Below are 72,089 nucleotides of genomic sequence, written 5' to 3' on the forward strand. Positions count from 1 at the left end.
TAAGACTAGTAAGAATATTACCAGCCTTTGCTTTGTCTAATGTATCCTTGTTTTCCAAAGTAAGCAGTTGATCCTTTACTTCCTGTCAGGTTTGGAGAGTAAGGTGATCTCTTCTATGTCAGCGATTCTTGTCGCTTTCTGCATTCGCATGATTCGATTCATCTTTTCTGGTTTGTCCTCAAGTTTAATCATACGCGCTTGTAGGTAATTTGTGTTCGTGCATTAATTCAGATGTTTCCTTCCATAGGTTATCTTCACACTTACAAAGCTCAGACCCAATGGAAATGGAGTCTGTGTTGCTATGGGCGACATCTGCGCGCTTGGTGCAGGATTTGAAGTTGATGAATGATGTGTCAATGTTAGCCGCCTCTCCCCGTCTGTTTGATTAACTAGCAAGTGTTTATCTGGCTAACAAATGAGTACGGGACTAGGAGGTTTTCGTCTTCTGTTTGTTGGCATTAACGAAGTGGTCATATATATATATATATATATATATATATATATATATATATATATATATATATATATATATTATTATACTATGATGCTCGATGCACCGACCATTATTTTAAATTAAATTTTATTTATATCTATCTTTACCATTCCCATTAAAGTTGTATTTCTTGAAATTTTCGCCATCACAAACTGTCATAAAACATACAATGTGTGAATACTGATGCTTCTTCATGATAGTTCACATCCATAAAAGCACCAACATACTATTGACATAGTGGTAAATGTCGCATTAAATATCACACTCTTTGAAAGAACCGCCACTGTCAACGCCATGTTTCAAACTTTCGGGTAATATCGGAAAACCGAATTGCATCATGTGACCAACACCGACAATACCCGTATAGATCGGAACCTCTCAAGTCGTATCATGTGACCAACCTTTACAATACCCGTACAAATCAGAATAGATGGGAGATTTCTGAGCTATTCTAAACGTGTACACATGGAAATATATAATTATTTACATGTACTAACTTTGGAAAATTCGGTAAATATGGGAAGTTTAAATCTTCCAAAAGAGAGAAGAAGAAACTTATGTAGAAAACTTTACATGTTTTTTTCTATGACAAAATGAGAAAAAGTTTTAGAACATACAGCCTGATTGTGACGAGTTTTTGACCTAATTGTAATGATTAACATCACTTTCTAGTATTGTTCTTTGATACATTGTTCTAATTGATCGAATGAGTTTTTTCTGAAATCTTAATGATGACTGAGAAATATTTGGGAAATTGTATAAGATAAATCTCTATCATATGTGGATATGAACTAAGGATGGGGATAACTTACTCGATGGTCATAAAATGCATTAAAAACCGAGGCTTGCCGAGGGTTTTACAATATTTTGTGATGCCGAATATAGACTTTCTCTATTCTTCTTATCCATATACGGAAGAATATTTTTTTCTCTTACCATTCTCTAGCTCTCCATTTTCAGAAATCCGCAACTGCAAATCGATTCTCTATACGTGAAAATTGCGTGAAATGTAAATGCAAATTCCGTTGTTTGCATTCTTGATGGTAAAATTAGCATAGTTTCTGAAGATAGCATTAACATATACATGTGATGAGAAAATAGTAATGGTGTTGATATATACTCCATGATTATTCAATTCGTTCCAAGGTTTCATACTCGCATAGTTGACCAGTGTCTCTTATTTACGAACGTTTGGTAAGCAAAGGGGTATTTTATTCAAATGCAATCGAAATCCAGTTCACTAATTGCGGTATTTAATTTTTGTCATGTATCAGATTTATCTAAGACAAGTCAAAATTTCCATGACAACCTCGAGTGAAAAATTATAGACTGTAGAATAACATTTTTGTGTCGTATTCAATTGTTTCTAATTAATGACCATCTCAAAAAGTCAGCGAACAGTGAGATTTTTGACTGACACCTGAAGTCAATTATTGCTACAAATGTGTATTTACATACACTGTATTATTTATAATTCTGTATTTTACTCCACAAATAAACATTTTTGGATATGAATTGAAATAAAATGACTAGGATTACTTTTACCGTGGAAAGATGTTGCCAGAATCGTAATTGCTGCATTTATAGTACAACATGTATAATCAGCTTTTTTTTTTTTTTTAAATATTAAACAGTATTTATAGCTTCATCGGCTCACATCATTACAACATACATTATACATAACTGTACTATATTACAAACATGAACAGAAATAGAGAAGGATAGCACCTGTTTATGGAGCGATAATGTTGACAACTTTTCTGTATTCCCTACAGCTTTTAACCATACATTGTAGTTATGTTAGCTGTGACAATGATACAGGATTGATCACACCTGGTCTTCCTACGTTTTTGAGATCGTATATCCTTGACGACGTGAATAGTAGCATATTGTACGAGTCGTACTGGTAGAGGTCACATGTGGGTCACCGCCTTGCACTGTTCACGCTGAGGCTGTAGGTAGACTAGTACAGGTATGTCAAGCAGATATCAATGTTCTATCAATTTCTGTTTTAGATTGACCAGATTGATGTTGAAAGCCCGTCATTTTATCGTGCTGGTAGAATATTGATGCAGAGAACACGTCACTGACCACGATAATTGAGAGGTATGTTTAAATATTTACTGATTCGATAAATAAGTGGGTTTGATTATGTTCGTACATGACAACTAAAACTGCTTATCACATCTTATAACCAACATAGGTATACTGAGTAATGTATGTATCTACAGTGTTATCGTTTCATATTGACCATGCGAAAGTATTTGACATTTTAAAATGTTGTTGCTTTATATTGCTTTAGATTATTTGGCGATACAATAATATGGTATTGATTTTCCACATCCTCATCTCAAATTCACCTTTCAATGCTAAGTTTTGCTACAGTAGGTAACTTCCCATATGTTCCGCATGTGTAGTACATAATGCAGGAAGTATTATAGTATTTGACGTAACAATTTTGTTATTTTATAGTCATCACTTTTCATTTTATCGATTTGTAGTATCACATCAAATTCATACCATACATTTGAATCTTTACTGCATCAAGTTAACTGCCTCCATATCTGTACCGTCCATACATAATTTACGCGTGTACCAGTCTCCTATAATGATATATGAAAGTTTTATAAAATATTTCTTTATTACTGGCAATTTTTATGCTTCAGCGAGTTATCTACGCTTGTCACCATGTTTTATGCCTAATTATATGCATTTACATCTACGTTTGTTGCTATCTCTGGGGAAGCTACCTATGGGGAAATACTCGGTTATTTTGCTCCTAGCGATCCAGTTTGTTTGATAACGATGGACTTAACCTTTAAAACAGGTGCATACACAAGAAACATGTTGTATTTTCATTGTTAAAAGATTATTCAAGCATTATGGAATACCGCTGTATATCGATTTTAACGCGAGTCTATCACTTTTGAAGACTGTGTTATTGTATAACGTATCATATTAAACGATCTGTTAAAGTCTTGATAATAATACCGTGAATTTATTTGTAAATACAAAAAATATACTATAGATGCATCAAGGTCATTTTGAAAGAACAAAAAATCGGGGACCTTATGTTTATGTTTGAAGTTCTGAACCTTGAGCCATTAATGGAAGATTTCATTTGAAATACAGTCGCATCAGACTTAAAATGTATGCAAGGAGGACACATTTGGATTAACTACTGGTAGTAAGACATAACCACATACCATTGTATGTATGTAGGACACATATGGATTTACTACTGGTAGTAAGACATACTACATACCATTATGTATGTATCACACATATGGATTTACTACTGGTAGTAAGACATAACCACATACCATTGTATGTATACACATATGGATTACTATGTAGTAAGACATAACCACATACCATGTATGGACACATTGGATTTACTACAAGTAGTAAGACATAACCACATACCATTGTATGTATGTAGGACACATATGGATTTACTACAAGTAGTAAGACATAACCACATACCATTGTATGTATGTGTAGGACACATTTGGATTTACTACAAGTAGTAAGACATAACGACATTCCATTGTATATATGTAGGACACATTTGGATTTACTACAAGTAGTAAGACATAACCACATACCATTGTATGTATGTAGGACACATATGGATTTACTACAGTAGTAAGACATACAATACCATTGTATGTATGTAGACACATATGGATTTACTACAAGTAGTAAGTAACACATACCATTGTATGTATGTAGGACACATATGGATTTACTACAAGTAGTAAGACATAACCACATACCATTGTATGTATGTATCACACATATGGATTTACTACAAGTAGTAAGACATAACCACATACCATTGTATGTATGTAGGACACATATGGATTTACTACAAGTAGTAAGACATAACCACATACCATTGTATGTATGTAGGACACATATGGATTTACTACTGGTAGTAAGACATAACCACATACCATTGTATGTATGTAGGACACATATGGATTTACTACTCGTAGTAAGACATAACCACATACCATTGTATGTATGTAGGACACATATGGATTTACTACTAGTAGTAAGACATAACCACATACCATTGTATGTATGTAGACATGGATTACTACTGTAGTAAGACATAACACATACCATTGTATGTATGTAGGACACATTTGGATTAACTACTCGTAGTAAGACATAACCACATACCATTGTATGTATGTAGGACACATTTGGATTAACTACTCGTAGTAAGACATAACCACATACCATTGTATGTATGTATCACACATATGGATTTACTACTCGTAGTAAGACATAACCACATACCATTGTATGTATGTAGGACACACATATGGATTTACTACAAGTTGTAAGACATAACCACATACCATTGTATGTATGTAGGACACACATATGGATTTACTACAAGTAGTAAGACATAACCACATACCATTGTATGTATGTAGGACACACATATGGATTTACTACAAGTAGTAAGACATAACCACATACCATTGTATGTATGTAGGACACATATGGATTTACTACTCGTAGTAAGACATAACCACATACCATTGTATGTATGTAGGACACATATGGATTTACTACTCGTAGTAAGACATAACCACATACCATTGTATGTATGTAGGACACACATATGGATTTACTACAAGTAGTAAGACATAACCACATACCATTGTATGTATGTAGGACACATATGGATTTACTACAAGTAGTAAGACATAACCACATACCATTGTATGTATGTAGGACACATATGGATTTACTACAAGTTGTAAGACATAACCACATACCATTGTATGTATGTAGGAACACATATGGATTTACTACTGGTAGTAAGACATAACCACATACCAGTGTATGTATGTAGGACACATATGGATTTACTACTCGTAGTAAGACATAACCACATACCATTGTATGTATGTAGGACACACATATGGATTTACTACAAGTTGTAAGATATAACCACATACCATTGTATGTATGTAGGACACATATGGATTTACTACAAGTAGTAAGACATAACCACATACCATTGTATGTATGTAGGACACACATATGGATTTACTACTGGTAGTAAGACATAACGACATTCCATTGTATGTATGTAGGACACATATGGATTTACTACAAGTAGTAAGACATAACCACATACCATTGTATGTATGTAGGACACACATATGGATTTACTACAAGTGTAAGATATAACCACATACCATTGTATGTATGTAGGACACATATGGATTTACTACTGTAGTAAGACATAACCACATACCAGTGTATGTATGTAGGACACACATATGGATTTACTACTGGTAGTAAGACATAACGACATTCCATTGTATGTATGTAGGACACATATGGATTTACTACTGGTAGTAAGACATAACCACATACCATTGTATGTATGTAGGACACATATGGATTTACTACTAGTAGTAAGACATACTACACATACCATTGTATGTATGTAGGACACAAATGGATTTACTACTAGTAGTAAGACATAACCACATACCATTGTATGTATGTATCACACAAATGGATTTACTACTCGTAGTAAGACATACTACATACCATTGTATGTATGTATCACACATATGGATTTACTACTGGTAGTAAGACATAACCACATACCATTGTATGTATGTATGACACATATGGATTTACTACTGGTAGTAAGACATAACCACATACCATTGTATGTATGTAGGACACATATGTGTTTACTACAAGTAGTAAGACATAACCACATACCATTGCATGTATGTAGGACACATATGGATTTACTACTGGTAGAAAGACATAACCACATACCATTGTATGTATGTAGGACACATATGGATTTACTACTAGTAGTAAGACATACTACATACCATTGTATGTATGTAGGACACATATGTGTTTACTACAAGTAGTAAGACATAACCACATACCATTATGTATGTAGGACATATATGGATTTACTACTCGTAGTAAGACATACTACATACCATTGTATGTATGTATCACACAAATGGATTTACTACTAGTAGTAAGACATAACCACATACCATTGTATGTATGTATCACACAAATGGATTTACTACTGGTAGTAAGACATACTACATACCATTATGTATGTATCACACATATGGATTTACTACTGGTAGTAAGACATAACCACATACCATTGTATGTATGTAGGACACATATGGATTTACTACTGGTAGAAAGACATAACCACATACCATTGTATGTATGTAGGACACATATGGATTTACTACTAGTAGTAAGACATAACCACATACCATTGTATGTATGTAGGACACACATGGATTTACTACTAGTAGTAAGACATACTACATACCATTGTATGTATGTAGCACACACTTTGATTTACTAGTAGTAGTAAGACGTAACCACATACCATTGTATGTTAGTAGGATACATATGTTTACTAGTTGATTTTCTGGCTTTACTTTAAGATTTTCTAATAAAAGGAAACATAGAAAAGTACTAGGATTACTAGGTCCAAATTATAGGAGTACGAACCATTACACCGTTCTCTGTAGGCATTGACTCGATGAACAATAGGTTATTGTTTACTGACATCATATCACGCTGCATTGGTGACTTTAGGTTTATTTTCGTTTTACAACATTTGTCAACATTTGCGGGATATCTATGCATTTTCTGGACTCCAATACGTACATAATTTTGTCTCATATACCGGTGGATTGCTAAAGACAAAATCACTTGAAGGGACACGGCAAATGTCCTATGATTCTGATTTTTTATGAAAGAAAATTACGATAATGACATCCACTTTATCCCATTCTTTGTATCTTTCCAGATGGCTGTAACGAAGGCGAGTCGGGATGCGATGGGAGAAGTAAAGACACGACCATTGGAGGGCAAGGACCGCTTCATTCCTTGGATCGTACGGGCACTTATTGTGCTGGGGGTTAGCATTTCTATACATAATTTGGATACCCTACAAACCCGGTTGGACAGTGCCTGGTATTACCTGCGATCCACATGGGCTTTTAACTCCGTCTACTTTGAGTCCTGGCACGCGACACTGACCTACGCTATTGCAATACCTGTTTATCCGTTTGCCTTACATTACATGCCGTTTTTAGATAAGTACAAAGTGCATCCTTCGGTAACGTATGTGCATACAACCGTGATGAATATAATATTTGAAGCAATTATATACCTTACACCATTGATGCTGTTAGATACATTCACGATCAAGAAATACATGGGAGTACAACCGTCCGTCATGGCACAAAAACGCCTTAGTTTTATCCAGACTACCCGACCACTTCCTATAGCCCCACCAACTGTTGGAGGTGTATGTTTTCAACTTGTGACAAGTATCTTGCTATTCGATTTTATGTTCTTTTGTTTTCATCTACTGTTCCACAAAAACGCTTGGCTGTACAAAACTGTACACGCGTTGCATCACAAGCATGACGTCATGCACGGCCGCGTTACAAACTTGCTGACAGTCCAAGAGAGGATAACACTCATTTTATCAGCGAACTACGCGCTTAGATTTATGGGAAGTCATCCATTCACGAGAATGCTGTTTGTACCAGTGTTTATCTTTCTCTTAGTCGACAACCATACCGGATACGATCTTCCATTCGGAATTCATCGAATTATTCCGTTTAATTTGATGGGAGGACCCGCTGCTCACATGGCTCATCATTTCAAAGGAACAACACATTACCAGCCATTCTTTACCTACCTGGATACTCTTCTGGAGAAATATTACGCCCATTCAGTTGGAGGCAATAAGAAGACTGCTGATAACCAACACTGAAAAATGACCATTGGTGTTTGCGATGATCTACTTGTATCACCATTTGGAAAATAAAACGTGTTTGCGGCAAATAGAAAGTATAGTATAAATAGAAAGGAGAGACGCGCGGACAAGCTTTAGAGCGATATTCCAGGAATAGGTACCAGCCCATCGAATTGTCCAAAACCGGAAAGCAGGCTACAAAACTTATATAGGCTTCCTTTGATAAACAATGGCCGCCTTAATTAGTAATGAACGGAAATATTGAGTCACCATTTCATCTTTTATATTTCAATTTGTATAACCTACGCCATTGTAATGTTGTATCAAAATAGTTCACACGAAAACGGTTTTATAAATTGACAAAATAATGAAATGTACAAGGTGTTTCAGATATTGATATGTGTATTTGATGCGAAATCCACTAAGTCATTATCGCTCAGACGTAACATTGATAATTGTTTTCTATTTTATATCATCTTAATTAAGACCATAAATTTTGATCACTTAAAGGCCCACTACCTTTCCGGAGCAAAATATAAAGATTTCTTGAAACATTAATTACCTCAGACAAGGACATAGTCATTCAGATCCCCCGCCAATGGAAGATATCAAAGCTGAAGTAAGTTTGATTGTGGAGACTTATGTGTATGAAAAAAAAATAGGAAAAAGGAAGTTGAGCTAAAGAAAGATGGAGTATAATTCAAGTAGAGCGGGGCTGCAATTGTTGAATCAGGTATACAGCCTTGACATTTATATTAGATTATATACACAAAGATGGGTGGAGTTTTGCAAAGTAACATTTACCACTTACCATATTTTCAGCAATGTTTCAATGGTAACGGAAAAAGTGCAAAAAATGAAAACCCAAAAACAGCAAAAGGTACTACTAGACCATAAAAAGAATGTGTCTATGAAGTTTCGTGGAAATATCTCTGCTGGTTTTAGAGTTGTGCTCCGGAAACGATTCTTACACAAAAATCTGCCATTTTCAGCAATGTTTCCATGGTTACAGAAAAAAGTACAAAAAGTGAAAACCTTAAAATAGCAAAAGGCACTACTAGACCATAAGACCAATGTGTCTATGAAGTTTCGTGGAAATATCTCTTCTGGTTTTAGAGTTATGCTCCGGAAACCATTCGTACGGACGGACAGAAGGACGGACGGAACCCATTTGTTTAAAATATATACCTATGGCCTAAGATGAGGTTACAACACCAAACATATGCAAGATTTCCTGCGTAATATATGTTAACAATGGGGAATCATTTCGCTGTTTTACCGTCTGCCGCAGTGATAGTCAACTACCGCGCGGTATTTAGGACGACGGGGAAAACATAAGACGACCCACGTTATGAAAATTAACATTTTATTTATTTTAATTGAATTGTGTAGGAGGTGATAATAAGTGTAGTATTAACGTTAAGTTAATAACTTTTGCCACCTCTACAAAATTATTAATCTCGTTTTACATTCCCATTTTAAAAAACAAAAACCGTTTCGGAAAGGTAGTGGGCCTTTAAGATGAAGTATCATGTGTCCCATTGCAATCACCTCTGTCCATTGTAGTGTTTAGTCCATCGTTCGTCTTCCGTCGTAGGTCTGTAAACAATTTACATCTTCGATTTTTCCAAGACTATTGAAGTAAATCCAGCGGTATTTTACAAACCCCTTCTATGGCTTCGAGACATTTTTAATCATTATTTACATGTACCAAAGTCCATAAGGGTGTGAGAGGAGCCAAAAGGGGTAAAATTGACTTACATTTTTGACAAACTTGGTCAAATTGTCCATAACTCATAAATGTTTCTAATGTTTTATATTATTGTTTTACCGAAATTCCATATCTCATAATATTTTGGTCATATTTCTATACTATATACATAAACCGTCAGTCATGACTTACAACAAGAGCCTAGTTTAAGCATGGGAGCAAAGTATGTTGACGCGTATCTTTGTGTATGTTTTAGAATTCAGGATTTCGCTTATCAAGTAAATACTGTGTACGCTATCCTCAGGGACAGCTCAAAACTAGTCTATGTTGTATCAGGACAAGTATCTATGATATCCAATCAATGATAATATAGAGTATGTAACTAACCAATCGGTAAACAGCGTTTTACCAGTAGTGAGCAAATCGTTTGTCTATCTCACTCGGGGCCAATCTTTTTGTATGATCAGGTCAATCATTCACAAGTACGCTTTATTGAAAAACAATTGTCGAAGACTGATCTCTGATATTTGTTTGATTTTGGTAGTAATATACAGCGCATGATTACTTGTAAGATAATTCTCGTTTTATTGACAAAAGTAAATGAGAAGGAATCCTTGTTAGTGTTTCCCACAGGAAAAAAAAGGGCATGGTGCTGGGTTTTGAAAAGGGCACCTTGACCGCGTTAAATAATCATCAGAGGGGCACAAAGGTTATATCGACAACTTCCAATACATGGGGAAATCTTTAAAACTGTCTTGTTGTTTATTTAATTCTGGTTCAACTTAATATCATTTAAATGCTTTAAACTCTCTGAGTTGCTAAGTAATATCAGGACATCTATTTAATTATTCTGAGTGAAAAAAATGATTTTGAAAATTGTAATCTGCAGATCATATGATCATGACTATAACTGATTCACAAGAAAGATCTAAATTTCATTTATATTAATTAAAAGAATGGGAAAATTCAAAATGTATTCCTTTATTTCTATCCAATTACCTTTATTTTATATATATCTTTATTTAAATATTAAAAATACTGTATTGATTTGAATAAGATAACATGTTTCATAATAATGGACAATTAATTAAAATAATGTTCTAAATTTATAAGCACTAAATTAAGAAAATACAGATAAGTGTTGGAGTAGTTTGCAAAATATTTCAATTTAATCTGATAGAGAAAAAATGATTTCTTTTTAATTTGATTTATTTTAATTACTTTACTATTAATAATTTTATTATTATTAAGATATCTTTTCTAAAAATAAATTCACATCGAAATTCTAAAAAAATTATACCGTTTTCGTTTTTTAAAAACGTGAATATTAGTAAAATCCGGAAATTCAATACCTCCGGATCTACTATTACAATACACCCAAAATGGCGGCCATTACGATTGCAAATCTTGTGACATCAATCCGATATAGATAGGCCTATTAAACATTAAAAACGTGAGTAAATCATTTACAGTTGTAAGCAGTATTTGTTTTTGAAGTAATGCTCACTAGCTGTAGTCATAAAACTTATTGAAAGGCCAGCTGATTGTTTTCTAGGCTGCCGATCGGCTGCTTGACTACTGCTTACGTAATACACAGACCTGAAAGTGACACCACAAGCCAAGGTGGAAATAGCCCAAGGCTGTTAATTAGGGCCACTGGGGTGTTGGTCAGGGGGTCAGGGAGTGGTCACACTTCTTTTGTTTACTTAATTATCAAGCCATTACCTGGTATTTGGTAGTTTAGTAGAAGTGTACTGGGGACAAACAGGGCACGGCGTTAGGTCATAGGGGCATGGCGTCAAGTAAAAAGGGCACGGCGCGGCGCCATGCTAATCGGGGCTGTGGGAAACACTACTTGTTTACAATAAAAAAACCACCTATCCATTCGCGTGTCAATGAATTTAGTAGGATCAGAATAACAATATTATAGTGTATAATATAATATATTTACGTTTACTTGTCACCTCTACAATATAAACTAACCAAGGCAAAGTGAAGTATATGACGGTATAGCTGACATCCAAAACGTGACCATTATGACGTCACTAATGTTGACGTGGTGATGTCAACTGATCACCGTCAAAATGGCTGTTCCATCTTATGGATGAAATCGTCGTTGATAAACGGTTTTCCAGGTCTAGCTTCAACAATGTTAATACAAAAACCCTAAAATGAGTTGATGATGTAAATTTAAGCATTAAACTATCTTCCTGTGGCATCTATGGTCTATATATAGATACCAGAGCTTCAATCATCTTATTATGCGCTAGCGCACATTATGAAAATTATCTGCAAAGCTCTGTCATCTATATAGACCATAGATACCATAGGAAGATAGTTTAATGCTTAATAATATATGATAATTATATATCCGGATATAATACAACTATATCTAATATAGGCTATGATAGTGAGGATAAATATATCTATATATAAACTGAACGTGAGGTGACGTAATTCTTACAATAGCATATCATTACAAAAGGCTTAGTTTAGGAAATAACAAACTTGTGTTTTATTTCAGACAAATTGTTAGTCATATATCTTATTTGAGCGCTTTTTGCTCTGTATATGTGGCATTACCATCTGTTATATAACCGGTAACGTATTTATATTTATATATTTACATTTTCACTGCAGTCTCATTATGTAACCTTACCAAACTCAGTTGTCAGTCATATAGACAATGAACTTCAAGCGCTTATTGTGACGTCATTATCATTGTAACGTCACAATTGTGCCAGCGATTACGAAAAATGGCTGTTCAAAATGGCTGTTCCATCCATGACGATAACGAATGATTATTTCATTATAGATACAATATTTCTTGGGATTTCATTATAAAATTATAACCAACAGTAAATATAAGCATTGAACGTCTTTCAGTTGGCGCGCTTCGTGAAATTTGCCTCTGTCCAGTTTGAATTCATATTAGCTATGAATGCCAACTGAAAGACGTTCAATGCTTAAATAACTTCGGTACATTGTGACGGTTGATAGCAAAAAAAATCCAGCTATATTTTGTTGGCAATTTTGTGCGTTTGGTTTTAATATGAAAGAATATACTTATTTAATACTTACGATATATAGTTTGACAATTAAGATATATTCTGTAGTAGAACGTCACATTTGTTGTATAAATTCCTTCTACTCCCCTAGCTTTTCCTCGTGATTTCTGCTTCTAGAATTTGTTCTTAATTATCAACAGTAACATTGTTAAATTATCGTTTGGATCCACTTTCTATTATTTTCTCAATTTGCACTTTTTTTCTTTATCAATATGAAAGTGGTTGATATTTGAACTTTTTTAAGTGAAAATCATCCAATTCGGCAAAAAGTAGGAATGTGTGTGAGAAGAAAAAATATTGAATTTTGTCTATGAATAAACTCATGTAAAAAAATACAAAAAAAAAAGAAACTTCAATACTTTGCCAGAAAAACCATGTGTAATTCTACATCTTCCATACACTGTATTAGTTACACGGAAGTTTAGATATCCTTACTTATAAATGCATAAGCCAGGGGGTTATTACACGATCGTGAATTTCATTATGCATATTTTTTGCATCATAAATCCGAACTGGTCGTATCGTAATGTGTTTTATTAAAATTACAATAAAATAATGCGCCTTTGTTATAATTTACAAAAAAAAAAAAAAAAAAAAAAAATGCACAAACCCAATCGACTTTTTTCATACAAAGAGTTTCAGAATTCATCAGCAATTACAACCGGGGGGACAACCCATCGTTTGGAAACCCAGAAAAGTTAAAATTATCAACATAACTATTAATACTGAAGTAAGAAATATTAGTATACGTGTTATAAAGCTCATCACGTATAGGAATAATACCGAAGGGAAATTAATGGAGCGCAAACTATTACTTGTAATTGTTGGTACCTTGCAGGTTTCTTTTTTGTCTGACGATGGCTGCGAGTATTAATCCGCAGCTCTCCTTTCTTTGTGATACTGATCGAATTCAGGAATTTGTATGTTTCGTGGTTGTATTTATGCAAATATACTTTTCGACCCCCAAAAATGCAACGAAGGAAAATAAAGAATTTAAGATTGTGTTCGGTTGACAAGAAACGCACGCATAATTTTCACAGTATACATATATTCCATCTACAAACGTTTACACTTGTCAAAGATACACCAAATAATGATTAAACATAAAGTCAACTTTAATGTAGCTGATGTGTATTCCTACATTCTAATCATCAAGAGAAAACTATTTGAAATAAAGTCATCTATTTTTAATATTGACAAAATTACTTTTTGCTAATTCTGATTTCAAAGCCATTCTAATATCTATAACATTCAAACATACCAAGTCATCTAGGGATGCATGTCCTGAAATTGATTCACAATTAAGCAGGAACTATCAAGGTCTATTTTAACTGCGTAAATAACCACTCAATGAAAATAATCAGTACGATTTTTATGAGGTTTTACACATTAATAAAAATGACGATGAAATATCAAATATGGTTATTTTTGGCTATTTGCACATTCACCAAAGAAAGTCTGCTTCAGTTGAACCAATAGAGAGTTATATCATTCAGAATATTTATGACTTAGACATATCTATAATTGTCACTGTTTCTGTATCGATAAAAAAGTTGGAGCGAATCTGTTTATTTCCCAATAACTTGAGTGCAGAACGTGACCCGATTCGGTGCGTATGGATGCATGTAAACATTGGCGGATTTGCTTTGACATTCTAGAAAATCGCGTATCAATATTTACAAATAACACATATAGGTGACAATCGGAGACATACAATCACACAGATTTATTGTTTTGAATGTGGTGTTGCTATTTAACATGAATAAAATAAGTGAATTATAAATACTGTTTTTTGTGACGTCATAGAAAAAGAGCGAATGAAGCTGTCAGTCAAAGGCGCGCTTTTTCTGAATGGCTGTTGTGCACGGTGAAACATGACGACAGTATAATTTTGACGGCGAATAGCACAAGTAAATGATTGTATCTGATTGATTTTATTGTTTAGAAAAATATTGTAAATATCAGGATTAACCTCTTTCTTTGCGCAATATACCTCGTGCTCCATTGGGTTTATCATTTCATAAACTAAACAAAGTAGGAGGTTAATCCTTGAGTATTTTAATTAAATTATCATGTTCTACTGGAATGCAATGGTCTAGCGTAACCAATCGTATAAATGAATATGTTCTGAAATACTAAAACAAAAACAAACAATTGATTTATTAGTGGTACTGTTCAAAGCAAAATTAACTTCGTCAAAGAGAATTTGGACGCCGAAGAGTTCGAGAATGAAAAGTTAACATCAGCAATGTATTCTTATTACGCCTCATTGGTTAACCTCTCAAAATAATCACACAACTAAAGACTCCATGAGATCCTGTATCAGATGCATTTTACATATTATGTGGCAGTACAAGGTACATCAGTTATTACATGTGACTTTGCTTTTTTTTTTTAATTATGAGTTTCGGCCATATCGGGGCTAGTAAAATGTGTAAATGAACAACATATATATGGATACAAGGATTTTATATTTTCAGTTCACATTTTAAAACAATTGCACAATGAAATTTTGTAGAACAAATTGATAATTATAATTGCACAATATAAATTTTGTAGAACATATCGATGAATATTATTGCACAATGTAATTTTGTAGAATATATCGATAAATATTATTGCATAATATAAATTTTGTGGAATATATCGATAAATATTATTGCACAATATAAATTTTGTAGAATATATCGATAAATAATATTGCACAACGTAATTTTTGTAGAATATATCGATAAATATTAACAGGTTCAAAATGTTTTTCCAATTATTTTATATACTTAAAACAACAGTCTCAATAATATGTACCATTATTTTATATACTTAAAACAACAGTCTCAATAATATGTAAAGATAAAATAAAAATCTGTAAGTTTGCAAAGTAGAACAAAAACGTATTGCACATACACTTGATAATGCAAGTGATGACTTATTTTCAGTCTTTTACTGTAGACACAAACTGTTGATTTTTATTACTAGTATTGGAATGTTTCCATCAATTATATGATTAGGTATTGTTGGTATGGTTACACAATAAATATGTTTTCTCAACAGACAACTCTTAAAACGAAATAAAATAAACGTATCAAATGCTGTATACGTGTTAATAAAACAAAGTTACATCGATCATAATTAATAAGTAAAATCAATAAATAAAAAGAATAGAATTCGCTTAAACAAATGCTGACTAGGTGAGATTTCTAGTATAAATAATAATGAAATACATTTAGGAATACAACTTTTTTTTGCACTTCTTAAACGCTATATTCATCATCACATTTCTTTTGTAAACTATAGGATTAGTGTGAGCAGCAATAAGATAATTCTAAGTCTGTTTTAACCAAAGTGACCACATACAAACAAATGTATAAACACAATCAATGAGACTTATTTAACATTGTATCATCACTTATCACAAACCCTTACACAAGCTATACAATAACTTGATCTCCAACCATTAAACACATGTCATAATACAACAGGTTGCAACAAGTGACCATACTTTATGCAAGGTATGTACTGTTTACTGGAGAGGTGTATTGCAATCTCTTCCGGTGTAATCTGCAACAATTATAAACAATATGTGCATTAACATACTTTTCATTAACAACACATCACATCACATCATCCATCTCCTGTAGTCCATACCATTGGTGTTGATGAAGAGGTATGTGTTTCTTGCCATGCCTAATACTAGTGGGTCCCACTTAAACGGGATAATACCAATGTTGAAATTAAAAATTACTACACGTGTACATAATAAGTGATTTTTTCAATGACGTATACGTGGCTTTAACAAAACTAACGAACGTAGCATATTACGAAAAACCTGGTATAATTATTGGGAGGGGGATCTCAGTAACCCTCGAGGGTTTTTTTCTAATTTTTCTTCGTTTTAGTTAAAGAAAACCAAACTTAAATCAAGAAAATAAACTTACGGCCACATGGATCCAGTCTCTCACATTTGTCCCCAACAAATCCAGGCGGACATGAGCATCGGAACGATCCCTGAGCATCCTCGGAACAGGTGCCCCGTACACAGGGCTCAGACTCGCACCCAACTACACTGCTCACACACAACTCTCCCTGGTAATTAAAAAAGTAGTTCAGAAAACAAATATCAATAGAAGCAGAAAAGAATACTCTCTTAATTAAATTCAATCTTGATCATTTACTCATATTAGAAAATTGAACATTAACACAAATACAAGTTTCACTAATACGTAAATGAATCTGAAAGGTAGGCTAAACCAGTTCCCTAATATATATACATTTAAAGATGCTCTGCCGCCAACAGAGCATAAACGATACTCATTAATTGAACAATAATTGATGTTTTATGATGTATATATATATATATATATATATATAGGTCTAATAAACGCAAAAAAAAATATTTAAAAAAATGCATTTGGAACATGCGCACTCAGTATTTCATTCCATATATCACATAGTACCATGGAATTTTTTCGGGACACAATTAATATTTTTTTCATATTTTTATCTTCAAGTAAAATTAAAAGCTCAAACTTTTCAATGGTGGTAATGGTGTAAAGTAGATAACTTTTGTAACTGAAGAAAAATATTAATTCGTCTGCTCCTGTTTTGACAGAGAAAAAATAGCATTTGTCAGCAGTAGAACATCTTTTATGCCTTTACAATATTTTCATATTCTTAACATACACGTACTGAGAATCCTGGATAGCAGTCACATACGACAGTGTCATTGTTAATCCAACAGTCCCCCTGCTGATTACAGACGTCTGCAGTACATTGATCTAAAGCGAGAACACAAGTAGTTTATAATACTGCTGGCTTTATACAATTATAAACAGAATGATAAAAATGAAATGACACAACAATTCTTCATCTTATTACAGGGAAAATAGAATATTTTTCTAATGTACTATTTAGAATACTTCATAATGTCTTGAGATTTCAAACAAAGCCAGATGCAACAAATGAATATATTATCCACTGAAAAATAAAGATCGAAGAATACTTTTGACAATTGTATTGCATGTGGAATGTTTTGCATTTCAAATTTTCAAGTGATCACATTTGAGATCAGAAAACAGCAAATGCTTCTAGTTGATAAACAACTATTTATATAAAACGTTTCATATAATTTCACAGTTTCATATTTTAATGTATCCCTTACCAATGATCTGACAGAACCAGCCGGTGACTCCTGCTGGACAAGTACAGAAGACACCATACTCATCCACGTTACACTGGCCTTCGCTTTCACACGGATTTGGGTAACACGAGGTCACCAACGTCTCACAATGTACACCTGGACAGAAAGGTAGGGATAACATAAAACCGTTAGAGTCACACGAGGTCACCAACGTCTTACAATGTATACCTGGACAGAAAGGTAGGGATAACATAAAACTGTTAGAGTCACACGAGGTCACCAACGTCTTACAATGTATACCTGGACAGAAAGGTAGGGATAACATAAAACTGTTAGAGTCACACGAGGTCACCAACGTCTCACAATGTACACCTGGACAGAAAGGTAGGGATAACATAAAACTGTTAGAGTAACACGAGGTCACCAACGTCTCACAATGTACACCTGGACAGAAAGGTAGGGATAACATAAAACTGTTAGAGTCACACGAGGTCACCAACGTCTTACAATGTATACCTGGACAGAAAGGTAGGGATAACATTATATACTGTTAGAGTCACACGAGGTAAACAACGTCTCACAATATACACCTGGACAAAAAGGTAGGGATAACATTAAACTGTTAGAGTCACACGAGGTAAACAACGTCTCACAATATACACCTGGACATAAAGGTACGGATAACATTATACTATTAGAGTCACACGAGGTAAACAACGTTTCAAAATGTACACCTGGAAAGAAAGGTAGGGATAACATTAAACTGTTTACAGTCACGCGAGGTAAACAACGTCTCACAATGAACCCCTGGACAGAAAGGTAGGGATAACATTATACTGTTAGAGTCACACGAGGTCACCAACGTCTTACAATGTATACCTGGACAGAAAGGTAGGGATAACATTATATACTGTTAGAGTCACACGAGGTAAACAACGTCTCACAATGTAAACCTGGACAGATAGGTAGGGATAATTTTATACTGCTAGAGTAACACGAGGTAAACAACGTCTCACAATGAACACCAGGACATAAAGGTAGGGATAACATTATACTGTTAGAGTCACAAGAGGTAAACAACGTCTCACAATGTATACCTGGACAGAAAGGTAGGGATAACATTATACTGTTAGAGTCACAAGAGGTAAACAACGTCTCACAATGTTCATCTGGACAGAAAGGTAGGGATAACATTAAACTGTTAGAGTCACGCGAGGTTAACAATGTCTCACAATAAAGTTCATTCCAATGAATATCTTACACAATAAAGTTCATTCCAATGAATATCTTACACAATAAAGTTCTTTCCAGTGAATATCTTACACAACAAGAGGCCCAAGAGGCTTTGACGGTCACATGTTTGCAGATACAGAAAGAGCATTGCAACGTTGGTTTAAATCTGTAAAAATTATTTACGAATTAGAATAAACGAAAGTTAAACCTTCCTATTAGAATTTTTATTTTTTTTGTTTTTCATTTTGATAGTTAATGTATTATGTTACGGAACCTTATGCTTAAAATTCTAATTTGCTTTGCCAACGTTAAACAACAAAACCAAACTAGAAGTCAGTCAGTGTCAGTGATTTTATAAATTTCACTTTTTATTCTATGAAGATTATTTGGTTCCACCAAACCTGTGAGTTCAGATAATTTTTTGAAATTTTAGCCTATTTGACCCATATTGGCCCCGCCCCTCTGGCGCCTGGGGGTCGGCCAGGATTAATATGGATATGATGTTAAAATGCTATCTCATGCTAATAATTCTAACCCAGTTTGACTATTTTCCTATGAAAACAAAGCAAGTTATGTTCATAAATGTGTTTTTCCTATATAAACTATAGTAAATTTGACCCCCTCCCCAGGGGAAAATCTGAGATCCCAGGGCCATGAAATTCACAATTTTTGTAAAGGGCCTAAAACCTTCCAATCTATCAAGAGTATCTGCTTCCATCAAACCTGTGAATTCAGAAGAAGATTTTTGAAGTTTTAGCCTATTTAACCCCTTTTGGCCCCGCCCCTAAGACCCCTGGCGGTCAGCCAGGACCAATATGGATATGACGATAAAATACTATCTCAGGCTAATAATTCTAACCCAGTTTGACTAATTTCCTATGAAAAATAAGCAAATAACGTTCATAAATGTGTTTTTCCTATTTAAACTACAGTTAACTAGACTCCCTCCCCAGGGGGAAACATGAGACCCAAGGGTCATATAACTCACAATTTTTGTAAAGGACCTTAAGACCTTTCCATCTATGAAGAGTATTTGATTCTACCAGTTCGTGAATTTCAGAAGAAGATTTTTGAAGTATTAGCCTATTTGGTTCCTGTTTGTTAATAGGATTCAATGTCCATCTTATATGGATTATTCTGACATCATTTGACTAATTTCCTATCATAAATGACCACATAATGCTTCAAAATATGTTTTCACTATATTAACTTTAGTAAACTTAACCCCCTCTCCAGGGGAAACATGAGACCTCAGGGTCATATAATTCACAATTTTTGTAGAGGGCCTTGAGACCTTTCAATCTATGAAGAGTATTTGATTCTTTGATTCTACCACATCTGTGAGTGTAGAAGAAGATTTTAAAATTTTAGTCAATTTTACCCCTTTTGGCCCCTCCAACAGCTCCCTGGGGGTGGGGGGTCATATAATTCGCAATTTTGATTGGCCTTATGCCTTAGAAGGTTTGTGCAAAATTTCATTGAAATTGCTTCCGCTGTTTTTGAGAAGAAGTCGAAAATGTAAATTGTTTACGAACACACGACACACGACGCCGGGCAAAAGGCGATTAGAATAGGTCACTTGAGACTTCATCTCAGGTGACCTAATAAAGTTCATTCCAATAAATATCTTACACCATAAAGTTCATTCCAATGAATATCTTACACAATAAGGTTGATTCCAATGAATATATAATATTACACAATTAAGTTCATTCCAATGAATATCTTACACAATTAAGTTCATTCCAATGAATATCTTACACAATAAGGTTGATTCCAATGAATATATAATATTACACAATTAAGTTCATTCCAATTTTACCCCTTTTGGCCCCTCCCACAGCTCACTGGGGGTGGGGGTCATGTAATTCGCAATTTTGATTGGCCTTATGACTTAGAAGGTTTGTGCAAAATTTCATTGAAATTGCTTCCGCTGTTTTTGAGAAGAAGTCGAAAATGTAAATTGTTTACGAACACACGACACACGACGTCGGGCAAAAGGCGATTAGAATAGGTCACTTGAGACTTCATCTCAGGTGACCTAATAAAGTTCATTCCAATAAATATCTTACACCATAAAGTTCATTCCAATGAATATCTTACACAATAAGGTTGATTCCAATGAATATATAATATTACACAATTAAGTTCATTCCAATGAATATCTTACACAATTAAGTTCATTCCAATGAATATCTTACACAATAAAGTTGATTCCAATGAATATATAATATTACACAATTAAGTTCATTCCAATTTTACCCCTTTTGGCCCCTCCCACAGCTCACTGGGGGTGGGGGTCATGTAATTCGCAATTTTGATTGGCCTTATGACTTAGAAGGTTTGTGCAAAATTTCATTGAAATTGCTTCCGCTGTTTTTGAGAAGAAGTCGAAAATGTAAATTGTTTACGAACACACGACACACGACGTCGGGCAAAAGGCGATTAGAATAGGTCACTTGAGACTTCATCTCAGGTGACCTAATAAAGTTCATTCCAATAAATATCTTACACAATAAAGTTCATTCCAAGGAATATCTTACACCATAAAGTTCATTCCAATGAATATCTTACACAATTAAGTTCATTCCAATGAATATCTTACACAATAAGGTTGATTCCAATGAATATATAATATTACACAATTAAGTTCATTCCAATGAATATCTTACACAATTAAGTTCATTCCAATGAATATCTTACACAATAAGGTTGATTCCAATGAATATATAATATTACACAATTAAGTTCATTCCAATTTTACCCCTTTTGGCCCCTCCCACAGCTCCCTGGGGGTGGGGGTCATATAAAAATTCGCAATTTTGATTGGCCTTATGCCTTAGAAGGTTTGTGCAAAATTTCATTGAAATTGCTTCCGCTATTTTTGAGAAGTCGAAAATGTAAATTGTTTACGAACACACGACACACGACGTCGGGCAAAAGGCGATTAGAATAGGTCACTTGAGACTTCATCTCAGGTGACCTAATAAAGTTCATTCCAATAAATATCTTACACAATAAAGTTCATTCCAAGGAATATCTTACACCATAAAGTTCATTCCAATGAATATCTTACACAATTAAGTTCATTCCAATGAATATCTTACACAATAAGGTTGATTCCAATGAATATATAATATTACACAATTAAGTTCATTACAATGAAATATCTTACACAATTAAGTTCATTTCCAATGAATATCTTACACTATTAAGTTCATTCCAATGAATATCTTACACAATTAAGTTCATTCTAATGAATATCTTACACAATTAAGTTCATTCCAATGATTATCTTACACATTAAAGTTCATGAGAAGTCGAAAATGTAAATTCCAATGAATATCTTACACAATGGAGTTCATTCCAATGAATATCTTACACAATGGAGTTCATTCCAATGAATATCTTACACAATTAAGTTCATTCCAATGTATATCTTACACAATAAAGTTCATTCTCATTAATATCTTACACAATAAAGTTCATTCCAATGAATATCTTACACAATAAAGTTCATTCCAATGAATATCTTACACAATTAAGTTCATTCCAATGAATATCTTACACAGTTGATTTCATTCCAATGAATATCTTACACAATTAAGTTCATTCCAATGAATATCTTACACAATAAAGTTCATTCTCATTAATATCTTACACAATAAAGTTCATTCCAATGAATATCTTACACAATAAAGTTCATTCCAATGAATATCTTACCGAATAAAGTTCATTCTCATTAATATCTTACACAATAAATTAAAGTTCATAAGACAAAGACGAAAATTACAAAACATCATAGTAGCGGGTGCTACATCATTGATGATCACGTCCAACAACTTGGTAAAGGTAAATGTTTTATTCAGTAGTATTATAAACTCTAAAATAACAAAGTACAGCAAACAAAGAACATTAATGGATGTTACACAATCTACTCTAAAATAACAAAGTACAGCAAACAAAGAACATTAGTGGATGTTACACAATCTACTCTAAAATAACTAGGTGAAGTTAAAACGGATTTTTCTAATTACATTACTACTTTTTAAGTTTGATTAGAATTGAAGTTGCAGAAATAAAACAAGTCTTAAAGTCAAATGTGTTGACACTGTTGCCTAATACTGACACAAAAATAAATAACACCATAGTCCTGCTCTTACTACAATCATCGTGGGTGAGAACATTTCTGAGTGCAGGGTTTGACATTTACACAAAATTGACTCTGACAACGATATAACCCCACCTTAGTAACAAAAATTGTGAAATGCACAATAATAAATTAACTAGAATTATGTCTGTAAGACATAAAGTGCTCGCTAACTACTTACTAAAACCTTATTTTCCAGAACGTTATGCATCTACATTGTACATGTATAAGGCTCCTAAGGTGAGATATTTTGTACATACAAAACTGTAACACCTAATTGTACTCACAAGCCATAAATGAAAATCAATGTAATCCTCGGCATAACTTTATGTACAAGTGTACGTAGAGTACGTAGCACTAGCACTATCGATCATTATCCTTGGAGATAGATGGTTTATGTCCTTGATCTTGAACTGTATATGGTAATAAATAATTTGCTTTAAACTTAACGTCATCAGAACTATAAATGTGAAATTACTTTGAACACTGTTACAGCACTTTATACAGCACCTGTCCAGTCTCTGTTCACTTAGGTGACTTACCTGTGTTATGCTTGAATGCCTTTCTGGGGGACCATCAGAACTAGAGTTCAGGGCACCCGGACTGATATTGTATAAATGTTTTTATTATTCTGTTTCAGATCACCTTCCCAGGCAAGGCTGGGGGATTTTATAAATATATACCTCTTCAGAACCATAGCAGAATTGCGGGCTATGGTCCACTGGGTTTAGTACACGATAGTGCAACGTACATGTTTACCTAGGACCTAGGAGGTGGAAGAATCCTACCTCTAGCCTATCATGATATGAAATAAATGCAATTCTTCCTGCCTGAGCAAATGCGGATGCGGGCTATGGTCCACTTGCCCTGGGTTAGTACACGATCTAGTGCATGCACGTCGTACATGTTTACCTAGGACCTCCGGGAAACAATGGTTGTCTCGGCCACAGGGGCGCTTTCAGAAGGAAGAGGGGGAGCAATGGATGGCGTCCGAAACTTCTGTAGAGAACCCTGACACACACCAGGTTGAAAGGAGGGAATGTCATAATTCAACGATGTCCACACTCCCAATCTGCATGCCCTATCGTCGGGGATTTAGATGCCATTGAACTTCGACTTCTCTCTGGGAAGGAATGATAGCCGAATTTGAGCATAAAGTTTCAGGACCAGACGGGTGTTCTATGCGCACCAAGATTCCCGCAACTAGGTGGAGCATGTAGGAATCGTCGAAATTAGATGTGGAACATCTAATTCCCCTGGATGTGACAGAAAACCTCACGACATACATCGCAGCAGCCTTGTGGAAAACCATAGGAAGCTGTCGTGAGCCCGAAAGGCATGCACGGAACTGAAAAAACCTTCCGTTGCAAGTGAAACGGATGAATTTCCGTGGCCTACTGTCTATGATGGGAGATGTAGGAAGTAGGAATACTTTCAGATATTACTGTAAGTAAGCCCACATCCCCTCTCCTATGCTCCGTGGAGTCCTCACATCTTGAAGAGAGGAGGAATCATACGTGCCGTCACTTAAGATCTTTGAATGAGGACGCCCAGCTCCGCGATTTTTCAGAACCAGAGAAACGATTCCTTGAATAAAAGCCTGGAGTGCATTCCACCATAGGCACCTCCTCGGACCGCTCCCTTTTTTTTAAGCAATGGTCCTTACTTCCTCCTGGATGGCAAGTGGTCCTTTTCTTGATCCCCCGGTGGAGGGTACAAGATAGGTCTTGATGCCAAGCGGCGGATCCCACGCAAGAGGGCGAAGTTGCCCAACCCATCCTTGACCACAGACCAAAGGCCCATGTGTCCACTGGATGACATTTCCCTTCCACTCTGGGAGGAATAAGGACAGACGACCTCCTACAGGAATATCGGGTCCGAGGAAGATCGAGACCCTCACTATGGCGGGAGAATCGCTACCCTAAGACCCGAAACTAGAATCCTGCGGGAGAGAAGGACCGGAATCTAAAAAACTGGAGGTGAGCGGAAGTCCCTCCAGAACAGACCCACTCGTCCTGAGAATAGGCAGTAGGAACTCTTCTCATCTTACCTCCCAGGAGGCGTTCTTGCCCCCTTCGTTACCCTTCTCCCTAGTTGCCTTTGTAAGTAAGGCTGTCGACCTTCGGCTGTGCAGCTAGACTGAGGAGCTGAAGTTCCTAGAATTCTTTCTTGGGAGGATCGGACCACTGCGAGCTGGGTACCTGGCCTTCACGGTCTGCAAAATTCTTCAAAAGCAAGTGGCAGGAGGCGACCGAGTCCTCCTTCAAAATGAAACAGAAGGAAGAGTCCCTCCAAAAAGAAAGGTGGAACCCATGAGAAGGGGGCAGTCATACAATCGGGAACGGTAAGGTTTCTTCGACCGGGCGGTGTTTTCAACACAGAAAAAAAAACGCCTAGCCAACAAGACACAATTGGCGGTAGCAATGACACCTGTAAAGACGCCAAGGCTATCAATGGCCCTGTTCAGTGGCAGAGGAAACTCTGTCCTGAATGTCGGCCTGCTACTGTCTAAGTGAGTATCCGACTCTCAGGCACCATCGGATACCTATATAGACTAACAGTCAGGAAAGTCTATATAAGGACAGAATTTGAATGGGAAAGGCCGCAGGAAGCCTCTCCATCTTGTGGTGTCTCTTGGAGCCGAAATCCATGTCCGTGCCGAAGATGCCAATTCTACTAGACTCCAGCCTTGACTTTAGCTGGCTGAGAGGACAGACCAGTCCATCGTGGAATGGGGCATAAATCATAGGCCCTGGATAAATCACCAACACTGAAGCTGCAAGCCCGGTCAAACCCAGGTCGTGCGAGATGAAGAAGAAATTCTTCTACATAACTCGAGGACTGGGCATGTGGCCAGTAGCTTTGAAGACACAATAGTGCTCTTATGGCATGTGAGCGATCTGACAAAGAGCAGATGACCCGTGGAGCCACCAAAGAACCAAAAGGGTGGTGGGACTCCCGGGACTGGACTGATCGGAAGGGTGGTGGGCAAACCTCCGCCCCGAAGAATGATACATCCGGCCATAAGGGCCGCATCCAGACTCCATATAACCACACCTGCTGGGCATCCACTCATCAAGCCGAGAGGTCAACCTCCTCCTGGGAAATCATTAAACCTGATCTGCATCCGACAAACCAGGATTGGTCAATATATCGGAAGACAGCCAGGGAGAGAGATAGAACAACATCCATCATCCTCTTGCGAAACCCCACGACCTCACAGTGCCATATACTCCTCGTTGCCTGGACACGAGGGTCCCACCCAACGGGAGAAAAGGGCCAGCCAAAGAGAAAGGACTCAGGAAAACTCTCCTGTAGCAGGATACAAACAGTGGCGTTTAGGAGCCGAAACTCCTAACCACAGAATTCGTGGGCTTCCGACCTAACGGTCGGAAGCTAGACCCTTGGATCGGAGACAAACGGGACTGCACGTAGAAGCAGTAGTTCCTAAAGGTCCGGCGATCCTTGTCTAGGACCGTGGCACCCGAAGCACGCTGCAGAAAAGGTTGGGGGGGGAGCACCGAAACGTTTTTGCTCTGACAGGACCTCACGACGAGGGAGAGAGACCAAACCCAAGGGTTTCCAAGAAGGGAATGATAGCCATTGTGGGTTGAGAAACAAGTATCCCTGAACAATACGGAAATAGGGTCCACGTGGGTTGGGAGTGACACCAGAACTTGGCCAAACTTGGCCTGCTGGAGACTGGGGGCTGGCCATCCTGACCAAAGGAAGAGGTTGGACGCACCACTCCAGACAGTGTGAAACCCGGACATGTATATGGGACACTAAGCCGGGATGCTGCTGGGAAACCCAAAACATGGGGGGCCAGGATGGTTGCCCGCATGGCAAACCCGTCATACCCTAAGCAAGGGGGAAAAGGAGGCCGAAAAATCGGACACATGTCAAACAAACCAGGACCCTGAGGATGACCCGCCTGGGAAAACCGGAGCACAGCACAACACCGGGTGTGTACCATGTAATAAACAGCTGCGTGTAAAACAGACCATTACGTAAACAAGGTAAGGAAAATTACGTCAAAAAACGTAAAATATAAGCAACACACGCTAAACCCGTAAAAAACAGTGTTAGGTGACACAAATCTTACCTAATAACAACGGCAACGAAGCCTCAGCGACGAAAAAACCGAACAAAAACAAACGTAAACAAACCGGAAACAGCGAGACGTCACCAGTAATGACGGATCGCACGGAACACCGGCAAGCACGTGGAACAGTCAAAAAACGGCCGAAAAAGGCACAAAAAACGAATGACAGTACAAAAAGAAAACAACACAGGGCAGATGGGTAAACACACAACTGAATGTGTGAAAAAATTTGACTAAAACGTCAAATAAATGGACCTAACAGCGAAACGAAATAGACACAATGCAATTGCCGTCCGAGCTGTGTAGCGCCATACTAAAAGTTATCCGTTTCGTTTTATTTACTTGTTCCGGAGGTTTCCAAAGTCGATTAGATGCTTAGAATATCATGACCGATGCAAGAGTTGGTATGATACTCCGCTTGCAGTTTACCCCAAACGAATGAGTTAAGCACTGTTTAATGTCACTGTTGTTAATTTACACAAGAACATTGATGACAGTTTTCTCTTATTTTTGAAAGGTTGGTGTCACTAAATCACGGCAAAATCTATTAAACAGTATAAGACACCCAGGGCACGGACAAAAGCCCCTTAGGACATAAGTCCCTAGGACAAAAGCCCCCCCCCCCCCAACCGGACAAAAGCCCCCCCAACCGGACAAAAGCCCCCCCCCAACCGGACAAAAGCCCCTTAGGACATAAGCCCCTAGGAAAAAAGCCCCTTGGACAAAAGCCCCTCCATACTAATGGAAAAGAGGACAAAAGCCCCTTCATTTTTCAAAAAAGATTAAATTAAATTAAACTAAACAATTTCACTTTTTCAAATATAGTTAAAAATAAGACAAAATTTAGAAATTTACTGGATTATTGGGATTTTGATAAAATTTTGATAAATTGATTTAATGATTTATAGAAGAAAAAAAAAGTAAAAAATATTTTGATGTTACACTAATTATGACACTATATGATAAAAATATTTTGGAATTAAACATTCTTTCCTAATTATCTACATAATCCTATGTATGCAAACAGGGTGTATCTCTGAACGCCAACATTTTGGATTTACCTGTACGTAGGGTAGTTTGTTGTGACAGTGGTTATAGTCTTTTTCCTAAAAGGAGTCCCAATGCCAACAGGTAAATTTACCTGTAAAAGTTACCTGTGTTGATACTTATCTAGATCCATTCAGTTATATCAACGAAAAAAATTCAAAAAGAAATGATCTTATTTCAACTTAGTATAACACCAATTCGATTAAAAGTTTGAAATAATGTAAGCCTTTTGCCTGTTGAAACGTGATATTTTTCAACAAGGTCTTCCATATATGTCTTTTAAGTGACCTTAATTACCTAAAGAGTAAGTGAATTTATGTCAAATATGATTTCCAAACTTTAAAAATGTATTACTTGCACTTGACTGACCTTTTTAAGTTAACAGAACATATACTATATTTTGAAAGCTGTATTAGGATGCATCATTTATCACAATCATGTAATTTTCCTGCTTTGTTATCCTAAGATGGTATTTCTAAATCAGCGTGATATTACATTATAATGTAAATGTCTGTCATTATAGTAAAGGAGCACCCAATAATTAAACTGTTGTCCGTTAACAGCGCAGTAAAATGATAAATTTTGTGCATGTTAGAAATAACATATAAATTTCTCTCCTATGTTCGGTCAAACATTGTTATCAAATACAAATCGGTATATGTACTATAATCTCTAAACAGAAAAAAAAATGTTCGGTCAAACTTTGTTATCAAATACAAATCGGTATATGTACTATAATCTCTAAACAGAAAAAAAAGACGAAAACTGTTAATTTGTTATTCTGTGTACTAAAAGATTGCAACATTTTGAGAATTACAAAACCTACAACATATGGACTTGAAATAATTTTGCCAGTATTGCAACATTATATTAACATCTATAATGTGTATTAAAATGAATATACATGGTTAAGACCCAAAGTAACAGTCTTCAATCTCATTTCATATGGTATTTTTACATTATTAAGTGTACTTCTAAAAATATTTTGTATCTAATTTTATAAAATATAGAGCATTTAAAACCAATGATATATTATTACCAATATTTATAAAACGTCATATATGTGTGTTTGTGTCAGCTTCAATAGATAACCAACTCAAACTATAATCAACAGGTCAAAATTTCCGACAAAATTAATTTAAACTTTTATGATATTGTTTTTCTCCACTCATTTTCTAACCAAATTAAATACTTAACGGTGTACGTCTATGCGAAAACAGAAATCAACTATGCACGGTCACAAGAAATGAAAGATGGCTATAAGAATGTAGCCCTGGAGAACTCCTATGTCAATACAAAATACCAGTTACATTAGAATATACATTGATTGAGAATCCTGTTTTCCTGATAAAATTGAGATATGATTTGTAAAAAAAATGCATTGTTCTTAATATAAATCTGCATGTAGCTCCTTATTAATTCTTAGAATTTACAATGTTTATGATTTTTTTGTATATTAAAGCACCGATTATCTTTAATCAATAATTTACATTTTATATTGTTAGATATATATTGAAGGAATTATTTTCCAAAACCCACCAATATTACCTATGATACTGATTGAAATACAGGTAAATCTCAGGTGTCTATACAGGTGAATATATAAAGACAGCTTATATGAAACGGTATATAATTGCCTTCCTATTGTTTCCTAAAACAACACCTACCTATTGTTGATAAAGATGTTGGCGTTCAGAGAACACCCCTGCAAAAATCAAGCTGTAAGCCTGGTAGGTGTGTTATTATAAAGAAAACATTAATGGCTTCTTGCATATATAACATTCAAATGTCTATGTATACATGTGTACATGTTTTGCTAATTTTTCTTTGATATCTATAACTCAAAAATGAAAAGAATTCAAATGATCATATCATAATCATGTTTGAAACTCTTCTCTAATAACATCAAAATGTACCATATAGCAGATAAATATCTTTTTTAATAAAAAAAAATATGGAAAACAAATTAATTATTTTAAAAAGAAGGGGCTTTTGTCCGGAGGGGTTTTTATCCTTAGGGTTTTTTGTCCAGACTCCACACCCGATAAGGAAAACAAAAGGGCGATGGTATGATCGCCCTAAAAATATAAACATGATTTACTCGTAAGATCACTAGGTAGTACATACCTGTGTAAGGCGGGGGACAGCTACATGTGACGCCAGTGGTAGAGACACTACACAGTCCTTTGTTCTGACATGGCTGGCTCTGACAGTCATTAACACCTAGTTCACACACCACTCCTGCAGGCAAATGTGAAAAATGGTTACAAAAGATTTCACGTTAAAAACGTAACATGTACATATGTATTTAGATGTTTCAAAACATTTTTTTGTTTTAATTTAAATGACTTCTTTTATAACATTTTGCTGCCTTATTAAATGCAGTAACATATTAACAATTCTTCAATACACTGTAACTGGTTTTACATCATAGCCTCTCATCATCAAAGTGAGATGATGAGGTTACCAAGCAGTTATAGAGAAGGGAAAGATGGCAGATTTGTCAGGACAAGAAAGGGAACAGAGGAAAGAATGCGTGGAAATTGACCCAACAACTTTCACAAGTCTTCAATGAGCTTTCCAATAAAGTTCTACTGCCAACGTCTGCCATGAACATTGACAGCATGGAATATGAACCATTTGGGTCATTATCTAATCTGCCACATGTCCTTACGAAATGTCAGGTTATACAGTTACATGGCAGGTACACAGGGCAGCATGATCATGGTGTGTAAAGCATTGTAGGCCATGGGCTAGGAGGGTCCCACATGCACCCCCCCCCCAAACCTCCGAACCAATATTTTTCTTAACCCTTATAACCCACTGATCACAAATCAAAATGTTAACATTGCATAAGTTTGGATGAACTTCCGGTTATGACGTCATCAAAATGGCCGCCATCTCAAATTTCACTAAAAAATGAAAAATAGTCATAACATTGACATTTTTCAACCGAAGTAGACAAATGAGGTATCAAAATTAACACGATAGAACACTTAAAACATATCAGGACCAAATAACCAAATATATGTAGTGATTTTTACGCAGGAAGTGAAAAAATAGGATTTTAAGCTCAAAAATGGTAATTTTTTAGTAATTTTTTCATATTTTGCTTGACGCAGCAAAAACGTTTTCCAAAGCAAACTATTATTTCTAATTAGTTTTTTGTCCACTTATAAATCAGTTTAAACAAAAACAAGAAAAAAACAATGTTAACATTGTATAAATTCCGGTTTTGACGTCATCAAGATGGCCGCCATCACGAATTTCACTGAAAAATGAAAAATATTCATAACATTGACATTTTTCAACTGAAGTAGACAAATGAGGTATCAAAATGACCACAATAGAACAACAAGTACATATCAGGACCAAAACATCCAATATATGTAGCAATTTGTTCGTAGGAAATGAAAAAATAAGATTTTAAACTCAAAAATGGTAATTTTTCAGCAAATTTTTCATATTTGTCTTCATGCAGCAAAAATGTTTCCCAAGAACAAATCATTACTCGTAATTAGTTATTTGATCTCTTATCAATCAATAAATCAATGAAAACACCAACAAAAATTAAGATATATAGAAATGCAAAAGATAATTATTGTTATACCCTCATTAAGTTTACAAAACATCACCAGGTGCGTATAATGGGCATATGCTATTTTTCGAACTCGAAATCGCTGACGCTGACCAGCGTCTCAAAAATAATTATTACAGCACAACACCTACTGATAGAGTAACAAATGTAACCTAAGCCTGTGTTTCTGTTTATATCATTTTCCAGAACGTTTGTGTCTTTGAAAATGAGAACATTCATTGTTTATTTCCTATGCATAGCATAGGCAAAATGTTAGATGGTTACTACAGTGTCACATATTTCTTTCACTGGTTCTTAATGATAACCATTATCATTGCACGTGCTTTCTCGCCTCACTGCTCCATCCACTGAAGAGACTCGGCATGTCTGGTAGCTGGTAGTCCAAATTATCAGAATAATCGAGATATCGGTATCAAATTCGTCGAAAGCCATAGCGTTGTCTTCAATGTCGATGAGCTGATGTGACAGTACATTACCAGTGTTGTTCTAGCCTGTCATCTTTCATAACCCATCCTTGGTCAGAGTTCATATCAGGAACAATAGGTTCAGAGATGTGGGATCTCCCTCAGATTCTAACATATCGTATATACTGTTCCAGACTTCTTCGGCATAATGGAAATTACACCAGATCCACATTATTCGAATGGTGGAATTAGTTCTCCTTAGCACATAGCTCCATAATTTGTATGAAGTACCATTCATTAATCTAGTGGACCCTCGTGCGCCCATAAATGGCACAGGTGATATCATCGAGGTCATTAATGAGGCCATTAATGTTAAATGTTTTTCATTGGTCTGACTTTTCCCAGACCATTGAAGACTCTCCAGAAATAAAATTTTCTACAGTGCTTTTCAGACTTGGCAAATAGTGGAACTTCACAGCAGACCTCATTTATGACCTCAAAGAATCCACCTGTGCCATCTATGGTCACTGAAGGTTCACAAGAATGAGGAATTGTGCTTCATACGAAATAAGGAGAACCAGCTCAAACCTTCGCAGAATGTGGATCTGATAGTCTGGAACATCATATACGATATTTAAATCACTAGGTTGGAAATAGGAAGAGCTCCTACATCCCTGACACTGATGTTTCTTAAGTTAACTCTGGCCATGGACGGTTGGCAAGCTACAACCACGATGGCAACCCGGTAATGTAATGTCACATCAGCTCATCGCTATCGAAGACAAAGAACTAGTGAAAGAAATATGTGACACTGTTAAGTAACCATCTGACATTTCCTGACGTTATACACAGGAAATAACACTGGATGTGCTCATTCTAAAAGGCACAAAACGTTTCGGAAAGTGTCATGGTATTTACGGTATGACAGAATTACCTCAGTTTTAATTTGATACCATATAGCTATTAGTTGTCATTTTGCTGTAATAATTCAGTTTGAGACGCTACTAGTGTACAACATTTCGAACATGAAAGCGAATTATTTTGAAGTCTCACTTAGATATTTAGCCAACCTAAAATACTTTGTTAAGATTTAAATTGTCAATAGCCACTATTATATTCAGGAAATTCTAAGACACCAGGAAACTGTAGTCTCGGCGGTTTGGGAAAAATACACTATCATATGACCTGTATACGCAAACGGTGATGCTTTGTAAACCAAATGATGGTATAACAATAATTCTCTTTTGCATTTCTATATATTTTGTTGTTGTTTTTACTGATTGACAAGAGATCAAATAACTGATTACGATCAATAATAATTGTTGGGAAACATTTTTGCTGTATGAAGACAAATATGAAAAATTTGCTGAAAAATTACCATTTTTGAGCTTAAAATATTATTTTTTCATTTCCTACGAACAAATCGCTACATATATTGGATGATTTGGTCCTGATATGTATTTGTTGTTCTATTGTGGTCATTTTGATACCCCATTTGTCTACTTCAGTTGAAAAATGTCAATGTTATGAATATTTTTCATTTTTTAGTGAAATTCGTGATGGCGGCCATCTTGATGACGTCATAACGGAACTTATACAATGTTAACCTTTTTTTTCTTGTTTTAGTTTAAACTGATTTATAAGTGGACAAAAAACTTATTAGAAATAATAGTTTGCTGTTGGAAAACGTTTTTGTTGCGTCAAGCACAATATGAAAAATTTACTAAAAAATTACCATTTTTGAGCTTAAAATCCTATTTTTTCACTTCCTGCGTAAAAATCACTACATATATTTGGTTATTTGGTCCTGATATGTTTTTAGTGTTCTATTGTGGTCATTTTGATACCTCATTTGTCTACTTCGGTTGAAAAATGTCAATGTTATGAATATTTTTCATTTTTTAGTGAAATTCGTGATGGCGGCCATCTTGATGACGTCATAACGGAACTTATACAATGTTAACATTGGTTTTTTTTTCTTGTTTTAGTTTAAACTGATTTATAAGTGGACAAAAAATAATTTGAAATAATAGTTTGCTGTTGGAAAACGTTTTTGTTGCGTCAAGCACAATATGAAAAATTTACTAAAAAATTACCATTTTTGAGCTTAAAATCCTATTTTTTCACTTCCTGCGTAAAAATTACTACATATATTTGGTTATTTGGTCCTGATATGTTTTAGTGTTCTATTGTGGTCATTTTGATACTTCATTTGTCTACTTCGGTTGAAAATGTCAATGTTATGACTATTTTTCATTTTTTAGTGAAATTTGAGATGGCGGCCATCTTGATGACGTCATAACCGGAAGTTCATCCCAACTTATGCAATGTTAACATTTTGATTTATGATCAGTGGGTCATAAAGGTTAAGAAAAATATTGGTTCGGGGGTTGGGGGGGGGGGGTTGCATGTGGGACCCTCCTTGCCCATGGCCTATTGGTAGTGTCAAGTCTGATGTGTTCTATTCAAAAGTAAGAAGGATTCGTGTCTGTCTCTTTACATTGCTAAACACCACGCGAGACGCCTATGAACCGGGAATACAAACCGTTTTTCTCAACAAATACTTGTCTTATCGAGTCAAACGAAACACCAATGTAAAGTTTATTAAATTTCACAAGGTTTATAACTTATTTTAAGGACGGAAGATTTAGAGGCTATGTCTTAAACTTTCGTTAAAAAAATACGACAGCTCATGAAATGACGGCCCGCTTCAGAAAGTAAGACGGTAACCCTCGCACCCGCAAGCTAGGCTGCGCCCATTAAAGGCTGCGCCGGCGGATATCAAAGGAAAATCAGCCGTCGCCCAACGTCACGGTCAGTGCACAAACACAAAAGCTCCTGCCTTGTACTCCCCCAAAATCCAGTGTGACTTATCCTTCTCATATACGTCCTTGGAACACAGTGATACTATCTTCTATACTTCCGGGTTTACTATTACTGTCGTCATATCCACTCCTGGACTATCTTATACAGGACGCAGTTCATGGGGAAAACTGACCGATCACAGGTCAGCAGATACAGAGAGCTATGCCCAACTTTAAAAACACATAGTCAACTTGCATGAGTGTACAGTGTACGATTTGGTGTAAATTAAAGGACCAAATTACCTCTGTTTTCTGGTGCCTTCAGTTTTGCTATGACATATTCCAGAGGTGAATATAATGTCAGTGATAGTAACCCCTGGAGCATCGAGGATGCGGTGATATCAACTACTCCATATTACATTAAAACAACTATTTGACTAAATTACCTCTTTAAGATCAGATAGCAACTGATAAATTTTCGACATGTCCTTGCTAAATTTAATGTTTTGTCTCATCAACTGCATTTTGGCAATGTTCTGCTAAAACAAGGTAATAGACAAGTCTTATCTTGAAGGTAGATTTCTCTGTTTATTTTTCGGGGCACCAAGAATAAATTATTCCCTAGGTATTCTAATTACCACTGGCTGGAATTGGTACCCATTCTATATATGTTTGTGGCATTGTTAAGACTGTTTAACCTAAATCATATAGCAGTAGCCCAGTAGCCTAATATGTATTTCCTATTGTGGTGGTATTCTAATAGGGAGCTGTTCTATTACGTAATACAAAGCACAACCAGGAAGTAATAAAATGTGTGACATAGCAGGTATGTGCTATGAAGCGTGCAGACATGTCGAGGTACCGCCACCAATAGTAATCATATTGATGAGTGGCTGTCTGCCAAGTTTTGTACTTTGAAGGCTTCTGATATTGACAGTAAGTAAGAAATAGAATTCATGTCATGAAATATTTTATTTCAGATAGTTCATATTTGGATAACCGTTTTCCCAAGTCTATGTTGTATTATTTCGTGTGCACCAGACAGTCAATTTGATTTAGTTTGTTGGGAAATGAAAATAATGAAGATACAAGTACTTATCTTCTTTAGTTCAGTATTATGGACTATAGATTTAAAACACTAGATTAATTATGTTTCTTGTCATGTTCCTATTACTGGTTCAAGGAAAACGACGGTGTTTCCTCGTCCTTATATATTATTTCAGTTTTGTGTATCGTAATTATGAATATCCTTTGACTTTTATTATTCTCAGTTTTTTATACGAATTTACATACATTTGCTTTCTTGAAGTCATTCAAGAAATGCAGAATACGTGTCGGTTACCAAAAAAGCAATTTAACTTTGTCCACCTGTTATCTGATACCTTCTACTTTATAGAAGCCCACTGCTTTCTGTCCCAGTACATGTTGTCGACTATCCCGGTAAGAACAAAAAGCAGACAAGAGGGAATGTGACGCTGAACAGTGGAAGATCATTCAGGATCCTGGTCTTGATCCGACTCGGTGTATATTCAATTTTTCAAATTTCTCAATTCTTTTTTTATTTTTTTAAGTTAACAACTTATTAGAATTGTACAAAATACACACATATACATATATATATATATATAATCACATAGAAATTAGTACAATATCAAAGACAAGTTACAATTGTAATATACATTGAAATCCTAAATTTGTATTAGTACATCGGAGTTGTATGGATATATTATATCACTTCGTATAATTTAAAAGATGTTCTCAAATAATATTTGTTTACTATACCAAGGATTTATAAGTCTCATATACGTCCTTGGTTAAATTTTACATCTTGTGAACAGCAGAAGTCTGGTAATTGATGGAAGACATTCAAAAACGAAGAATTTTCCAGAATATTTAACTTCAAAATCAACCTAGATATCATGTTTTGATTTTTTTTTGTATTTGAGCAAAAATGGTGGCATGAAATGTGTCACGGAAAAAAAGAGTGAATAATCTGAGAAAACAGCATATCATGGGTGAATGTCATCAGCAGCGATCGATAGAAAACATGATGTCTGGTTGTCACATACATGCCATATTTTTCTAGGGGTGGTAAGGGAGATTGATAACCATTTTAAGGGATTTTGGTCTCAAAAGAGGGAGGTATACGCGCGACATACAGTATATGAATAAATTAAATATCTGCTTTTTTATGATGAAATTCTGCATTCATATTGAATTTTACTGAAATAAAGGAATGTGTGGTTTTGCAAAAGTAGTCACATCCCTATATACACCCAGTTCTGGAGCAGTTTTATTGTTCAAAATTTTAGACTGGGCTTTTTAATAATCTTTCACAATAACGGATAATTAACTTAGATAAAGTTCTTAAATTTACAAGCACTAAATTAAAGAAAACAAGAGGCCCATGGGCCTTAACGGTCACCTGTGTTCAGATACAGAATGAAACAAAGACATGCATATAAACACTGTATATTTGCCCATCAGGCCCTTGAAGTCAGTCAGTGATTTTATAAATTTGACTTTTTAATCTAAAGATTATTTGGTTCCATCAAATCTGTGAATTCAGAAGAATAATTTTTGAAATGTTATCCATTTTGACTCCTTTTGGCCCCACCCCTCTGGCCCCTGGGGGTTGGCCAGGACCAATATGGATATGATGTTAAAATGCTATCTCAGGCTAATAATTCTACCCAGATTGACTAATTTCCTATGAAAACTAAGCAAATAAAGTTCCTAAATGTGTTTTTCCTATATAAACTAAAGTAAACTTGACCCCCTCCCCAGAGGGAAACATGAGACCCCAGGGCCATATTATTCACAATTTTTGTAAAGGACTTTAAGACCTTCCCATCTATGCAGAGTATTTGATTCTGCCAGTTCCAGAATTTCAGAAGAAGATTTTTTTAAGTTTTAGCCTATTTGACCCGTTTTGGCCCCGCCCCTAAGGCCCCTGGGGATCAGTCATGGAAAATTTGGTAATAAGTTTCAATGGCCATCACATAGGGATAATTCTGACTACAATTGACTCATTTCCTATGAAAATTGAGCAAATAAAGTTCCTAAATGTGTTTTTCCTATATAAACTAAAGTAAACTTGACCCCCTCCCTAGGGGGAAACCTGAGACCCAAGGGTCATATAATTCACAACTTTCATAAAAAACCTTAAGACCTGTCCATCTATGAAGAGTATTTGATTCTACCATTTCCAGTATTTAAGAAGAAGATTTTTTAAAGTTTTAGCCTATTTGCCCCTTTTGGCCCCGCCCCTCTGCCCTGAGGGGGTTGACCAGGACCAATATAGATATAATATTAAAATGTTATCTCAGGCTAATAATTCTAAAATAGTTTCACTCATTTCCTATGAAAATTGAGCAAAAAATGCTCATAAATGTGTTTTCCCTATATAAACTATAGTAAACTTGACCCCCTCCCCAGGGGGAAACGTGAGACCCCAGGGTCATATAATTCACAATTTTTGTAAAGGACCTCAAGACCTTTCCATCTATGAAGAGTATGTGATTCTACCATTTCCAGAATTTCAGAAGAAGATTTTTGAAGTTATAGCCTATTTGACCCCTTTTGACCCCGCCCCTAAGGCCCCTGGGGGTCAGTCATGGAAAATTGGTTAATAGGATTCAATGGCCATCTCATACTGATAATTCTGACAATATTTGACTCATTTCCTATTACATATCATCAAATAATACTCAAAAATGTGTTTTTCCTATATAAACTATAGTAAACTTCACCCCCTCCCCAGGGGGAAACCTGAGACCCCAGGGGGAAACCCGAGACCCCAGGGTCATATAATTCACAATTTTTGTAAAGGACCTTAGGACCTTTCTATTTATGAAGAGTATTTAATTCCATCACATCTGTGAGTGGAGAAGAAGATTTTTGAAATTTTAGTCAATTTTACCCCTTTTGGCCCCTCCCATAGCTCCCTGGGGGGTGGGGACCATATAATTCACAATTTTGATTGGCCTTATGCCTTACAAGGTTTGTGCAAATTTCATTGAAATTGCTTCAGCAGTTTTGGAGAAGAAGTCGAAAATGTAAATTGTTTACGGACATACGACGGACGACGCACGACGGACGACACACGACGCACGACACACGACGCATGACGACGGACAAAAGGCGATTAGAATAGGTCACTTGAGACTTCGTCTCAGGTGACCTAAAAACAGAATCGTTACAGTAGTATTCAAAATGTAATTTAATCTGAGAGAGAAAAAAAGTAAATTTCTCTTTAATTTTATTTATTTAAATTCAGTTACTACTGATAATTTTTTATTATTAATATATTTTTTGTTCTAAAAACAAATTCACACAGAAATTCTAAAAAATAATACTTTTTCCATTTTTAAAAACGTGGTTATTAGGAAATCCGGAAATTCTATAAAATCCGGATCATCTATTACAATTACCCAAAATGGTGGCCATTACGATTGCAAAGTTTGTGACATCCATCAAATACAGATAGGCCTATTTAACATTAAAAACGTGAGTAAATCATTCACAGTTGTAAGCAGTATTTGTTTTGTTGTAATGTTCACTAGCTGTAGTCATCAAATTTATTGAAAGGCCAGCTGATTGTTTTCTAGGCATCCGATCGTCTGCTTGACTTCAGTTTACGTAATACACAGACATGAGTGAAAGTGACACCATAAGCCAAGGTGGAAATAGCCCAAGGCTGCTAATTAGGGCCACTTGGGTGTTGATCAGGGGGTCAGGGAGTGGTTACTCTCGTGCTAAAATTAACCTAGCATGTACATAAATGTGGCGACGAAAATAAAACGGAGTGGCACTTAATAACCTTGAATTGGGAACACAATCATAACACAATATTATTCTTTGCTTTTATTTTGACAATGTCATCACAGATAATACTGCCCGACATTGGTGAACCTTTAGCATGTAGAGAAGTGTCATGTTATCGCTAAGGTGTCATTAGAAATGATGGAGTATCACTTCCACTACAATACACACGACCTAGATTATCACGTTCAGTTGATTTGTTTATCATTCCAGGACTCTCCGGGACATAGAATGTGACAGACAGGGGAGTTGTTAACAGGAAGGAAACCAACCAATTCTCTCTAATTCCCAAAAGACTTTGTGAATAGGAAGTAACATGTATGTCATGTCAGTAGTGTTAATGTCTATAACCTCAACTAATCATTATGATTGTAGGGGTTGAATGCAAAGGTTTCCCAATCAGATGGATGATTTGATGATGACTGTCTCAAAACTTTATGGAGGCATAGGATCAGAGTATAGACTGGAAGAATCTGATAAGGACTACAAGTTGGCAGGAAAAGATTGCTTTCAACTGGCTCTGGATAAAGAAGGAGGGAATTGGCAATTAATAGATACAGTGCTAGCTACGAGATGAGAAGAGAGATGGGTAAACAGTCATCAATACCAACTGAATGATACAAATAACAAGAGATCCCAGAGGGATCTTGGCACCCACCAAAGATTGATCTATGTCTGACAATTGACAGATGGATCTTTTCTCTACTTTTAAAACTTTTAAAACAGATCACTGCAATATTTTCTGAAAAATAGCTGTAACAAAATTCAACTACCAAAATCCAAGATGGCAGTCCCAAAATGCAATATGCACAACTAGGGCCCTATAGAAACCTACATATGAAATTTAAGAACAATCACTCCAGTTCTTTCTAAGAAATAGCAATAACAAAGTTTAACTATCAAATCCAAGATGGCTGCCTGGCGGCCATCTTGTTGACCGTTCGTTCGCAAAACACAATATGCATAAATAGGGCCCTACCTATAGGGAAACCTACATATGAAATTTGAGAACGATCAATTTATTTCGACTAAGAAATAGTGATAACAAACTTTAACTATCAAAATCCAAGATGGCTGCAATGCGGCCATCTTGTTGACCGATCAGTCCCAAAACACAATTTGCACAACTTGGGCCCAAGGGACACATACAGATGAAATTTGAGAACGATCCTTTCAGTACTTTCTGAGAAATAGCGGTAACAAACTTCAACTACCAATACCAAAATGGCGGCCTGGCGGCCATCCTGTTGACCGATCAGTCCCAAAACAAAATATGCACACCTACTGAGGGCCCAAGGGACAAATACAGATGAAATTTGAGAACGATCTTTTCAGTACTTTCAGGGCTCGCGCTGTCAGTCGCCATAGGCGCCATTGGCGAATTTGAAATGAATTTGGCGATTTAAAAACTGCATTGGCGAAAGAAGAATTTTTTCTGAACCCAAAATTATCCTTCCACTACAGACATTTCCTTACGGTGAAATTCACCAATCCTAGCCATACACAACACAGTGGGGCACTGGCTTGATAATTAAGTAAATAAAAGAGGTGTGAACACTCCCTGACCAACACCCAGGTACTTATTTCTGAGAAATAGCAATAACAAACTTCAACTATCAAAATCCAATCCTGGCGGCCATCTTGTTGACCGATTTGTCCCAAAATGCAATATGCACAACTAGGGCCCTAGGGGAACCTACATATGAAATTTGAGAACAATCCCTTCAGCACTTTCCAACAAATAGCGATAACAAACTTCATCTGCCAATATCCAAGATAGCTGCCTGTCGGCCATCTTGTTTTTCCGATCAGCCTCAAAATCTGTATGGCACAACTAGGGATCAAGCGGACCCTACATGTGAAGTTTGAACAAAATTCCTTTAGTAAATCTCAAGAAATAGTGATAACTTCAACTGCCAAAATCCAAGATGGCTGGCTGGCGCCCATGTTTTTTATCGATCAGCCTCAAAATCTGTATGGCACAAGAAGGGACTAAAGGGACTCTACATGTGAAGTTTGAACCAAATCCCATTAGGAGTTCTTAAGAAATAGTGATAACCAAGTTTATCTACCAAAATCCAAGATGGCTGCCTGGTGGCCACTTTGTTTTTTTCGATCATTCTCAAAATCTGTATAGCACAACAAGGGACCAATGGGATTCTTCTTGTGAAGTTTGAACAAAATCCCTTCAGGAGTTTTCAAGAAAAAGTGATAATAGACTTCAAGTGCCAAAATCCAAGATGGCTGCCTGGTGGCGATCTTGTTTTTCGGATCAGACACAAAATCTGTATGGCACAATAAGGGACCATGGGAACCATTCATGTGAAGTTTGAACACAATCCCTTAAGTAGTTCTCAAGAAATAGCGATAACAAACTTCACCTGCCAAAATCCAAGATGGCTGGCTGGCGCCCATGTTTTTTATCGATCAGCCTCAAAATCTGTATGGCACAAGAAGGGACTAAAGGGACTCTACATGTGAAGTTTGAACCAAATCCCATTAGGAGTTCTTAAGAAATAGTGATAACCAAGTTCATCTACCCAAATCCAAGATGGCTGCCTGGTGGCCATTTTGTTTTTTTTCGATCATTCTCAAAATCTGTATAGCACAACAAGGGACCAATGGGATTCTTCTTTTGAAGTTTGAACAAAATCCCTTCAGTAGTTTTCAAGAAAAAGTGATAATAGACTTCAACTGCCAAAATCCAAGATGGCTGCCTGGTGGCCATCTTGTTTTTCGGATCAGACACAAAATCTGTATGGCACAATAAGGGACCAAGAGAACCATTCATGTGAAGTTTGAACACAATCCCTTAAGTAGTTCTCAAGAAATAGCGATAACAAACTTCACCTGCCAAAATCCAAGATGGCTGTTTGGCGACCATCTTGTTTTTCCGATCAGCCTCATAATTTGTATGGCGCAACTAGGGACCAATGGGATCCTCCATGTGAAATTTGAACAAAATCCCTTACGTAATTCTCAAGAAATATTGATAACAAACTTCAACAGCCAAAATCCAAGATGGCTGTCTGGTGGCCATCTTGTTTTTCGAATCAGCCACAAAATCTGTATGGCACATGAGGGACCAAGGGAATCATCCATGTGAAGTTTGAACAAAATCCTTTCAGTAGTTCTTACGAAATAGTGATAACAGACTTCAACTGTCAAAATCCAAGATGGCTGCATGGCGGCCATCTTGTTTTTTCGATCAGCCTCAAAATCTATATGGCACTTGACTAGGGACCAATGGAATCCTCCATGTAAAGTTTGAACAAAATCCCTTCAACAGTTTTCAAGAAATAGCAATAACAAACTTCAACTGCCAAAATCCAAGGCAGCCATCTTGTTTTTCCGATCAGCCTCAAAATCTGAATGGCATAAACTAGGAACCAAGGGTAACCTCCATGTGAAGTTTGAACAAAATCCCTTTAGTAGTTCTCAAGAAATAGCGATAATAAACTTCAACTGCCAAAATCAAAGATGGCTGCTTGGCGGCCATCTTGTTTTTCCGATCAGCCACAAAATCAGTATGGCACAACTATGGACCAAGGGGACCTTCCATGTGAAGTTTGAAAAAAATCCCAGAAGTAGTTTTTAAAAAATAGTGATAACAAGCATTGTTTACGGACGGACAAAGGATGCCGGACGAAAGACGACGAACTTCGGACCACGGACGCATGGAGATTTGAATAGCCCACCATCTGATGATGGTGGGCTAAAAAGCTTTAGGCCTGATCAGCCATGCATCTCTGAAAGACACGTTGAAAATCAGAATAATCCAACTGATGGACAGGTCCCAACTAGATTAAGTCCATTCAAGATAGGTCATTGTTTTTTAAATTGATTAGAATAACAAATCATCCATTACCTGAAAATCCTGGTGGACATATGCACTGAAAATTTCCATCTGTGTCACTGCAGTATCCGCCATTTTGACAAGGCGACTGATCACAGGGACTGAGTCTTTGTTCACATCGACTCCCTAATAAAGATATAAGATTTTACTAGACTATGAAAAATTTAGTAAAAGATGTGAAGTAAATAGAGTATCTTACATGAGTGACTATGTGATATGGAATTTATCAAACAAGTTCAATAATTTGATATGCCATGAGCCTTTAGGTGTGTGGCATATTAAATTATGTAACGAGTTTGATAAATAGAGGTTCCCCAACAAGTGACTGGTGTTTATCATGTTTATCAAACTTGAGTTAGTTAATTTTCAAATTTTGAAAAGACACGAGCTTTAGCGAGTGTCTTTTAAAAAATTGAAAATTAACTAACGAGAGTTTAGATAAACATGATAAACAACAGTCGCGCGTTGGGAAACTTATTTATCCCATAACTTTAGCTCCGTATATTTATACCGTGGTGACCATTTTCTTGTCCTCATTCAGGGAAACTTACCACCATACATTGTGTAGTGATATCTTTCCGCCATAAAATATAGTGCTTAAATAGAGAGCCAATATTCTATTGTTTGATACTTTGAATAAGCAACTACCTGCTAAATGCTATTTAAAAGAAAATGCGCAATGAAAAGTAGCCCGAAGTTGAGAGCCAATCAGAATCAAGAGATCTTGGAGTTGACCAATCAGAGGCGCCGTATGTGTTTACACACTGGAGTGTGTAAACATAAATGATAACCAACTGCTATGGAATTTATCACATGGTTTTTCCATTGTGAAATATGCATAGTTATTGGATACATTTCTTATCACACGAGTGTAAGATTCTATGTATCACATAACTTTTATAAATAGAAATATAAGTAAAACTATAAATTTCGTCTCTTTATAAAACAGTAGAAATCTGGCTCAGATGTGGTGTTTCCGTCTACTGGGACAGTCATGCGACGCCATATATAGATTATGATCTCAAAACTAAATGTGACATCATATTAGTGTTATTACACAGGTGTCTTACTATATTTATGATATGACCGTATGACATGGCTGGACTGGCCAGTTATGTGATTAACATATATCAAAGATATTTTCATCGGTATAATTATAAAGGCTAGCAATTGAAATATATTTCAAAAGAGCTATTAATATTTAAAACATAACTATTACATCATCCATTGTTGTTACAGTCCATTATATGTAATAATGGACTGCTGACTGTCTATTATTACGGTTAGCAGTCCATTATTAATACGAACTGTCCATTATTTTTAGATTTTTGGACAGTTTTTGTATAACTGAAAAAATAATCCAAACCAAAAATCTGGACACCCATATTTTAATAATCCAATGGCATTTGCAACAGTAACACATATGTAGTTAAATCCGACAATTTTGCTTTTATATTGAGCAAACACTTCTCAGTATTTGCACTTTCCAATCTGGGAACTTTGACACTGTTAGAATTTCCACTAAGAATATTGCTAATGTCACACTGCTGCTGGTCACTAGTGCGCTTGTATGCACGAACTGCATTTGATCGGTGGCCAGTTTTTTCCGAAATCAATTGTTCATCGATTCCGGCACCATATAGTCGTGTTGCAGCCGTAGCGCGGAGAGAATGGTTTGTATAAAATCCTTGAAACCCAGCTTGTTCACAAAGACATTTTACGGTTTGCTGAAGGATGTGAACTCCAACTGGCGCATCCTGATACCATACATTTCCTTGAGTGTATTTCCTAGGTCTGAGGTAAAAGGCATCATTGTTACAGTTGTCAGGTCTGAAAACACAAGGCAGATGTATTTCAACCATGTATTTAACTACAAATTTTCAGAATAGTTAATAATGACTTATCTAGGATAGTGACATATGTATGTGATAAGGATGGAGGAGTTAACATACCATTTTAACAAATATTTACAGCTATATAATTATGATATACTTTAAATCGTTTTAGAATTAAACTGAAAAACGAAATAAACTGCAGGTTTCAAGTGAGAGATGGGAATGGTTTATAACTTACCTGGCGGCAATAAATTTTGTGTACAGTTTCACGATGCACTTCTCTGGTTGCTTTTGATTTTCATATGCCCGTGTAACTTTTGGATCCAGTTTTCTATGCATGATACCGCCACGGTTTGTTTTGGATACATCTTCAGTATACTCTAAGTATGTACGGTTTTCAGTATCTGTTTTCACACAGATTTGAGAATGTTCTCCATATCTCAAGTTCCTGTGTTCTTGACCTGCTCGCAGAGCAAAATTCAAGTCTATCATGAAAATCATGGTATCCAGTAGTTGTTGAGGACTATCTGAACCCAAAATATTTTTTGTCCACAGTTTTTCCTCCTGTTCTTGGGTGATTATATCTGCTTGACGTCGCTGGAGACCGATTCCTTTTTTTGATAATTCCTTCATTTTAGAATCTAAAACAGCTTTCAGTCCGGAGAATGTTTTGTCGTCTAAAAAGCTTACGAATCTCCCATTGGTGCGGAAATGGTGTTGAATCGATATTAACAGTTCATACATGGTGTTTGGTCGATAATCTGAGCCGGCTTCATTTCTTACTTCACCAATAAACTAAGGGCTTCATTCAGGAGGGAATCTTTCATTTCCAGAATTGGACTCGAATACTGTTTGCTCTTCGTTACACGTTCGCGCTCCTTCTGCCAATTTGCAAACAGGTTAATAGCCCAGCGAGTCTTGTTCTCAGTTTTTGCTGACTTGCCACTATCAACCATATTCTGTAGATCCACAGTGTTTAAGGGAATTCTAAAACGACTGTCCATTTTCTCAATTTCCATTGAGCATTGAAAAATACTCTCATCGTCGGCTGAAGAAATATCGGAAAAAATGCTGTTTCTTAAATTAAAATTTGGTTGCATATTTTCCTGCATGTCTAATATATCACTTAGAACAGCATCGGTATCGGGATCTGTAGATAATTTCTCCACAAATGTTGACTGGGTTATGAAAATCGCATTAGAATCGGAATCAGACATGCTGTCCCTTCAAACTTCACCTCAGAAATGGGCAATTGAAAACTCTCAGTTGCTAGTCACAGAGCGACATTGCATGAAATACTCATGCAAATACTATATATAACATTTGTTACCTTTACCTGTCCGAAAATCGTCATGGTTGATTGAACACACTTTGATCCTAGTTTTACCTATACCAGTCCAATATCATTCCAGACTGGTTGCTCATGCATTGTTAGCTTTCAAAATCTATCGAGAGTATGCTATGTGTTAATGCAAGAGCGGGTTATGTTTTAAGTAGGAGAATGTCCTCAAGCTGTCTATTCTTTGAAATAATGGATTGGACTCGGCCTACGGCCTCGTCCAATCCATTATTTCAAAGAATAGACAGCTTTCGGACATTCTCCTTTACATAATCTGGAGCTAATTAAGTTTATTTCAAAGAGCTGATAATATGAATCTTACCACTAAAGTCTGCTGTACATAGACATTTATAGTCGTTGACCATATCCACACAGCTGCCTCCATTATAACAGGGTTGGGAGTAGCAAGGTAAGATACGAGTCTCACAGAAGAATCCAGTGAACCCAGACCGACAGGCACACCAATGTGTGGTCTTGTCAGCTGCTGCTTGGCAGATCCCACCATTTTTACAGGGATTACCATTGCATGGGTCTTTGACCTGGGTACAAGAAGCACCTGAAATTAGAAAAATCACCCCAATTTTTGCTGGTTCACGAATAGGTATTATTGTATAACATGCAACAATGTGTAAAAAGTATGCTTCAAATTATCTAAAATATCTCATCAAATATTTCCATACTATGATTTGAGTGCATCTTTACAGATTCAATGTCAAATAGTGAATTAAGATGGATCTAGGTAATAGAGCTTGTTGGATATTTGTTAACTTCATGGATTATCATCAGTACAATTAAACTCTGAATTTAATCATGAGTCTGGAATTCATTAAATTGGTTATTTTGGATTATTTTCAAGATGATTCACCTGTATAACCTTGGTTGCAGACACAGATGAAATAGCCATTCTGTAAAATACAGCTGCCATGAACACAAGTGTCCGGACTGCACGTTGTGTGGACAAGGTCACATGACTGTCCAGTGTAACCAAAATCACAGATACATATCCCTTTCTGACAAATTCCATGGATACAGGAAATTCCACCACAAGGGACACGACTCTCGCAAGTGTTTCCTGTGAATCCTTCCATACACCAACACTTAAAGGTGTCGTCTTTGTTTAGACAGGTGCCGCCATTAAGACAAGGGTCACTGTCACACGGAACATAGTTCTCACAGTCGTGACCAACGTAGCTTGACTGGCAAGTACAGGAGTACTCACCCATGCCCAGCTCCTCGCACAATCCTCCATGCTGACAGGGGTTTTTGATACAAGGATAGATGGCCGTCTCACAGTGACGCCCAGTGTAGTCTACCGGACAGGAACATTTATAGGAGCCATTAACATAAGTACAGACAGCAGAGTTCTGACAGGGACTGTTTCCACAAGGGTTATAGACTTCACACTGTAACCCCTGATACATAGGCTTACAGCTACAATCAAACGAAGTCCCTGAGTTAGTGCATATCCCGTCGTTAAAACAGGGTTTGGTTAAACAAGGGACATAACTCTCACAGATGTCTCCAGTGTATCCTGGGAAACAGCTACAGGTGAAGGTTGAATTGTCGATGGAATTAACACAAGTTGCACCATTTTTACAAGGTTGTCTAGAACAAGGCAGCACTGTTTCACATTTTGATCCTGTGATACTGTCTGGACAAATACAGGAATATGTACTGTTTGGAAGGTTCAAGCATGTGGCATTATTTTGACAAGGATAACTGGAGCATTCTAAGAAAATTTCACAATATATGCCAGCAAATTCTACTGGACAGTTACATATAAATGAGTTTTCAGATGTTTCTATGCAGGTAGCATTATTTAAACAAGGTGAAGGTTCACAAGGAAAAATAATTTCACTCTGACAATGTTTACCAGTAAAACCTGCAGTACAATAACAGGTATAGCCTATAGTTGATACATTGGAGATACAAACCCCACCATTTTCACAGGGCCCATCAGAACAAGGAAGTTTAAATTCACACACTGCTCCAGTAAAATTGGCTGTACATGTACAAGTGAAATTCACCCTTGATACCTTTTCACAAACTCCATCATTTTGACACGGTTCACTAACACAGGGATGGTCAAACTCACAAAACTGACCAGAAGTATTATCTGGACATTCGCATACCTCTTGACCCTCACTGACTACACAAGTGCCATTGTGACATGGATTGAAATGACAAGGAATTGTGACCTCGCAGTATGTCCCTGTGTGTCCTGCACTACAGTTACATGTGTAAGTCTCTCCCGTCCCCACACAGCTGGCTCCATTCACACACGGCTGGCTTGCACAGGGAAGTGGTACATCACAGAACTGACCAGTAAACGTTAGTGGACACGTACACTTTACATCTTCTCCCGACATAGAACAAAATCCTCCATTCTGACACGGATGACTAAAACAAGGATTGGACACCTCACAGTGACGCCCTGCCAATATTAAAACAAAACTCTCTAAATGTCAAATTGTTATAATCCTTTATCATGATTATATCCTTAAAATAAATTTTTCTATGAAGTTTTCACTACTTTGTTTCTTGGATGTTAAGTTATTGGACTTGAAAATGCTGCAGTACACATCAAACTACATTTTATTAAAATGATTTCCAACTTACATTTATCTAGTCTATTCACCCCTGAAAACACATTTAGGCTCTTCTAAATCAAAGACAAAACCAGTCCATTATGAAATTCAGGGGCGAACAAGTTAATACGATTATCAACTGTACCTATTATCTCTGCAGATGATACATATAAATAATGAAAATACCCAAGAAAAATCTCACTCACCACTATATCCAGCATTAGAATCACAGTAACACTGGTATTCCCCGAGGTCTAGGCCTACCGGACAGAACAGCTTGTTTCTATGACAACACTGTCCTCCATTTTGACAGGGAGAGGGGTCACAAGGGTTGACCTCTGACTCACATGTTATACCAGTATAATGGTCTGAACAGAGACAGGTAAAGCTGTCTATCCCATCTACACATGTACCTATAAACATAAACATAGGAAACAATACTTGTTATCAATATTAAACTGACAAATCAGACTCAAGGGTTAATATTGAATATTGAAAAATGGATTCTAACAACTGAACATTTACATTAAAGTAATGCATGTGTTTAATCTCAAAAGAGTCTATTAAATGGCAAATTTTGCAATGGTATGGTAGATATCAATAAGTCTTTTATATCAAGTACAGTAATTTGTCATCAGAAATTAAAGTGAATAGTCGGGCAAAGAAAACCAGTCTAAATGCGTTCATTGGCCTTCCAAAAGTTCTCACATATTAATACGACGGTCAAGTTCTGCTTAGTTTCCCAGTTCTGACCATTAAAGTAATGAAAAGTTGAAAGCAGCGAAAGCGAGGCTGCGTGGGAATGTAACCACGGACATAGTGAGCCGGGAGGACATTTTAGAATTTCCATACTTTAAATTAATTTCTTCGTACGCAGACAGATTTTGACGAGAGATTTTATTTTTCCATTTCATAAGAAGTTATACTGGATATATTCACACCATTTTTACCAACTTTAGCCATCCTTGCCCGACTGTTCACTTTAAGCATACTTAAACTTTTCTTAGATTCTTCAACTGTTATATCGTCCATGTCCCCTACATAATAAGAGATCCCAGAGGGATCTTGGCGCCCACCAAAGAATGATCTATGTCTGACAAACGAAAGAGGGATCTTTTCTCTGCTTTTCAAACTTTCACTACATATTACTACATATGAAATTTGAGAAAGATCCTTTGAGTACTTTCTGAGATACATAACAGTAACAAACTTCAATTATCAAAATCCATGATGGCTACCTGTAGGCCATCTTTTTGACGATTTGTCCGAAAATCCAATATGCCCAACTAAGGTCCTAGTGGAACTTACATATAAAATTTGAGACATATCACTTCAGTACTTTCTGAGAAATAGTGGAAACAAGCTTCAACTATCTAAATTCAAGATGGCAGCCTGTCGGCCATCTTGCTCATCGATCGGTACCAAAATGCAATATGCATAACCTGGGACCTGGGGGAACCTGCACATGAAATTTGAGACAACTTCCTTCAGTATTTTTTGAGAAATAGCGGTAACAAACTTCAATTATCAAAATCCAAGATGGTGGCCTGTCTGCCATATTGTTGATCGATCAGTCCCAAAATGCAATATGCATAACTAGGGCCCTAGGAGAACCTATATGTGAAATTTGAGAAGAATTCCTTCACTGAAGCTGTAGGGATCACAAACTTTAACTATTAAAATCCAAGATGGCGGCCTGTCGGTCAGGACCAATATGGATATGATGTTAAAATACTATCTCAGGCCAACTTGTTCACCGATTGGTACCAAAATTCAATATGCATAACTAGAGCCCTAGGGGAACCTACATGTTAAATTTGAGAAGAATCCCTTCAGCACTTTCTGAGAAATAGCGGTAACAAACTTTAACTATCAAAATCCAAGATGGCGGCCTGTTGGCCATCTTGTTGACCGATTGGTCCCAAAATGCAATATGCACAACTAGACCCCTAGGGAAACCTTCACATGCAGTTTGACACAGATCCCTTCAGTACTTTTTGAGAAATAGCGGTAACAAACTTCAATTGTCAAAATCCAAGATGGCAGCCTGTCAGTCATTTTGCTGACCGATTGGTACCAAACTATACCCCTAGGGAAACCTACATGTGAAATTTGAGAAAGATCCCTTCAGTACTTTCTGAGAAATCACGGTAACAAACTTTAACTATCAAAATCCAAGATGGCCATCTTGTAGACTGATTGGTCCCAAAATACAATTTGCACAACTAGACCCCTACGGGAACCTACATGTGAAATTTGAGGAAGATCCCTTCAGTACTTTCTGAGAAATAGTGGTAACAAGAAATGTTAACGGACGCACGGACGGACGGAAGGACGGATGACGGACCATGGACGAAAAGCGATTTGAATAGCTAGCCCACCATCTGATGATGGTGGCCTAAAAATCTGGTTCTACATTTAAAAAAAAAAATTCTGAGGATCTGTATTTGGTCTGATTTACTTACCATGTCCACTACAAGGTGTTGTTGTCAGTGAGCACTCGTTGATATTGGTCTGGCAGCAGTCACCACTGAAGCCGGCCATACAGTGGCAGAGTTGGGACTGACCAGTTGGAATACACACACCATTGTTCATACAGGGGTCATCTGAAACAAAAGTCATCATCTTTAAGACTGACCAGTCTTGTTTGGTTTTATTATTAGTTTTACATCCTATTAACAGCCAGGGTCATTTAGAAAGTGCCAGGTTGGTTGGTAGAGGAAAGCCAGAGTACCCAGAGGAAAACCAACGATCAGCAGTCAGTACCTGGTAACTGCCCCACTTTGGATTTGAACTCGTGACCCAGAGTTGGAGGACTTTATTGTGGTAATATGTCGGGACATCTTAACCACTCGGCCACCACGACCCGATACTCTCCAGTCACATTATTTATGTATTGGTCAACGGAAACAAGAGTCATCATCTTTAATATTAACCAGGCAGATTTATTTGTCATGCATCTGAACTAATATTTTCATCAAATGGAAAAGAATGGGGAAGGCTGAGAGGACCAATACAGTTAAGGAATCTTGTGGATACCAAAGGTACTCATATATAGCTCCAAAGTACCATTTGCTTAACATGGAACATCCGGTGTCATATCAAATTTGTATCCCCCATCAAAAAAGTATTTTGCCCATCAAAAAAGTATCCCCCCTATCAAAAAAGTATCCCCCCCATGACATCAATAGTGATTGTTATAATTTTAGTTGCCAGTTAATTAAATGGTCATAAAGATATACCAGGAGTCACTTTACAGGTGCCAGATAACTAATTACACCTGGTCAGGTATTACCTAACTACCTAATTAGTGGTGGGACGGACAGGTACAGGTGTGTCTATATCCTGTACACAGGGCTGTATCCCGGAACGCCTACATTTTAAAAACATCTACCAGCAAGTATGTTGTTATAACAATTATAGTCTGTATCATAAAGGTAACTTTACCTGTGTGTGATCTACCTGGATTTTTTACCTGGACATATATACTATGTTTTGCATTATTGGCAAAAGGTCGTCAGATGGATTTTGGTAATTATATCTAGAGGTATACGTATATATATTTTTTTTGCAAAGACGCACAAAAAATAACAAACGAAAATAAAAGATATCTATCACCGATATTTTTGGCCACACAAAACAGCACTATACATTTTTTTATGACAATATTTCTCTCTATCAATTTCGAATGAATTTCTAATATTATGGAATCTAATAAAACTTAAATCACATACTACCTTAGAGACAATGCAAACATCGTAATGTTAGAACATATAACCTCCATTTCTTACCATATTTTTAGAAAACAAGAGGCCCAGAGGGCCTGTATCGCTCACCTGGTTTGTAATGCCAAGTAATGTTCTGAATACAGGATCATTGTTTCTTTTCTGAAGGAATTTTAATATTAACCTCTAAATCCCCTATTGGGCCCCACCCCTGCCGCCCCCAGGGGGTCAGAGCCAAAATTTATACAAGTTCTGTTCCCCTTCCCCCAAGGATGTTTATGGCCAAATTTGGTCACAATCCAAGCAAAACTCTAGGACAAGAAGTGATTTATAGGATTTACCTCTATTTCCCCTATTGGGCCCCACCCGTCCTGCCCTCGAGGGGCCAGAGTCAAAATTTATACAAGTTCTGTTCCCCTTCCCCCAAGGATGTTTGTGGCCAAATTTGGTTACAATCCATGCAGAACTCTATGACTAGTAGCGATTTAAAGGATTTACCTCTATTTCCCCTATTGGGCCCCGCCCCTCCTGCCCCCGGGGGGTCAGAGCCAAAATTTATACAAGTTCTGTTCCCCTTCCCTAAAGGATGCTTGTGGCCAAATTTGGTTACATTCCATTCAGAACTCTATGATAAGTAGCGATTTAAAGGATTTACCTCTATTACCCCTATTGGGCCCCGCCCCTCCTGCCCCCGGGGGACTAGAGCCAAAATTCATACAAGTTCTGTTCCCCTTCCCCAAAGGATGTTTGTGGCCAAATTTGGTTACATTCCATTCAGAACTCTATGACTAGTAGCGATAGAAAGGATATACCTCTATTTCCCCTATTGGGCCCCGCCCCTCCTGCCCCTGGGGGATCAGAGCCAAAATTTATACAAGTTCTGTTCCCCTTCCCCCAAGGATGTTCGTGGCCAAATTTGGTTACAATTCATGTAGAGCTCTAGGACAAGTAGAGATTTAAAGGATTTAGCTCTATTTCCCCTATTGGGCCCCGCCCCTCCCCCCCCGGGGGGTCAGAGCCAAAATTTACACAAGGTCTGTTCCCCCTCCCCCAAGGATGTTTGTGGCCGAATTTGGTTACATTCCATTCAGAACTCTATGACTAGTAGCGATTTAAAGGATTTACCTCTATTTCCCCTATTGGGCCCCGCCCCTCCTGCCCCCGGGGGACCAGAGCCAAAATTTATACAAGTTCTGTTCCCCTTCCCTAAAGGATGCTTGTGGCCAAATTTGGTTACATTCCATTCAGAACTCTATGATAAGTAGCGATTTAAAGGATTTACCTCTATTACCCCTATTGGGCCCCGCCCCTCCTGCCCCCGGGGGACTAGAGCCAAAATTCATACAAGTTCTGTTCCCCTTCCCCAAAGGATGTTTGTGGCCAAATTTGGTTACATTCCATTCAGAACTCTATGACTAGTAGCGATAGAAAGGATATACCTCTATTTCCCCTATTGGGCCCCGCCCCTCCTGCCCCTGGGGGATCAGAGCCAAAATTTATACAAGTTCTGTTCCCCTTCCCCCAAGGATGTTCGTGGCCAAATTTGGTTACAATTCATGTAGAGCTCTAGGACAAGTAGAGATTTAAAGGATTTACCTCTATTTCCCCTATTGGGCCCCGCCCCTCCCCCCCCGGGGGGTCAGAGCCAAAATTTACACAAGGTCTGTTCCCCCTCCCCCAAGGATGTTTGTGGCCAAATTTGGTTACATTCCATTCAGAACTCTATGACTAGTAGCGATTTAAAGGATTTACCTCTATTACCCCTATTGGGCCCCGCCCCTCCTGCCCCCGGGGGACCAGAGTCAAAATTTACACAAGTTCTGTTCCCCTTCCCCCAAGGATGTTTGTGGCCGAATTTGGTTACAATTCATGTAGAACTCTATTACAAGTAGCGATATAAAGGATTTACCTCTATTTCCCCTATTGGACCCCGCCCCTCCTGCCCCCGGTGGACCAGAGCCAAAATTTAAACAAGTTCTGTTCCGCTTCCCCAAAGGATGTTTGTGGCCAAATTTGGTTACATTCCATTCAAAGCTCTATGACGAGAAGCGATTTAAAGGATTTACCTTTATTACCCCTATTGGGCCCCGCCCCTCCTGCCCCCGGGGGGTCAGAGCCAAAATTTATACAAGTTCTGTTCCCCTTCCCCCAAGGATGTTTGTGGCCAAATTTAGTTACATTCCATTCAGAACTCTACGACAAGTAGCGATTTAAAGGATTTACCTCTATTTCCCCTATTGGGCCCCGCCCCTCCTGACCCTGGGGATCAGAGCCAAAATTTATACAAGTTCTGTTCCCCTTCCCCCAAGGATGTTTGTGGCCAAATTTAGTTACATTCCATTCAGAACTCTATGACTAGTAGCGATTTAAAGGATTTACCTCTATTTCCCCTATTGGGCCCGCCCCTCCTGCCCCCAGGGGACCAGAGCCAAAATTTATACAAGTTCTGTTCCCCTTACCCCAAAGATGTTTGTGGCCAAATTTGGTTACATTCCATTCAACTCTATGACAAGTAGCGATTTAAAGGATTTACCTCTATTACCCCTTTTGGGCCCAACCCCTCCTGCCCCCGGGGGGTCAGAGCCAAAATTTATACAAGTTCTGTTCCCCTTCCCACAAGGATGTTTGTGGCCAAATTTGGTTACAATTCATGTAGAACTCTATGACTAGTAGTGATTTAAAGGATTTACCTCTATTTCCCCTATTGGGCCCCGCCCCTCCTGCCCCGGGGGGGACAGAGCCAAAATTTATACAAGTTCTGTTTCCCCTCCCCCAAGGATGTTTGTGGCCAAATTTGGTTACAATCCATGCAGAACTCTATGACTAGTAGCGATTTAAAGGAAATGTTGACAGACGGACGGACGGACGGACGGACGGACGGACGGACGGACGGACGCCGCGCCATGACATAAGCTCACCGGCCCTTCGGGCCAGGTGAGCTAAAAATAGATTTTGGGCTTTTGTAGCAAATATAAAATGAAACAAGTGTTCTCCCTGTCCAACCACATAGAACAGTGTAGGTTATACGTCAATATACGATTATTCAAAGCATTTGTAACAAATCTGGAACATTAACAGACAGATTCCCTCCTACATGTGTTCTATTTCAATTTTTCCGCAACCATATTTCATACTATGTATTTTACCTGGATTATGAGCTTGAGTTGATACCAAATTTATGAAGACAAACCGAAGTTATATCAGGAGAGCAGTGAAATTATTTGCAACTTGTAAAAAAATAAAATTATTGGGTTAATCAGATACATAAATTAAATACATGCACATGTACATACATGTAATATTTTACTGAGAATATACAGGCACTTAAAGAATTTTTTTTGATAATACGTCAGGATATTGCTTTGGATGGATGAAAAATTAAGTCCCACCCAACGAATCGCCTAGCTTTTAGCGCTATCGGTTGGTTTTGGTCGTGATTTACGGGTAGTGTCGACTACCGTTCAGAGATGATGAGCTAGGCGGTCACGTGGTCTTGTGATGTCACAGTAGTCCGCGGCTACACAAGGTAAGCCTAGTACTATACAGTGGACCCGCGATAATCCGGACGCCGATAGTCCGGAAAACTGACAATCCGGATGGAAATGTCAGAGAACGGATTTCCGTAACGTTATTTATACTCATTAGTCCGGAAATTTGTATTCCGAATCCGGAAATCCATTTTGGGAACGGAATGTCATTTTCGTTAATAAATTTCCGCAATAATCCGGACAATTTGTTGTCGCCACGTGCCGAGAAAATCCAAGGCCAGCTACAGTCATGTGTACAATACACACAATCACTTGACACTGAGTGTGTTGTCATAACGACGGCCGCCAGGTCATAGCCACGGGCGTTTACCTGAACACCTTTCACACGGGTACATGCAGTCATGTAACGGTTCATTGGTTTTCTATAGGAGATCAAACTTCAGTGTTGTTATTGAGATACGCAATATATGTTTAGCCACACGCTTTTAAACATGCAGTTTGAGCTTGGGTACGGGTACGTATGCTGTAGATACCTTACTTGTTTCGCTTGCAGAATATATCGCTATGAGTATCGGATACAATAAAGTGAGATAATACTCACAAAATTAATAAGAATTTTAAATGTATGTGAATCTATTCGAATTCATCGCCTATGGTATAAGATATAAAGGCTATGCATATGCCATTTACACGTGTGTGACATTGTGCACGAAGTTAGACGTGAACGGGCGCGTGGTTGTTACAAACGTCTGTAAGTCAGAAAGCAAAGACTTGAAGAAATGGTCATTAAAAACACACATTATACAAAATAACAATTATATGAGTTCATAAAATGTTCACAACTAAATGTTATCATAGTTTTTTTTTATGCCAAGAACGTATCGGCGATACGTAGCTATATGCATACATAGTACACAATTAACAATGGCTTTAGGTTTCGTATTTTGAAGAAGAAATACGTTTATTCAATATTTTTAAGGTAATGATATAAAAATACCTATAAAACATAACAAACGAAGTATTAATTATGATACACGTATATTACATAAAAGCCTATCATCGATTACAAGGTCAAGGGGAGTAACTCGTACGTGACAATTTAATTGACTAAGAACACGGAATTCGGCAGTCCGGAAAACTCGTAATCCGGACGGTTTAGACTGGGAACGAAGGTGTCCGGATTATCGAGGGTCCACTGTACATCTATACAGCACATACACGTATACGTTAGATCTACAATTTGAGTTTTTCGAGTAAATGGTTATTCTAGCTTTATGATGTTGATATTTTCAGTTTCAAAACATTCAATTTACACCATTTCAAACATTCAAACAAGCGTATATCTAACTTTAGATTAATTAATCAGTCCAATTTGATAGCGATATCAAAATGATGTTCGGATCAGTCTGGACTGAGATTAAGATATCATATTATGTAAATTTCGGTGTAATAAAAAACAGTATAATGTAACACTATCTTTTTACGATTAAAATCCCAAAATTTAGCATATTTCAAACTTCTGCCATAACGATGCAAACACGGCACAGTTTTTGAGTAAAAATAAAATGTGGACGGTTATCAGTTACGTGATATTGGAGTAACAATATCGAACTTATACCGAAAATAATATGTATATCTATATTGTTGCCTTTGGAACTTTATCCATAACGTTTACTAAAAAGCAGAAATACATCAATGATATTTCTGATATATGTTTTTAAATTACAGTATAAGTGTAGATTTAAATTCACTATTTCAAAATTATACTAAATCATTGAAATAGTATATTCATTGTCAATCCTTTTATATACCATACCGAGATTCGTATAATCCAAAAAGTAACCACATATAGTGTTCAAATGAAAAATGAAATTACTTGTATACAGGTATTATAAATAGATATAATATCTTGTACCTTTTCAAAAATATACTTAGTGATATTTAAATAAGTATATTTAGTGTGGTAATGCTGTAACCCTTCTTGTATGACTATACTTGTAGATTCGAAACGGTGAAAATACATGCTTAGAATTTTTACTAATACCTTAGAAATTACGGGTATGCCACGATTCCGTAATTACAGTACTAGACTGGAATTATTTTTAAGGTTAAATCTTTAGTTGAAATAGTTCTTAGAACCATTTTTGTTTCAGAATAAGTCTTTTTGTTTCAGAATAAGTCAACTTCCATTATTGTTTTACCTGTGTACAACATATATATATATATATATATATGTATATATTTAATATATATTCTTAGGTATGATCAGGGATATTTTATTTCCATTTGCTTTTACATGGAGGTGATCTAAATCTAGAGCATAGATGTACAGGGTTTCCATAATTCAAATCACAATTCAAATAACGGATGTCATAACCTGATTGACAGTAAGACAATAGCAAATACCCGATATAGTCCACCGAATAGCAAACTGCCCGCGGCCAGGTAATTACAGGTGAGTTCGATGAATGGCGTGGTGTACAGGTAAACAACATCCTGGTCCAGGTATTACATAACCATCAAACCAAAGGCATGGCTAATAATATATTTACATCGAAGTATCTACTCGTATATCGATTAAAAATTGAAAGCGACCGCACGGTCTGAAAAAATAGTTTGTTTTGCTTAATATCTCAATATTTAGATCTTTTATAATATCAAAAATAAATTCTTTCTATCACATGTTGACTCTCACTCTCAATTTATTCGGTTAGCAACACACAACACAATGTTTGTAATGATCAATCATCGGTGTGTATGTACAGAAACATACATACATATATGTATATATGTTTCTGGTATGTACGTCAATATACTTTAATCAAGGATTTCGTAAATTGTTACGTAAAATTTCATTTTACAGTCACAAACTTTGTAATTCACAATGTATCAAAGATACAGACTACAGGAAAATATTATCTAATTAAAGCTTATTTGTTGCTGAACTCCTCGACAAAAAATCCGAAACTTTTATTTCTTTGTGGATTTTCTTTCATTATTACACAAAGATACCTGCTATTAGAGCATAAATTAGAGTATTTGAAACATCGAATTTCACTGATTTAGTTATTTACTTTCGAGCCAAAGTTATTGTACAATTAACTTCACTCAAAAGTAATTATAAAAAATCGTCGATCGGCTTTTCCTGTGACCGTCAATGTAAGTGATAGCACATCAGATATAGTACAGCTATAAGCCACGGACTATTGTGACGTCACACGGTTTAGAGCTAGAAAATATGCATAATCGGGCGGTCAGAAGTTTGGACCTCGATATCGACGGTTTACAGGTTATTCCGGTCGCGCGCGGAACGGAGAGGTTTCTACACGTGCTAATAAAGCCGTTTCCAGCATAAACTGAAATTATCATTTTTGACTGCACAAATCCTTTAAGTTACAACTTTATAAGATAAATATAAGTTTTGTTTAATGATGGCGCTCTATGTTTTCTATACTAATATTTGAAAAATGACGTATTCGTGAGACAAAAAGAGCACAAACCATACATGTAGTCCTTAATTAAGTTCATAAGTTATATAACCCATGACAAAATATACAGATTTTTATGAAATGTCTACTTTCTGATCAAATGGACAGCAAACTACATTCGTAAGGAGAACTAACATTCATTTTGTAAAAAAAAAATAAAAATGATGTGAAACCTATGGCAGCGACTAAGGGAATTAGCAAAATTGCATCTATCATGTTATCAGCTAAAAAAGGTATGACAAACCTTGAAATCGAAAGCATACAACATGATATTTCCTACTTACATGCATATTTTTGTAAGTTTAACTTCTTTCCAAATCATCATATACAAATTGGTATGGTACTATAAGAAGTGACTTAGAGTGTTTTATAGGTGGTATATTTCATTAAATGGTGTACATATCACAGGTTTAATTCTCGAGAATATAATGTAACAAATCACATATTTTCATGACGAAGATTATGATGTCGTAAGCATGTGCATTTTACAATACACTTTTGCAGAAAATTTTCAACATATTTTTTTCACGAATGTATTAATCATAATAAATGTTTTATGATATGATATTTCATCGAGGACGATTCTATAATCACAGGAGTTTGACGTTCTGTCAATAATATATCGTATACATATATAAAAAATACTCCTATATACTACATAAAAACTTTATATTGTATATAGGAGTATTTTTTACATATGGTAAACATATAGGTAAACTCCAGTTAAGTAGACAAAGTACATGTATAAGAAACTTGTATGAAACAGACTATAATTACTATTTATTTGATCTTTTTACCTATTGTTATAGAATGTAGGCGTAGCGGGAACACACCATCACAGTGGTATTACCAAATGTTACCTGTACAGGTACATCATCCCATAATTTTATTGTGCTTGCAAATTGATACAATTTATTTATGTTTTCTAACATATGTTTAAAACTATATATATATATATAACTCTAGCTCATTACTTGTATACATATTTTCAAGGCATATAAATTATGATTATTCAATCATCAAGACCTTTGTTATAAACACATTTATAAGCTTATATATATATATATATATGATAAATTTAAAGAAAAATCCTTACGGACGAAATCTATAAGAAATAAAAACAATAACGACTGACTAGTGAGCGCTTTCGCCCCATTCAAGGGAGCTCTTCAGACTGTTTATTGAAGACGTATTATGACGTCATAATTCATGACGTCATTTGCTAAGAGACAAAATATAAACAATCAACGAGGAAGAATACAAAGAATACAATGTCGGATTAAATAAAAGACAAAACATGAAAATATAAAAATATTTACTGTGCTCGGTAGGATTCGAACACGCCAAGTGCTGAGCAAAAGACAGGGCCATTAACCGATTGAGCTACATCTACATATATAATACTTCTTCCGAAAAAAAGTACCTACATACAACAAAAATAGGTCAGTTTGAATGAGCACTGTTCAAACTAGGTTTTAAAAGTCTGATTAATTCAGATTCCTTAGCCTCGCGTTTGACAACATCCGCATCATTCATCTGATATAAAGGGAAAATTTTGAACTCTCCTTTAGAACATTCATGTATATGTTTACTTACTGGTAAAAATCGTAAATGATCAGTCCGTATTTGCTGTCTGTGCACTGTCATTCTTGTACGTAATTCAGTACCCGTTTGACCGACATAAAATTCGGAGCATTTACCACAAATCATTACATATATTACGTTACTAGATCTACAATTCATATTCTTTTTTACTTTGAAAGTAAAACCATCTTATGGTTGTGTTTCTAAGTGTCACACTCCTCGTTGCGGGATTTGTAAGTACATTGTAGAAGGAAGTGAGATAACATTAAAAACTGGTTTTACTTTCAAAGTAAAAAAGAATATGAATTGTAGATCTAGTAACAGGCATGTGACCTACATTTTAGCGAGTAGTCCTTTGAACAGTGTTGATGTTCCCGAGCAGCCACATGTATATATATATGCCTGATACTAAGTTTTTGTTGCTTACAGGTTCCTCAATCGGTTGACACAAAAAAATGTAATTTCTAATGCCGACTTTTAACATCTATGGACGATTTCTCATATTTCCAATGCTTTGCAACGCGTCAGGTTCCATAAAGCAAATGCATACGTATTATATATTTGACAGGGTTAACTATTTCCCGCACCTTGCCGTTTAGAAAACTATATTACATACATACATAGTTAAACATTTTTTGAAGAATTTCATTTGTTTATGTTTATATGTCCTTGCTTTTATTATTCCCATCAATATATCCTTTTTAATCAAAATATTTTGCCGATCAAAATATCTCTTGGGCGACGATCTGCCAACACTGAAATTCTTACTCCACGCAAGGTTCATCATATTATGTGTTCGAAAAAGAATTTCATCTACGTCCTTTGTTCTAAATATCCACAGTAAGATTTATTAGATAAAAAGTCAATGTTTAAACTACATATCACTAGCTAAGAAATATAGGTTTTACTTGGAAAATGCGGACTTGAACTATCCATTGATGAGACAAAACCAGTACGTGGTTTACCGTGCGCAGTTAATTTGCTACGCAGTTAATTTGCTTTTATAACTTCTAATAAACGTCCTTATTTATAAATTAAATTGAATGAAAATATGTATTGACATATACATATACATTTTGCTTTATATGTATCAATTCAAAGAAACATTACAGTACGAATGATTTCCAGTAATTAACGGCAATTTTATGTTGCAATAAATATTATGTTTCTGATCGCAATAAATATTTCTATGTGTCAAAGTCTATATAGACTGCAGAATAAATATATTTTTTCTCATATCTCCTAACACATCATCTAGTCTGTCTGTGGTCTGCATGTAGTGGACATATTACCTTGACACGATGTCCACCCGTAGTGGACACCGTGTTCACACGTAGTGCACTCCGTGTCTACCTGTAGTCTAAATCTTGTGCACTCCATGTCTACCTGTAGTCTAAACCTCGTGCACTCCGTGTCTACCTGTAGTCTAAACCTCGTGCACTCCGTGTCCACTCGTAGTTCACACCGCGTGCACAATGTGTAACCTTTAGTCTACTACCAACTGTAGGTACCAACATCTATATTACAACTAACACAGTTAAAAATAGTAACTACCCCTGCGAATTGATGTTCATGAACTTTCTGTAAATGTTCATGAATTGTTCATAAAATTTTTCATACAAAGTTCATGAACCAGTTCATGAACATTGGTTCATGAAGTGTCCATGAAGTTTCATGAACTTTTCATGAATAGTTCATGAACATAAGATTTAAATATGGTTTTCATGAACTGTTCATGAACATTAGTAGATTGTTCATGAACTTATTTTTAATTCATGAACTATTCATGAACATAAATTATATGTTCATGAACTAAATTGAAGTAACTGGTTATATATTAATTATGCTTTAAAAACATGCCTTGATTTTTTAATGCTAAATTTGGTTTATTTTTTTTCTATTTTTCAAAAATATGTGAAGCTAAAAAAAATTAATTTTTCATAAATAAAAGAGAAGCCTCTTGCATGATCACATGACAAACAATCTGGCTTTTGATTGGGTGCTGGAATATAGGGTCATGACATCACCAGATTTTAAACAGTGATGGAGGCATTTACAAAGAGATGAACTATGTGCAACAATTCTTAGGATATATTATAATCCAAAGATTCATATTATGGATTGATGACATAGTTTATAAGGTATGTTAAATATCTAATTATATTGTTTGTTTGATTTCAATTTAATGTGTATACCATATCTTTAGGAGCTGGAGTTTGCATCACATGTACATGTGTGTGCAACATAACATGGAGATCTCTGATTTGATTTCTACAAGTACACAAGCTAATTTCATAACCTGAAAGGTGTGAAACAATAAAGGAATGTATAATTGGTATCTAAAAGATTAAAAGGTTAATATATGTAGAATCTGTTTTTCAAAAGTCACAGTTTAACTATTGAAACTTTCCATTTACTGGCTCCATTTGTTTGACAAGAAATGCTTCCAATGTAGTCAGAATCAGTTGATATACATGATAGCTAGTCCTTTATATTAATGATAAATATTAGCATTTCCCAGATAACATGCCAATATTGGCCCGATGTTGGGTAATGGTCGTACGGTCGGGTGACCGCTGGCAGTCGGTGTACTATCAATGGCCCAATGTTGGCCCGATGAAGTACGACCAACGGTTGGGATGATAAAGTTGGCCCATTATTGGTCCGATGTTGTACGCCCAATGGTTGGCCTGCTTACATTGGTAAAATGTTGGCCCATTATTGGCAAATTGGCCGATTCCCAATACAGTTTCATTAGGCCAATGCGACGTGTGACAGAAAAAAAACTTTCAATAAAATAATGAAACAATGTTATGTACTACACACAGTTACCAGAATTTCTCTAATGACCGTGAGTTGATTTAAATGGTTTGTACCGTAAATAATGTAAATGAAAAAAAAAACTTTTTTTCTTTATTTCCTAGGCCTATTTTATTTTTTGTCTGTGTGTATCTGCGAGATTCATTGCTTGAATTAAAATTTTTGCATATTTGACTCGGTCTTCTGGTCATATTTATACCATTACGTGTACAAGGATTTACAAGTAAGTCTAATTTCCGCTGGCGGGCACTATCAATGATCCACATCTGCTATGAGTCACGTGACTATTCCCGCCAAGACCATCCCCATCTATTTGTATCTGGACCACACTCTATAGCTAGTTGACCAGGAGCTGACCAGCACACATGAATTCATTTTGAGTTTTGCTGACATATAGGAAGAATTACTTGAAGACCACATCAAAATTGTAAGTAGTTACTTTTGTTATAATATACTAGTTAATGATCAATAATAATGATATTATATCTGTTTTAACGTTGTGGCGATGTACATATTGTTTGGTGTATGTTTATAGTTCCATTTCCATGTTCAAACTAAAGCTAAACCTTTGCCAATTTATCAGTATTTACACATGCCAAAAACATATTTCACCAAATTTGTGATCAGGTTGAAAGTGGTACATGTAGATGTAGATAACATGTTATGAAACATGTGCATAATGTACATGCAACAACGAAATATATTACTTTTGAAAGGCTGGGAACGTCCTACTTAAAAAATTCGGGTGGTTAACAATTAAGCTGATTAGGTAGTGGGCGGAAAGTATACTTAAAGTGCATAGTGACCAGCCTCTGCTGCTGCATGTAAACATTACCACATGTGTCTAAATCACATGGTCAGTGTACGCATACACTGTAGATGGCGAGAAAAGATTAAGTTGAATAACATCCACAGACATAATAACATTATTTCATAAGTAGTATAAGTTATTTGTCTGATATGATATAGAGTTTGAAAGTTCTAATAAAGAAGTACATTTTACAGCATTAGAGCAAATTTAAAATTATACATCAGTACAGAAAATTCCTTTTCAATTATAACTAATGTTGCTATAATCAGGCTGTTTATGATCAAGCCTACTTTAGATAAGCAACTTAACAAGTGAAGAGTTATATAATTATATACAAGATTACAATTTTGAATACATAATCCAATGCTGAAATGGCTGTGATGTATAGAATAGATCAGACTCCCTTCACAACATTCCTCTGTAACATGAAACTAAAATCACACATCCCTTATTTCTCTTCCGTCCATATCCTAAACACTGACCACTAGTCTCCCTCCAGGCACTTGGTAAGAAGGTTATTGATAACAAAACTATAGCATCACCTGATTTGTGGTGGAAATCCCCAAAGTATGTGCAAATTTTGCTGCTTGGATATAGATAGTACACCCAATTTATAAGTATTCAAAAAATTGAGATGAACAATTGAAACAAAAAGGGAGTTATTTGGCTTATAAGCTAATAAATAAATTAGTTTTAGTTTACAAGAATGATTGTTTCAGGAAGTTATGTTTTGTTTTTTCTATTGTCACAGATTACCAACCTGCCAACAATTGTCGCTACTTGCACTCGCCGGATTCAAACAACGAGTTTTTTAATTGGCAAGGAAAGGACACCAAGCCTCATTATGTGCAGTCATCACAAGTAAGTATAAAATTAGTCATTGTATAATGTCCATAAAGGGAAGACATATTATACTTTGTTCTGTCAAAGTTTGATATTGAAGCCATAAGTAGAAAATGCCTTAATCATAATGTAAAGTAATTATTACATATCAAAATTTAGTACTTAAACTGTACGATAAGTTAGCTGCATTTTGTTATCGAAGCAAAGCTTAGAAATGTGTTGGCAGAGAGTGAAAATTAAGCTCAGATATAGACATGAAAATGTAGAAATTTAGACCTGTGTTTAATGGTATACCCCTACAATATTTCTGTACAGTACATATCAAGAGATGTATTTACTTTTTTATTATAGAGGCTGTAAGAAAAAACAGAATGGCATCTAATGCAACAGATTGCACTTTTGGAGACAGAGAGGGAGGAAGCAAAGAAAGACAAAAACAAGAAGCTGGCCACTGTATACAATAGTAGAGACTGTCCAAGAAAGTGGAGATCCAGATTAGATTAAACGTGTAAACTAATTCTCTTTGTGCCATTGGCTGAAATTCCTTTGGAGAGATTGACATTTTCCATAACTGACATTTAAAAAAAACATACCAGTGAGCGCAAGTTATACAAGCTTATTTGGTTTTTTTTTTCTTTTTATGTCCAGAGGAATTATAGTAAACTGTTATGAATACACAAACAATGAACATAGATTTGGGAAATACCACAAAAGGTTTGATCCATTAAAAACAGTTGGCATGCTCTTTAATCTTTATGATTTAAAATTTTTTTTTATTGTTTTTGAAGTAAGAAAAATACACTACAATGTTATTCCATATCTAATAGTTGCATTTTTCTTTGCTGACATTTTGATAATTTTAGAAATATATCATAACAGGTTATTTCATCATTTAATTAATATGGGTTAAGTTTTGGAATCTATATTTTTAATGTCATTTTAGGAAATATATATATATGGAAGAATATGAGCTTTTAAAGTCTATTTTGATCAATAGAAGCAATGTATTATCAAATGTTGAAATAACCTGTTCAGCTCATGTAGAATGGATTGGTGTTTAATAAGGAACCATGCGATTTTATGGCATTAATGAGAGAGGTATTTACCAAGCTTAAAATTAATTAATGCTTTAAAATTAATCGACCCGATGGATGGATTCAGCTCTAATATCGACATTAGTCGGGACAAAACCCAATATCGGATAATAAGAATTTCCTGTAATAGTTGCAATAGGAAAATATTACGATGTCAGTAAATAAATGTTTAATTTCTTTCGTTTGATTCAATTTCTAAAATTGTTGACTTGATCCCGAACATTCCAGTGACGTCACTTTTAGTAGGAATGAATGAAACGGCAGTCAATCCCGCCAAACAGTGACGTCACAATCACCGGAATGAACATTCTGTGTAAATAACAGGCAATTTGCTTTCGTTTTGATTACCATCTTCTGTATGTATAATGAAAAAGTTGCAGGATAAACAGAATACCCGGTCGCTATCTTACAATACAAGTTTTATTTTGGTGTCGACAGGGAAAACAGAGATGACTCTGCAAAACCTCCTCATCTCATCTCATCGCACAAACGATAGCAGCAGCGATATTAATTATAGCAATATAAAAATTCCAACGTTGGAAATATTGCAAGTACATTCATTATTTACATAAACCAGTGATTAGAATAATCATTTATTTCATCTAGACTAAATAATTTGCGAGTCCCGTACACGCCTGCAAGGAGACGACCTTGGCATATCGCTACCCACGATGCTCTCGATCGTGGTCTTATATTATGTAACTTTTCCTGGGATATTAATTCTAGATATATCTGTTTTCGACAGTTAAATTTCTTTGAACATGTGTAAAACAAGCAGTCTCAACTGCTATTCTGAGACCGTAAAATTCAATCTTGATCACCTCAGCCAAAACACAGGGGCACGCAAATTATGACAGAAACGTTTACAAATAATTTGATACGTATGTCATTTGAAAGTATTGGAGACCTTTTGATATGCACATGTATATCATGATGTTTCAAGTGGATGCCCGTATTATTTTTTTGTGAAAAATGAATTATATATATATTATATATATGTTATAAAATTAGGTTAGCTTTTTTATTGTCATTATTGTTATATACACTGTATGTGATATTTAAACGAAAACACATATTTTACCTAAGAAGCCAATCATATATATAATGTAAGTATCGGTTAGCTTTTAATAATAATAATAAGAAGAAAAAACAGAATAATAACAATAGGGATTTCCATCCTTAATGGAAATCCCTAATGATACTAAATTTGCCAATTTTGAAGCAAGGACAGCGCAATGACTAATTCAAAAAAAAAATTTTTTTTTTAAATCATCATCCATGTACCCTCAGTAGGTACTTGCAGTACATGTACTTCTGCTGTAATTCTTCACAATATAACTTTTGAACATACAGCTACAATAACAATCACCGTCTCACCCAAAGGGGTGAAAGAGTATAATGTTTTCCCTAACAACCACGGGATATCCTTGTGAAGTATGTGCGGAGAATCTCAACCCGAGGAGTAGGCTATGGCGAGTGTTTGATAGCTTAAGAATCTTATTCTAAGGTTCATTTCTCTTACCCTATGTTAGCACTTGTAATTATCTCATGTAGCTTGTCTTTATACTAGGGTAAGATAGGAAAATCTCACACAGGTATAACTTAATTTGACATAGATATAGTGTGTATGGCACATTTATACCATTCCTGAAATATGGTAAGGTGTTGAATTTTGGGTGTTGTATTTATTCCATGACTGAAAGTTGGCTTCATACGGGATCGTAAGAACTGACTTTCTTCTTCCTAATGCCTCCCATGACACCACCTCAATAATGACTTTGAGTTCAGCTCTTGCAATAGACTCTGGGTTCTGTTCTCCAACCGATATACACCCAAGTCTATAAAACTGGTAGTTTCTGCCCCTGCTTAGCGCTCAACATAAATGGAGTGGGACGACTAGTTTGTCCGTCGTTGACAGTATAATAGGGTCGGGTGGGGTGTTTTGTTCGGTGTAGTCGGCGACATGTCTTAGTGAAACAACTCTATAAAAGGTCCAACTATTACAAGGAGACACAGGTCAAGAAAAATTGCCGCAGCATCCACAACTAGAGCTGAAACGAATAGCAGATTTTGATATTCAAAATGTTTCGGAACAAAACATATTTAACATCCATACTCGCAGCACATCGCACACTTAGGAGGCCGCCGTCATATAACACGACGTTAACATTATTAACCGATGAGTAGGACGGATGGGTATTGTCCTATGATCAGCGAGCGCAGACACATGGGACGAAACATTTTCCTACTCCTTCGGACAAACCGCATTTTGTCTCTACAAGGTCTACTTCCTTAGGCATTGGGTGGAAGGTTTCCACGACATTCATGATACTTGTATATATATTTAAGTCAGTTGTTATCAATATTCAGAATAAAGAGATGAAAATGGAAAAGCTTAAAAAAAGGCTGAAATTTACTTTTTTGTGAAAACTATATGGAATTGCATGTACCAGGTAGCTGTTTTCTGAAAGTCTAAAAGGCTGAAATCAGCCAATCGGCTGAAGATTTTCATCCCTGAGAATATAACAAAGTGGTCCCACCTGGATTGGTGTCCTATAAGAATATATGCTTATGATTTCAAGATGACTGTGTGAGGCCCTCGACTATAAACATTCTTTCACCAATATGAATGCAATTGAATGTAAATACATGTATATTTAAATCTCGTGTTAATCATAAGGAATCCTTTCACTATAGCATTTGGTCGAGGTCGATATATAAAAGCCAAGCTGACTTTATTAAAAAAAGGATGATAAAAGAGAGTCCAAGATCCAAATATCTCTTCCTTTGGTGATAGGAAGCAGACAATCTAGACATAATGTAGTGAAATGTTGAACAGACCTGTATGTCAGTTGTTTGATTATATGCTTACTGAGTAAATACATATACATGTACAATGCAAACCAGCATATAGGACAAAACACTGTCAAAGAACATTTTCAACATTTCACATTGTTATCAAAAAATCGAATGCGTTCGATAGGATTACACCCGGAGCTAGTGTAAAACTCGGAGTATATCTCAAACTATACTCCCATTTATGAGTTCAACCCTAAATTAGAGTGTACAGCAATAATTTCAAGCTGATCAAGCTATAAGTAACACATAAGTACAGTACTGCCATTCGCAGGGGTGACAGAATATCCATAGCTACCTACCTCACAACTTCGCCGTGGTTTGAACTTTATGTAAGAGTAGCTTCCCTTGGTGAAATTGTAAAAGCCGAAATACTGAAATATTTAACATCCTTGTTGGGTACGCTTTGTAATTTGTAAGTAATATTAATTTGTTAATTTGTAAGTCTGATTGAAACTGTATTTAAAAAAAAAAAAAAAAAAAAAAAAAAAACACAACTTCATCAAGTAATATTTTTAATCAGATGATTGGTTGTCTAACGCACTATTAACAGCTAGTCATGAAACGGTCTTATAAAAGTCGAACAATAAGTTTAAACAACAGGGATTTTTGCGATCATGTAAATTGATATATCTTACACACACATATCCAAGTGCAGAATATTGTTATTTAAAGCAAACGAAATAAATAAAACGTTGTATAGTAAATGGTTCACTCGACTTGCCGTTGTATTTCCCATACTTATCCGAAACGCTACCTCCTAACCCTCATTGTGTTTCCCCATACATATAAAGAAGCTACATTTCAAATTATTGAGGACCCCTGTGTCTATTACCAACAGTACTTTGGGGTATAATCAACAAAAGACAATACATTCTGTTTCCGCATTTTGATACGTACAATGAAAAAAGGTAATACTTATGTAGCGGGATTGGACTGGGTCGATCATCGCTGACCAGGTAGCAGCATTCGGCTAGTGTTCGGATGGTCCCGGGTTCAAATCCCGGTCTGGCTGCTCCATTTTCTCCTCTCCTTTTACACTTATCTATATATAGTCAGGGATGATAAAACGGGAAGTTTAATAACATCCCATTTAGACGTGTCGCTCTCCTAACCACCGTGAACATCGCTAGCCACGCATGCATACCGAGCATTTTGGTAATTTATTTAAACTTTCAATCTAAAAACAGTATTCACCGGTTTATATGTTGATATAGAGCCTGTGCTCTAGTGAAACATCTCACGGATCAATGGTTACACCACATGATAAAATCAACAAATCCTACATCAATATCCTCCAGAATAGGGGCACATTTTGTATCTGAACACACAGGGATATGAGGATTAGTTACAGTTTATATAATTGTGGAACCACCAGAGTGCC

General features: G+C 36.1%; 3 protein-coding genes and 1 long non-coding RNA gene across 4 annotated transcripts; 2 read left to right on the forward strand and 2 right to left on the reverse strand.

Moving 5' to 3' along the window:
- The first annotated feature begins 2,430 nt into the window (after positions 1–2,430).
- Positions 2,431–10,634, forward strand: LOC138324688 (cholesterol 25-hydroxylase-like). The gene is made up of 2 exons (XM_069269727.1): positions 2,431–2,599; positions 7,338–10,634. The coding sequence occupies exon 2, from the start codon at positions 7,338–7,340 to the stop codon at positions 8,313–8,315; it is 978 nt and encodes a 325-aa protein (XP_069125828.1). The 5' UTR covers positions 2,431–2,599; the 3' UTR covers positions 8,316–10,634.
- A 4,583-nt stretch (positions 10,635–15,217) lies between these two features.
- Positions 15,218–52,636, reverse strand: LOC138324687 (neurogenic locus notch homolog protein 1-like). The gene is made up of 10 exons (XM_069269726.1): positions 52,462–52,636; positions 50,203–50,409; positions 48,274–49,842; positions 47,731–47,964; positions 44,247–44,360; positions 30,876–30,989; positions 18,235–18,369; positions 17,763–17,851; positions 17,012–17,159; positions 15,218–16,634 (listed from the first exon to the last, which is right to left on the reverse strand). Exons 1-10 carry the CDS (start codon positions 52,619–52,621, stop codon positions 16,597–16,599), a joined length of 2,808 nt encoding a protein of 935 aa, XP_069125827.1. The 5' UTR covers positions 52,622–52,636; the 3' UTR covers positions 15,218–16,596.
- LOC138326230 (uncharacterized protein KIAA1958-like) lies at positions 45,513–47,575 on the reverse strand. The gene is made up of 2 exons (XM_069272355.1): positions 46,308–47,575; positions 45,513–46,064 (listed from the first exon to the last, which is right to left on the reverse strand). The coding sequence occupies exons 1-2, from the start codon at positions 46,811–46,813 to the stop codon at positions 45,623–45,625; spliced, it is 948 nt and encodes a 315-aa protein (XP_069128456.1). The 5' UTR covers positions 46,814–47,575; the 3' UTR covers positions 45,513–45,622.
- A 12,561-nt stretch (positions 52,637–65,197) lies between the features above and the next one.
- On the forward strand, positions 65,198–67,824 carry LOC138324689 (uncharacterized). Its single transcript, XR_011208666.1, has 3 exons — positions 65,198–65,528; positions 66,664–66,773; positions 67,107–67,824. It is a non-coding gene; the product is annotated as an uncharacterized lncRNA (long non-coding RNA).
- The last annotated feature ends 4,265 nt before the right edge of the window (positions 67,825–72,089 follow it).

Source organism: Argopecten irradians, chromosome 6 (assembly GCF_041381155.1).
Source record: "Argopecten irradians isolate NY chromosome 6, Ai_NY, whole genome shotgun sequence".
Taxonomy (NCBI): domain Eukaryota; kingdom Metazoa; phylum Mollusca; class Bivalvia; order Pectinida; family Pectinidae; genus Argopecten; species Argopecten irradians.

Excerpts from the sequence above, each read along its gene's own strand:
- LOC138324688 (XM_069269727.1), top strand. The coding sequence starts at position 7,338 with ATGGCTGTAACGAAGGCGAGTCGGGATGCGATGGGAGAAGTAAAGACA.
- LOC138326230 (XM_069272355.1), bottom strand. The coding sequence starts at position 46,813 with ATGTATGAACTGTTAATATCGATTCAACACCATTTCCGCACCAATGGG. Across the intron at positions 46,065-46,307 it reads ACAAAATTTATTGCCGCCAG|ACCTGACAACTGTAACAATG; the intron begins GTAAGTTATAAA and ends TTGTGTTTTCAG.
- LOC138324687 (XM_069269726.1), bottom strand. The coding sequence starts at position 52,621 with ATGATGACTTTTGTTTCAGATGACCCCTGTATGAACAATGGTGTGTGT. Across the intron at positions 47,965-48,273 it reads CTGCAACCAAGGTTATACAG|GTGCTTCTTGTACCCAGGTC; the intron begins GTGAATCATCTT and ends TTCTAATTTCAG. Across the intron at positions 17,160-17,762 it reads ACTGCTATCCAGGATTCTCA|GGAGAGTTGTGTGTGAGCAG; the intron begins GTACGTGTATGT and ends TTTAATTACCAG.